General features: G+C 51.8%; 1 protein-coding gene across 2 annotated transcripts; it reads right to left on the bottom strand.

Annotated features, from left to right (window-relative positions):
* Window positions 1–44,985: 44,985 nt before the first annotated feature.
* On the bottom strand, window positions 44,986–69,824 carry LOC308236837 (carbonic anhydrase 13). Of its 2 annotated transcripts, XM_080646945.1 has the most exons (7): window positions 69,553–69,824; window positions 66,010–66,207; window positions 61,554–61,672; window positions 56,445–56,540; window positions 55,170–55,232; window positions 54,502–54,657; window positions 44,986–45,583 (listed from the first exon to the last, which is right to left on the bottom strand). In XM_080646945.1, the coding sequence occupies exons 1-7, from the start codon at window positions 69,587–69,589 to the stop codon at window positions 45,464–45,466; spliced, it is 789 nt and encodes a 262-aa protein (XP_080503071.1). In that variant the 5' UTR covers window positions 69,590–69,824; the 3' UTR covers window positions 44,986–45,463. The 2 variants fall into 2 exon arrangements, with proteins under 2 accessions (XP_080503071.1, XP_080503072.1); XM_080646946.1 differs by lacking the exons at window positions 61,554–61,672; window positions 69,553–69,824 and adding an exon at window positions 67,484–67,644.
* Between the last annotated feature and the right edge of the window lie 1,387 nt (window positions 69,825–71,211).

The raw sequence follows: 71,211 nt of genomic DNA, 5'->3' as shown, positions 1-71,211 counted from the left end.
GCCCCTTCTCCAGATTCCTGAACCCTTGCAGCAAAAAAGGCCATGGAACTCTGCCTCCTCCAGCAGCTGGTCACCTGCCCCTCGTGGCTCTGCAGGTGGCCACTGTGCAGGCTAATCTGATACTCCTAGCTCTGGCACAGTTTACGAGCTTTTAAAAATTGAAACGTATTTATTCTCCAGTTAGGCAGGTTCAGGTTTCTGGTACTAAGATTAGACTGAGTCTTAAGTGAAGGGCTAGAAATGGTGAACTAAAATTCTGGTTCATTTTCCACCGAGGAGATGGTCCCTGGCTTGCTGTGCATTGCAGCATCTAACTGGACTGAAAATTCCATTATTCCACTTCCAGGGGGACCTTATTCTCATGGGTTCAAATGGCTCATTCAAACCATCACAAACTTCCCATGGAAATAGGTTAGCAAACACAATTCAGTGGTTTACCCATCTCAACATTTAACAAACATTTTTTTATCTGCTAAGGATAATGGGAAATTCCTGGAATCTTACAATCTACCGAAGAGACAAGTGTATGCATAATTAAACCAAGGTTTGAATCTGAGAAGTGTCATAAGAAGATACAAAGCACATTCTATGGCCATTCAGGGATCTCTTTCAACTTGGGAGAGTGTGGATTTCAGGAAAGACTCGTTGAAGAGATGCGCGTCAGCGGAGATGCACTTTGAATGACAGGTTGGCTTTTCACAGGTGGGTGTGCATGCCCAAGACAGGCAGCTGTGGAGAGAGACACAGAGTGAGTGGAGATAACATGCAGCCCTGCTTTCCTTAAACATAAACCCTACACAGGGACTAGCCCGAGGCCCTGCGTGCCAGATGGCCGTTTCACCTTCTGCACCAGCAGCGGGAAGCTGTTGAAGTTCAGGGACCAGTGAGGTTGAGGATGGTGGCATCAGAAGACCCTGAGCTCACTGCCCCCATGGATGCAGCAGTTGCACAGCAGTGTCTGAAATCACTTCCTCTGAAAAGGACCTGAGAGCTAGACGAACATCGACTGGACAGCAAACGATAAAAGAGACGCAGGGAGATGGGCCAGGGAGACAGGCCTTGCCTGCCACCCCACCCAGCCACCGGGCCCCATCATAGGCAGAGATAAAAAATGTGAGTTCTCCTCTGAGGAGGGAAGGAGTTGTGCAACATCAGGCAGCCTGACTCCTGGATTTGGCAGTAGGAAGGTGAACCCCCAAATGTCTGGGTTTGGAAATGAATGGGGACTAAGCTCCGGAGAACCGGAGAACTGTAGGGAATGAGGAAGCTGCTCCTAGAGGGCTCACGCCCAGCCCCTGCACCCTGAGGCCCAGTGCAGCAGGTTAAATTGTCTGCATGCTGAGAGATGACACCTTAAGGGACTTCTGGGAGAGCATCAAGCAGAGTGACAATTGTGAAGACAGAGAAGATCAGAAAAATTATTTGAAGAAATAACGGCTGAAAATTTCCCTAATCTGGGAAAAGAAACAGACATCCAGTCCCAGAAAGCCCTGAGTGCCAGATAAGATAAACCCAAATTGAACCACACCAAGACACTCATAATTAAATTGGTAACAGCTAAAGATAAAGAACCTTAGGTGTTAAAAGACAAAAGAAGTAAAATTAACTAAAATTATAATAATTATTAAGGAAAGCATAAAATAGAAAGATGTAAAATGTTATCATCAAAAATAAAAAACTTAAGAAAAGAATAGAAGTGTAAAGTTTTGGAATGTGTTAAGTTGCTATCAACTTAAGAGACTGTTATATATAGGATATTATATGTCAACCTCACAGTAACTACAAAGAAAAAATTTACAGCAAACCCAAAAAGAAAGAGAAAGGAATGTAAACATAACATTATGTATACTCATTAAACCACAAGGAGAGGAGAAGAGAGGGAAAGGGAGGAATTACGAAAATAGCCAGACAGCAATGACCAGCATGGCAAAAAGTACATACTTATCAATAATTACTTTAAATGTAAATGGACTAAACTTGCCAATCAAAAGAAAGGGAGTGGCTGAATGGGCTAACAACAACAACACACAAGATCTATATGCTGCCTATAAGTCTCACTGCATAAGAACCATCACAGACTAAAAGGATGGGAAAAGATACTCCATGCAAATGGACACAGAATGAAATCCAGGATAGCTATCTTCATATCAGACAAAATAAACTTTAAGACAAACACTGTAATAAAAGACAAAGAAGGGCATTACATAATGATAAAGGGGTCAATCCAGCAAGATGACTTAATGTTTGTAAATATACTAGAGGCCTAGCGCACGATTGAAATGTGTGAGGAGGTGCTCTGCCTCCTGCCTTGCGAGGAGGCACCCCATGGGGGGCCGGGACCCATGCCTGACTCGCAGTGTCCCCTGGCCCCCCTGCCTGTGTCCACTCCGGGGCTGCCTGAGCCACTGCACTGTCTTGGGCAGGCCCCCCTGCCTCTCTCCATCTCCACTCCAGGCCTACCCTGCATGCACAACCTCCTCCTGTCTGGTCGTGACCCGTTACGGAGTCCCAGCCTAATTTGCATATTACCTCATTTTATATATATATATATACTAGAGGCCCAGTGCACGAAATTTGTGCACTCAGGTGGTCCCTTAGCCCAGCCTGTGCCCTCTCGCAGTCCAGGAGCCCTCGACAGTCTGGGAGCCCAGTCCAGGATTCCAACTGACCACTTAGGCCCACTCCCTAAGCCATCAGTCAAGCCATCAGTTGGACATCCTTAGCGCTGCCACAGAGGTGGAAGAGGCTCCCACCACCATTGCTGCACTCACCAGCCTATGAGCCTGGCTTCTGGCTGAGCGATGCTCCCCCTGTGGGAGTGCACTGACCACCAGGGGGCAGCTCCTGCATTGAGTGTCTGCCCCCTGGTGGTCAGTGCACGTCATAGTGACCGGTAGCTCTGCCATTCAGTCAATTTGCATATTAGCCTTTTATTATATAGGACTAGAAGCCCAGTGCACAAAATTCATGCACGGGGGTGTGTGTCCCTCACCCTCTCCAATCTGGGACCCCTCCAGGGATGTCCGATCCCAGGCCTAAACGGGCAGTCAGACATTCCTCTCACAATCAAGGACTGCTTGCTCCCAACCGCTTGCCTGCCCACCTGCCTGATTGCCCTAACCACTCCGCTGACAGCCTGATTGATGCCTAACTGCTCTCCTGCCAGCCTGATTGCCCTTAACTGCCCTCCTCTGCCTGCCAGGTTGCCCCTAACTGTCCTCCCTGCTGGCCTGGTCACCCCTAACTGCCCTCCCCTGCAGGCCTGGTAACCCCCAATAGCCCTCCCCTACAGGCGTGGTTCCCCCCCAACTGCCCTCCCCTGCAGGCCTGGGTCCCCCAACTGCCCTCCCCTGCAGGCCTGATCTCCCACAACTGCCCTCCCCTGCAGGCCTGGGTCCCCCCAACTGCCCTCCCCTGCAGGCCTGGTTCCCCCAACTGCCCTTACCTGTAGGCCTGGGTTTCTCCCTACTCTCCTCCCCTGCAGACCTCGTTGCCCCCAACTGCCCTCCTCTGCCAGCCTGGTCACCCCCAACTGCCCTTCCTTTCAGGCCTGGCCCCTCCCAACTGCCCTCCCCTGCAGGCCTGGTCCCTCCCAACTGCCCTCCCCTGCCAGCTATCTTGTGGCAGCCATCTTGTGTCCACATGGAGGCAGCCATCTTTGACCACATGGGACGACCATCTTGTGTGTTGGAGTGACAGTCAATTGCATATTACCTCTTTATTATATAGGATAAGCACTCAAAATAGGAGCACCAAAATATAGAAAGCAAATATTAGTGGAACTAAATGGAGAAATTGAAAGCAATGCAATAGTAGGGAACTTTTGTAGAGGGCCGCCTGGGAAGGCACATGGGCATTTCTTTAAATTGTTGTCAGCTGAGCCCGAGGCGACTGGCAGAGCTGCATCTCGGTTACGCCCTCACCAAGAAGGTGGGGGGTGTTATCAGTACTGACTTTTTACCTTTGTCCAGGTGCCGGGGAGCGGGCTTTGATATGTAAATCCAGGCAAGCACCAGGAATACTAGGGCCTACTCAAGAATGCAAATAAGCTCCTTTGATCCTAAGTTTTGGTGATACTTCCTGGTATTTGGGGGTATAAAATAAATGTGCTGCGTGGGCTCCGGGGTCCCTGCCTCTCTATCAGAGAGGATGGCGTCCCACCTGGCTCCCAGCTTTGTTTCTATCTTTCTATCTGGTCTCTTTCTTTCTTTTATTTCTTAATCCCCAGCTTCTCCACTCAGAATCGGACCCATTCCTTTTCCATGCTGACGCAGAAAAGAGACAACACCTCTACATTTGGCGCCCAACATGGGGCTCCATAGCAAACTTTAACACCCCACTCACAGCAATGGATAGACTGTCCAAACAGGAAAGCAATAAGGAAGCATGAGCAGAAAATTATCCTGAGTTCATCTGCAGGCAGGCCACTCAGAGAGAGGGCAAGCCGCTCAGTGCTGATCCTTTTGCAGAAATAGTAAGGATATGATTTTTTAGTGAAAGGGAGACATTGCCACAGGTATGCCTTGAAAGTACGTATGTCTGCATTTCATAAATGCTCAGCACACAGAGTGCTTGCAGAATGCACTACCCATGTGGACAGAGATATTCACTGCACGGGGCACTTCCCAGGGCTGGAAAGGTGTGGACAAAGGTTAGTTTTAAAATTAACTGTTAAAAAGCTGGAGTTTCTCTCAGTTGTAGTAAAACCCAACAAGGGGGTACCTGAAGCGAAGGTAGAGAGGGAACAATGCTCCCTTTACCTGACCCTTAAACTGTGAGTGGTGGGACATGCCACACAACACCAACCAGGACCACCAAGTGAATCTGGGCAGACTGAGTGACCAGGCGTGAGCCCCAGTGCTCCAGGCATGTGCTAATGCTCCACCTGTGTTATCTCTCACTTTTCCTGTGGGTTACCTTTTGTGAATCTGAGCTACACAGTGCTGTCTTCTTGAGTCACTGGTGCTCTCTGATAGTGAGCTCATGTTTTGATCATTATTTGTGGGAGTCCTGAGTTCTGAGTTGGACCATCTTTCCTTCAGAGGGGACAGTAGTAAGTGTCCATCACCTCCCATGAGCCAGCTCGGTCCCGTAGGAGTCTGAGTCTGAACTCAGCTTCCAGGGGCCCCAGCCTCAGAGCAGCTGTTGGTACCCACTCCCAGGGAGATACCTCACCTGCCTCCAAGGCCCAGCTCTGTTTTGGGGGGAATTCTATTTTGGTTTTGGTAGGAGAGGGTGCATTTCCTGGAAAGATTGATTACCTCTTGCATGACCAACATTTTCTCCAAAAGTGTGATTTCTCCAAAACTGGTGGTTCCAGGAAAGAGAAACAAAGGTGGACGAGGGTATTGCTATGAAACTGAGTAAAGCAGATGAGTGTAAGGTATATTTTGGCAGAAGAAACTGTGAAATATGCTGGTGGTTTGATATGCAGGTTTCATGAAAGGAGCTCTTCTGAGGACGTCCCAAGTTCCTCCCCAAGAAACAGGGAGGCGCCGAAGCAGGGCAGAGGGCGGATGGGGACAGGAGGAAAGGGCTGGGTCTTGGACGTGTTCACTTTGCCAGCTCCTGCCTTTATGCTCAAAAGCTTTAATGTTGAGTCCCCAGACCAACTTTGATGTTTAATTTTTTTACCTCGTAGTTTGACAAGAAAATGCCAGTAGTGTCTCAGGAATGCTGGCATTTCATTGAATAAATAAAACCTGGTTGACTTGATCCTATTTAAGATATGAAGTTAGTGACTATTTCAAGCAAGTAGGGTTCAAGGAGATAAAATAATTCAAAATCTCGTATTTTTTAATCTTTCTGGAAGGATTTACAGAAGGAGGGCTGTGAAATTTGTCCCCAAAGACAGGCTGACAAGGATTTAATGTGGTTTAAACTGTTCTTTTGTATCTTTATTTCTTGTTTTGTTTTTTTACTTTCTTTTTTTAACCAGATGCTGCAGCCAGGAAACATGATCCAGGAAACGGATCAGTGCTCCCTCTCCGCTTCCTCCCAGGAACCCGGTCTCCACGTTGGCTTGTCAAATGTGGGCCAGCGAAGGCGTCCCAGCCAGCTGTGTTCCCTGAGGACTTATTCTCGGAACCTGGGTGCTCCAGGGTGAGAAGGGGTCCGTGCCCAGAGGTCACAGGTGCCCACATCGCCATGGGCCTGGAGGGATGAGCTGTGCGTGACCCCCACTGAGTTGCCGATACAATGTGAGGTGCCTTGCAAACAGCTCCCACTGGGTTCTTGCACAGACGAAGAGAAACAGATAACCCTGACTAAGTGGCCTCCCTTTCTGCCACTGCGGAGTGGGTGGGGGCGCGAGGTTGTCCTCCCGGTGTTTCCTGGACTCACTCATGCTGCGTATTTCACCAAAATGTGGCCGGGGTGGCTCATCTGGCCTCTGGGATAGCAGCCTGGCTCTCCCAGTGCCATTTCCTTTGAAGGAGGCCCGGCTTTCTCATGCGGCTCATCTGTGTCCTGGACTTGCACTGATCAAGCCTGTGCACGTGTTATTTGCTGATGTCCCATTGGCCAAGAAAGTCATGTGATGGGGGCTCCAGGAGGACATGGGTTCCAGGAGCCAGCATTCCCTGGGGGCCAAACCCAAGGCCTGATTCATCTCCCAGAATGCACCAGGCTCTTTTTGACCTCAGGGCCATTGACAGCCTCTTCCTTTAGTCTTAGAGCCGAGGTAGAAACCCACCGACGGGGACAAAGTGCTCAGGCTCTGGCGCAGCTCTCCTTCTGCAGGGGCGGCTGCGGAGAGCAAGAGCAGAAATAGACAGGTAACTTTAGCTGGTGAGAAGAGCGCGGAAGAAATAAATCAGGGTAGGGGGTAGGGAGTGCCTGGCGAGGGGAGTGGAGTGAAGTGAGGTCAGGAAGGCTTCTGAGGGACGGCACTGAGGTCTGTGTGCATCCGGGACCGAGCCGCTGCTGCCCCTGCGCTGCGGCCCTCGCCGGCCTGCCCTCCCATCCCCTTCGCACAGCAGTGCCATCTGGTCTCTGCTTCGGTCTCTTCCTTCCGCAGGCTTTCTCTGCCTGCCCCGTGGGGGTGGGAAGTTTAAATCCCAGGACTCTCCCGGACTCCTATGCCAGCACCCTCCTCTTCCTCCTGCTCCCTCACACTCTTCACTGAGAGACAGACTTCATGCTGTTTCCTTCGAGGCCTCTGCCCTGAACGGTGGCAGCAGCCTCAGTCACCAGTGCTCAGCGGGCAGCGGCGGGGAAGCCCACTCTCCCACCCCACCCGACCCTCACCGCCGTCCTGCCCTGCCCGGCAGGTGAGTCAGTGCGGGCCAGGTCCTCTGGTCACGAGCCTCTCCTGAGACCCACGCTCTCCGTGGATGGACTTCATTCTTTCAGAGGAACAAGCACCGGCTGGCAGAGGGCAAGGACGCCCCCCAGGTCACCGCCCGAGTCCAGATCTGCCGGTCTCCCTGCCACCCCCTGCCACATAGGAAATGGAAACCGGAAACCCGGGACCACTGTGCCTGGCTCGCACCTTGAAATCCAAAACTTCGTAAAGACCAAAAGTTTCCCTGCAAAAACCTCACCGAGTTGACCTGAACTCAGTTGTCAGCAAAACTCGAGCAGGTGCAAATCTCTTTACAGTCCTGGTTTACTCCACTGAGCTTGACTGTTCATACTGTTCGCCTCAAAGACAGGACGTGGTGCGTTCCGGGCCCTCCGACGGCTTCCTCATAAGACGCCTGCAGAGCTCCCGCACGGCCTGCCTTCGGAAGCACAGGTGGCCGCAGGGGTCAGACAGTCGGGAATCCCTAACGGTCATATCTGTGAGTGACGTTTAGATCACAAAGCTTTTAAGGGGCGGGGTTTCTTTTCTTCCCCTCTAGTGCACAGGGAAGAGCTAGCGGGTTTCCTCACTGCCTCACCTTCGTCCCAACACGCAGCCCATCCCGTCCCGGGGCCCACCACGTGGCGCCCAGGGACGTTCGGCCATTTGTTCAGGCAGAAGGCATTCCGTTTTAAAAGTAACTAGAACGAAAAAAGAGAAAAGCACTTTTAAGAAGCGTTGATATTTATTTCAGTTAAATTAACTTTTAAATTTTAATTTCCCAAGGTAATGGTTAGAACTTTAACACTAAAGTGAATGTACTAACTGCATCTATTAAAATGAACACAAAAATAGTGATTAAATATTGGAGAACGTAAGAAAATAGTTATTATGAGAGCACCTTGCATTCACAGAGCAATCCGCTTATAAAGTATTCCCATCTACTCATCTCGTATGTTGTTATAAGAAAATGAGCATTTAGTGAGTTCCTCCTTTCACCAGGCACTTTATATATGTCCTTAGTCACCCTTACCGCTCTGAAGGCTGATTTTATTAATTGTTTTACGGGGAGAGAACCAAGATGGCAGCATAGGTAAACACCTATACTTGCTGCCTCTCCCAACCACATCAAATTACAACTAAAGGCAGAACAGCTACCACCCAGAACCGCGGGAAAGCTGGCTGAGTGGAAGCTCCCCAACTAGAGAGGTGAAGACAGCGCAGTGAGGCTGTATGAGGTGCGGAGGCGCAGAGAGTGCTGGCACCTGCATGTGCTGCTCTTTTAATCGGGAGGGAGATACACGCTCCGGCTTCCCCTGAGCTCCAGTTCCGGGCGAGACTCTGGGGGACCCAGACACATCCGGGGAGAAACTGGACTGTCTGGCATCCGGCCGGAACCCGAGGCGGCTTTCCCTCAGATCAGAGGTGCTCGCAGAGATCATTGTTCCTGCAGGGGGGTGTGGGACGCAGAGAACCTAGGACCACTCCAGTGCAGGGCTAACTGGCAGCCATTGCTGTTTGCTCCGCCCTGGTGATTCCCAGAGACCCCGCCCCACCCAATTTACAACCCACCCAAGCTGTGCGCATCGTCTTTTGCATATGAATGGCCTGTCCTTTTGCCTAAAACCTGTCAAACTGCAGCTGGGTCAGAGAGCCCTAGAGCTTCCAAAAGAAGGCCCAAGGCCCGGCAGCAGCAGCCTGCCTTGCTTCACAGCTAGGCCTCGTCTGGGCATCTCCAAACCCCAAACAAAAAGGAGGAATCTGCAGATCTCTCTGTAGCTCCTGCTGGGTGGCCTCAGGCAGTGGCTGACCTTGCACCTCCTTGGAGATCCAAGAGCCAGTGTACCCAGTGGTCATTGTGAGACCATACTGGATTACAACTCTTCACATCCATAAGAGACACACTCAAGGGGCAGACTCAGTGAGCACCAAAGTCCCACTGAAGCTTGCCCCATAAGGGTGTCACCTGTGCAACAGATCTTCCAGTGTAGGCACAGCTGGTCATCACAGCCAAGTGGCCTGGAGGTTAATTCCTCCCAGTGATACCAACAGCAATCAAGGGTTAATACAACAAGACTGTGCACACAGCCCACAAAGGGGTGCACCAAGAGCATCCACCTCAGGTGACTGGGGAAGCTGAGCCAATGGGCCCTATAGGTCACCAACCACACAAGGCCACTCTATCAACTCAAGGAGACTTAGCAGCTACCCAGTACATAGAAACAAACACAGGGAAGCAGCTAAAATGCAGAGACAATGAAACAAGTCACAAATGAAAGAAATGGATGAAAGCAAAATACTGGATATAAAGTTCAAAACCATAGTTATAAGGTTACTCAAGAATCTTCTAGAAACCTCTGAGAAATTTAGTGGGACCCTCAAGGATATGAAAAAGGACCAATCAGAAATTAAGCATACACTGACTGAAATAAAGAATAATATACAGAGATTCAACAGCAGACTAGAGGATCCCAAGAATCAAGTCAAAGATTTGAAATATGAAGAAGCAAAAAACACCCAACTGGAAAAGAAAAAAGAAAAAAAGAATCCAAAAATATGAAGATAGTGTAAGGATCCTCTGGGACAACTTCAATCGTACCAACATCCAACTAATGGGGGTGCCAGAAGAAGAGAGAGAGCAAGATATTGAAAACCTATTTGAAGAAATAATGACAGAAAACTTCCCCTACCTGGTGAAAGAAATAGACTTACAAGTTCAGGAAGCGCAGAGAACCCCAAACAAAAGGAATCCAAAGAGGACCACACCAAGACACATCATAATTAAAATGCCAAGGGCAAAAGACAAAGAGAGAATATTAAAAGCAACAAGAGAAAAACAGTTAGTTACCTACAAGGGAGTACCCATACGACTGTTAGCTGATTTCTCAACAGAAACTATGCAGGCCAGACGGGAGTGGCAAGAAATATTCGAAGTGATGAATAACAAGAACCTACAACCAAGATTACTCTACTCAGCAAAGCTATCATTCAGAACTGAAGGGCAAATAAAGAGCTTCACAGATAAGAAAAAGCTAAAGGAGTTCATCACCACCAAACCAGTATTATATGAAATGCTGAAAGGTATTCTTTAAGAAGAGGAAGAAGAAGAAAAAGGTAAAGATAAAAATTATGAACTACAAATACATATCTATCAACAAGTGAATCTAAAAATCAAATGAATAAAAAACCTGATGAACAGAACAGACTGGTGAATGTAATAGAATCAGGGGCATGGAAAGAGAGCAGACAATTCTCAGGGGGAAGGGGTTGTGGGAGGTGCGGGAAGAGATTGGACAAAGAGCTTACACCTATGGACGAGGTCAGTGGGGGTGGGGAAAGTCCTGGAGTGGGGTGAGAGCCGGATGGCGGGGAGCTAGGGGGGGAAAAAGAGGAACATCTGTAATAATCTGAACAATAAATATTTTTTAAAAAAATGTTTTGCACATAGGGATGCTGAGGCTCAGGGAGCTAACACATCTGCTCTGCCTGTGCCTGTCCCAACACCCACGCCCTCCGTGGTGGACTCTATTCTTTCTGGTCTTCTCTTCTTGCTGACATTCAGTGATAAAATTGTGTGGTTTTTTAAAAAAATGTTTGTATTGGTTTTAGAGAAAAAGGAAGGGGGAGGGAGTGAGAACCATTGATCAGCTGCCTTCTGCGCGCCGCCTACTGGGGACCGAGCCCGTGAACCTGTGACCTCCTGGTGCATGGGATGGCGCTCAACTAGCTGAGCCACACGCCAGGCACATTAATGTGTTTCTAATCTGAACATGCCTGAAAGTGGGGGGAAAGGCCCCTGGCCTGTGGGGACCAAGCACCGATACCAGCACTCTGCAGTGTGACTTCAGACAAGTGACAGAGTATTTCAGCCTCAATCTCTTCATTTGTGAAAAGATCATTACAGTCAGTCCCCGTGTTGTCCTGGGAATGACACCAAATGAGAGAAAGACTGGGTGAGAGGACACAGAAAAGAACAAAGACCTACCTGTATAAGGTTTTGACGTCATCACTCTTCCTTCACCCAGTACTCCTTCTCTCAGTGCCAGTGACACATGCCACTAACCCAACATTGTTCACAACAACGAGAAGTATCTAAGTCCACAGTGGGGCTGGCTCACTAATGAGCGGCAATCCATACAGAAGAATCTCATGAAGTCCCCCCAGAACGTCTTCCTTATGTAGTGATACAGCCACATTTCAACTTGCTAAAGGGAAAAGATAAGGGCCAAAAAGCATTTACAGTAATTGTACTTTTAAAACGCGAGCCCGCAGGCATTTATGGTCATCAGAGATCTCTAGGAGAGTGTGAAAGGGATGGGTGGCGTGGTCCCCTGGGATGGAGGCAGGAGGGAGAGGTGTTTATTCGGTAGCTTTTCATTCTTTTCCATTTAGAACACCATGAACATATCACCCCTTGAGAAATTAAAGTTACACATGAAAATACTGTCAATGCCTTGTCAGGATTTGAAGAACGCCAAGCTCAGATGCAACCAGGGGCGCACGCAGGCCCACCTCATCCTGTGTCGGTAGGGGGGTCACAGTGAACAGCTCATGTTCTCCTAGTTTCACTGCTTCTCGTTCCGGTTGGACTTTTCCTCACAGTGTGACCCCTGAGGAGTGGGCACTGCCCTTGCTGCTGGCTCAGGCGGTCTGCCCGCCCCCTCCTGCTTGGGGCCCACGCAGTGTCCTTCCCCAGCGAACTCTCAGCCTCCGGCCCAAGTCATCTGGGCCTGGACTCCACTGATGGTCAGTGTCAGGTCACAGAGCAGGAGGGACGAGAGGAGCTGGACTGGAAGCTGGCTGGGCTGGCGGACAGGAGCCTGCTGTGCTGCAAGGCCGACCCCAAAACAAAGGCAAGGCCAGAGTCGGGGTTTGGGGGGGGCCATAAGCCTGGGTGAGGGCCAGAGAGCAAAGCTGCCAGGTGGCATCGGCCGCACCGACGCCGGCACACAGGTGTGGGTGCGCCAGGAGCAAAGGCCAATTTCCAGCGAAGTCAGGCTCACAGGTGTCCCGCCAGAGAGGGCCGCACCTGCACTGGCTTTAGCACTCTTCCTGCTGAGGCCGGGGGAGCCGGCTCCACAAGGCCCCCCCACACCCAGGGCCTGCCCAGGTGTACCCCTGGAAGCCATGGTCACAGCAACCCCCCGCCCCGCACACTCTCTCCACCAGGCTCCCGGGACTCGGGCTGAGGATCGGATCAGCCTTGGGGGCTCAGGAGACAGGCTGGGACTTCAGTGGCTCCATGTGAGTAATTGTGTCACAGGCAGAGCCACCATCCATTCCTGCAGCCGACGCTGTGGCCGAAGGGTCTGCCCTCGCTCCCATTGTGATGAAGGGGCTGAGCTGTGCCCACGTAGCTCCCTGTGGACACGAGCCCCCCCCCGTCAGGGCCGCAGTCCAACCTCCGGGCTCAATGGCGGGCTTGGCATCTGCATGGTGCGCCTGTCGGTCATCGATCGCTGCATTGGTTCCACAGCAAGCCCCCCCCCCCCCCCCCCCCCCGTAGGCTCTGCAGAGGAATGGACAGGCTCAGGTTCAAGAGGCAGGAAGGAGGCTGAATATAGATGGTCATATATCAGTCGCTTTAGGCAGGACACCTGCCCCGTCAGTCTCGGCGACATCCAAATGAGAACTCGGTGATATAGGGTTACCCTCGGTGGTGCCAGGCCCACAGCCCGAAAGGTCGGCGCTGTTGCCGTGGGCATTTCTCTGCCCGGCTGTTTCTGAGTGGATGTCAGTCATGCTTCTGTCATGCAGGAAGCATGTCATCCTGTCACAGCTCTGCTGCTCGTCGTCCAATGAAGGACCCGTTTCTGTTCGCCCAGCTTTGCCGCCAGCTGCTTCCAGAGATGCCTTTCTCCCTCCCCACAGCTTCATGTTTTAAGGACTCAAATCCTTAAGCCAAGCTGTATTCTCCTCCTCTTACTTAACTTAAAAGCAATTCTTTTAAAAATAGTGTAGTAACCAGAACACGGCCCCGTCCGCCCCGGCCAAGGGGTGGCCGCTCCAGGAAGGAGCCGGGCCTTGCTGAGCGTATCAGGTTCAGCAGCAAACACTGTGGCGCTCTCTGTGTAATCAGCAGTCCAAACACAAGCTTCACAAAAAAACAAAATCAAGGCAGAAAAGCGGAGGGCCCCGGTGCCAGTGGCAAGCGCCACCAGCAGAGCCTCCAGCTCCAGGGTCTGCGCGGGAGCCAGCGGGCACAAAGGACCCACTGTGCAGAGCTGGGCCGGGGACCAGCAGCACCCCAGGAGTGACCAACGGGAGGATCAGGACTCTGCCCGGAATCCTCCTCCCCCGCAGGTCCCCGCACAAAAGCAGCCCCTTTGTTCTGGGGAGCTCAGCCCCCCCTCCCACCCCCTGCCCCCCGGAGCTGGCTCAGCTGCTGGGCTCCACTTTAAATGCATTGTTGACATGGGCCTGGGGTGTTTTTCCTGGAGCCCTTCCTCACCAGACTGTTCCGGCCGCCTGGCGATGATGGAAACCCGGGCACCTGCCAGCACCCGCTCCCTGGTCAGGCCAGGGCGCACAGAGGGTACATGGAACTTTCCCTGGCAGCGAAAGGCCGCGCGAGGGGAGTAGTGCCAGTCTGGGAATATTACTGCAATGCCCGAGGGCTGCCTGTTGGGCAACCCCACCCGGGCCAGATGAACTGGGTGTAAGGGGACCTGGTCAGGAGGCTTGTGCGTGGCACTCCACTCGCAACCCACTCACAGGGGAGAGCCGTTGCCCAAGCAGCCTCCCCGGGGTCCTCGAGAAGCCGCCCTCGCTCTCGGTCAGAGATCTCCACGTCCTTACGACTCTTCACTCACCTCCATCCCGTCTGGGAGGACTGTGCACACAGCTTCGTTTGCAGGCAGCTTGTACTTGCTTGGAGCGGCCTGGAAGCAACACTGCGAACCAGGACAAACAGAATAACATGCACGGCCTCCACCAGCCAAAGCCCTCGTCATCTTTTGTATAAGGGGCACGATCAGGAGGACCTGGACCCACATCTGTGTCGACAGGGTGGGAGACGACAAATGGCTGTTGGGGGTAACAGCTCCCCAGGGCCCTGCACTCCGGCAGGAACGAAGGAAAACGTGGTGCTGAATAACCATGTCAGTTGGATGTTACAATTGCTGCAGTGGGAAGAACGCTAGGCACCGTTTGAAACCTGACATTCTCCCTTGCCCCTGACCGTGGGCAAGAGACTTCGGTCTTCGTCTGTGAGAGCCTCTCTTTTCATGTAGAAATGGGGATGCTGAGCCCTGGTCGGCATGACTCGGTGGTTAGCATGTCAGCCTGCACACTGGAGGGTCATGGATCCGAACTTCGGTTGCAGGCTTGATCCCCGGCCCCAGACAGGCGTGTGCAGGAGGCAACCAATTGATGTGTCTCTCTCACATGGATGTTTTTCTCTCTCTCTCCCCTCCCTCCCTTTCCCTCTCTCTGAAAAAAAAAAAAAATCAATGGAAAAAATATCCTCACTCCTCAAGTGAGGATAAAAAAAAAAAAAAAGGAATGCTGATACCTGTTCTGCAGACTTCTCAAAGCCATCGATAAGGCCACGTGAGTAAAAGGACAGAGAGTAGAGGCCCCCAGTCGATGGGCTGCTCTGAAACAAAGAAGGCCCTAAAGTCACACTCACTTCTCACCGCTTCCCGGAAAAGGCCCAGGAGGCTCGCTCACCCAGGGCTCCAGGCTGATTAGGCAACTGCTTCACCCGCCAAGTCCTGGGAGTTCTGACAGCCCGCGCCCTCCTCACCGCCCTCCCACCGAGTGACCCGGTCCACGCACTCCCCCGTTGTTCCCAGTACACTCAGTAAAAACACAGCACTCTGCCTGGACAGCTGCTCTTCGCCTTTCTCTCTCCTCTTCATAAAAACTCTTCAAGGCGAGTATCTTACAGCTCAGCTCATGGTAGAGAAATAGCATTACTCATAGAATAGGGCAGACAGATGATGCCAGCACCTGGAAACAGCTGTGAGCAAAGAGCGTAGAGACAGGAGGGTTTTGGTGGATACGGCTTCATCCCCACGAGGGGTCTGGGCTCACCGTCTACGATCCGTAAAGAGGAACTGGGTGAGGTGCTTCCGTGGGCCCCTCCCATGAAGACATGCCCTCTGCAGACCCCAGTCAGTTAGTGCTCCGGCCACTTCTCCTTGACAGACCTGCCAGGACCAGGCCAGTGAAGGCCCGCCTGCAGGCAGCACCGTCATTCCCACCTCCAACGGCAGGCGGCTCGCAGGCTGCCTAAGCAATCCCGGCCTGACAGCACGCTCCAGCCCCACAGAGCGAGCCCGCACCGCACAGCACGCTGGCCCGGGGGCTGAGGGCATCGCGAAAACAAATGCAAAGAAGAATTTCTTCTCTGCAGTTGTGCTCATGAAAGCACCAAAGGGTGTAAAGAATGTTAAGGGGGAAGATGAACGTGGTAAAGCAGTGAGTGCTTGTTGAAGTGGCAGCGAACTGTCTGTGTTCGCCTGAAGGAGGCTTGTGAGAGGGTGGCGTTCAAGGTCTTTACTAGGACACAACATCTGTAAAAGTGCCAGATGTGCTCTTAACATATCACTTGAGGATGTTTGCTAAGATGCAGGCTTCCAGGCCTCCCTGCAGAAATTGTGCTACAATAGGTGCTATGTTTATACATCACTTCAGTATAAATGACTAGAGGCCTGGTGCACGAAATTCGTGCATGGGGGGTGTGTGTCCCTCAGCCCAGCCTACACCCTCTCCAATAGCCTTGAGTGGAGGCCTAGGCCGGCAAGGGCAGGCGGAAAGCTTGGCTTCCTCCATCGCCGGGGAAACCCAAGCCTCCCTCCTGCCCTCTGTGGTCGTAGCCATCTTGGTTGGGTTTATTTGCATATTTGCTCCTGATTGCCTGGTGAGCGTGGCTGGTGGGCGTGGCTGGTGGGTGTAGCGGAGTGATGGTTAATTTGAATATTACTCTTTTATTATATAGGATGCTCTTGTTCAGATAACCTAACGCATGACTGGAATGCTTAATGGCGTCCTAACAGGACCTCCACCGTCAGAGGTGGCGTGTAGCACATTTGCCTCTAAATTAACACAGGAAGGCATGTAATTGACTATAGAGGACGTGAGAAATAATTTATACTCATTAAATTAGTGGTGACAAGAGTGGTGCCTGACTAGGAAGAATTTGCTCTTGAACAAGACCCATGAGTGGACAAGGCAGCCTGTGAGTGCCATCACGGAGCACGTCCGTCTAGGCCCCGGGACCGCTGCCTGACTGGCGCCCGGTCACGGTCACCAGCCCTGAGGTCATGCAAGGCAGCTTGGAGCGAGGCCTTCCCGCCAGGTGCCCGTGGCCTTCCTGCCACAGACAAGCCCAACGACGAGCTTGCTCCTATTTGCTAAAAGCAAAGATACATGTGGGGAGGCTGGTCAAACACAAGGGCGCCGGCCTTCACTGAACCTGCCTGTGGGATCAGACGCCGAGGTGGGTGCATGGGGGCCCAGACTCGCCTAAAGGTGCCAACACGTACAAAAGGAGCTCGATCCTTGCCCGCCATCCACATTGGCTTACTTCGCTTTCACTAACGTGAAGGATCGATGAGACACACATGTGCACTTTAATTCTCATACATGTGAGTCCATGACAGGCGGTCTACACACTGGACATTAGGAAATGCTGGTCTAAGAAATCATATTCCATTACAAACGCGTTTTAGAAGTCTAGTCATTGATAAAAGAGTTTGAGAGCGAACAAAGTTACTAGGGGAGTCAAGCAGAAAGTTTTCTTAAACCTTCCGATAACTTTTAGGTAGGTGGACCCCAAAAACGTTACATGAAAGATGGTATGTCGAGGTGAAGGATGTGGGTGGCCTTCCCCTCCCCTCCCCTCCCCTCATATTTACACTGGAGAACTTATCTCCTTTCGTAGTTACACAGAAGATTCGGTTTAATCTGTGGCAAGCAGATTTCTGTTATGCAATTGTTTGAATTTCTGGCCACATGCAATCACTTGAACTATTTTATTTTATTAAATCATGTATTTACCTGAGAGTTAAAATCAAACCATTTCTGAGGGCAACGGAGGCTACAGTTGATCATTTACATGCAGTGTTCTGTGGTTTACAAAGTATTAGGCTATTTTTTTTAGATGAAAATAGTGCTTAATCATGTCATCTGCTACAGAGGGACCATCAGTCCCCCGGCAGCCACAGGAATAAGATACAAGTAGTATTTTGGTCAGTGTTAAAAACACATGCAAGAATGCTACACGACCAATTCACCCGGTAGGGGAGAGTCCTAGCCACCAGCTTAAGAGTTTACCGCCGCTGTTCCCAGTCTGTCCGTGTGTCTTTCAAACAGTAAATCCAATAAGCCCCTAGATGGATGTAAAATGGAATGTTTTCAAAAGCGTGAAACTGTCAGAAACTGAGGATGCCTCTGTGCTGACTTGGTTGTTAATAAAAAAATACTCATTCGTGGATTTAAAAAATTGCCTTCAAAATAAAAATAAGAAGTTCCAACACAGGAAATATAAGGTTGAAAGTCTCTCTTTAATTACAGGTAACGATAAAAGCCATTGAGTGGTGGCATTTTAGAATTCATGTCGAACAGGCGGCCAGACTGCAGGTGGAGGGCTGACTTGCCAAGCCCAGGTCCCGGCTCCGCCCACAGTGACGGCAGGTGCAGGAGCCACCGCATTCCGCCCAGAACTGGAACTGAGCAGGGAGCTTCTCCTGCGTCCCGAAGACAAGCCTGAGTTCACCGCCAGCAAGTCTCAACACCAGCGCCCAGCACCGGCGCATGCATCCGAGCTCGGCCCCGCACTGGGCTGTGGCAGGCCTGGGAGCATGGCTCCTAAAAGTACAATCATCGGATTAAAAATGACTCGTCAAGAAAGACAGGTGTCACGTGATCTCACTCATCTGTGGAATCTAATGAACGAAATAAACTGATGAGCAAAATAGATCCAGAGACAGAAGCATGGAATGGACTCAGGAACTTCAGAGGGAAGGCGGGGTGGGGGAGTGGGTGGGGAGAGATTCTCTGTGTATGTGCATATCCCATGGACACAGACCATCGGGTGGTGAAGGCCCCGGAGGGGTGGGAAGGGGTGGAGGGGGTCAATGGGAAGAAAAAACAAACAAAGGGGACATCTGTAAGACTTTCAACAATAAAAAAAACACCTAAACACAAAAAAATAACAACTGATCATCCTCTTCGCAAATATTTATTGGGCACCACTGTTTCCCAGGCATATTGTAAATCAAGTAAAAACTTATTTTACAAAATAGTCCAAGTCTATCATCAGGGAGGAGTCATTTTAGAGACGGCTACAGGCATTCAGCAGGTAAACAGATTAACCTCCCACTCGAGGAGGCCACGGAAGGAACAACAGACAGGCAGATACGGGGGGAGGCGGGGAGGGTGGCCACCCCCACGCAGAAACTCAATGCAGAGCTACCAAAGGAGAGGCCAGTGCCGGGGTCCAAACCCGGGAGGAGCTCGGCGTGCACGGAGACAGGACGGCCACCGGGAGGGCGAAGTCCGGAGACATGGCCTCTGAGTGAAGAGAAGGACCAGCTGGGAGGAACCAGGGCTGTGAACCCTGTGCTCAGCGCCTCCCGTGGGGCCGCCAGCTCACATGGAAGGCTGCTGCTCACCCACTTCTCCACCAGAACCCATCGCCCCGCCTCAGCTGCACACGAAGGAGGGCAGGGCGGCACCCCGCCCCCCAGCACAGCGCACAGTGAGATAGGCTCCTAAATGCAATATTACTTCTACTAATAATAATGGTGAGCTGAACTGCCCAGCAAAACAGAGGCAGGCTCCTGGATGGCGCTCAGGCTGACAGCTCGGGGGAAGGGGTGGAGGTAAAGGGGGTGGCGGAGGGATTGAGCCACAAAACAGAAAAAGAAAGAGACGCATGGTGTGGGGATTGCAAGGGAAGGTGGTGGGAATATAAAATAAAATGAAAAGAATAATAATAAAGGTAAATCTGTCAGCACTCTCCATACCTCTTTTTGTTTTAATTTTTTGCAATAATTTTATTTATTGGAAAGAAGAGAGAAAATTGTGGCATACGGTTTAAGGGTGGGTCTCCTTACGGTCAGATCAACAATTTACCTTGAAAAGGTTTTCACTGATATTTGGCCTCTGAAATTCCTTTTCCCGGGTGAGGGAAGAAATCTTCCTCTTTTTTGCCCCCTTCAGTCCATTAGTACATTTTCATCAAATGTAAAAATTAAACCAATGTAATTACTAAACCTAAACCTTCCATGCACTATTCTTTCAACACTTGAAATTTACTAAACTCTTTGTTTTTCCCCAGTTTTATTGAGATATAATTGACATGTTATTCATTGAGCAACGCTGTATCAGTAGATTGATGGAACTCTGCATTACGTTTTTGAAAATATAATTCCCCCCAAACAGCCCAGGTGGTCTTGCTGCAGGTCCAGGTGCACGTGGCTCTACTTGGCCTGCTCTGTCCCAAATGCCAAACGCCTTCCTCCTCCTCCCGGGCTCGTGCTCAAGGCCTCAGGCGGGCACAGGCCAGGGCAGGACCCGAGGGCCACGGTGAGGTGGAGGGATTGCAACCTGGGACATTTAAGTTTGTACAGATTTTACGCTGAGAGAGCAAGGTTCATAAGCAGAAAAAGAGGTGTAAGAAGAAATGGGTGGGGTGTGAGGACTCCAACCCTAGGTGCTCATTGAATTCCACATCCTCGCTCTGGAGTTTCCTGCTGGTGGGGCACAGACACGCGCTGGGTCGGTAACGCAGTAAAGGGTCGTGGTGGTCCAGGTTCAGAGCACCGGTGCCTCCCCGCGGCCAGCTGCTCAGCGGTGAGAGCATCGCCTGTGGACTGAAGGGCCGGAGGTTCGATTCCGGTCAGGGGCACATACCTCGGCTGCAGGCTCGATCCAGGCCCAGGTCTGGGCCCATGGGCTTTGGGATCAGGCTGGTCCAGCTTTAAGCCCCCGGCTCCCGGGATGTCATGCTGCCTCCACGCCTTGGAACCCGAGGCGGGTCTTCACCTCCGAAGGCCTCCATGGCTTCCTATGTAGAGTACAAATGTACATGCCCAACCTGGCTGCTGTGAGAATGAGATGAATTAATGCATGCAAGCCGTTAGCACAGCCTGTGAGACCGCTGGGCCCTCAATAAACGGAGCCTTTAAAAAACCTTCCCTTTTACGTCTAAGGGCTCCTTCTGCGCTGAGCGGAGAAAGAAAGCACTCACTTCTGTGCTGTTCACGGGCCACAGTCACTCTGACCCCAGGCAGTGGCCACCATTCGCTAAGAAGGGACCCACGGCGTGTCCTGGCAGCCTGCTAAAGACGGCACGCCTTGTTCTTCAGACAATCCCGCGTGGGAGAGGGGGCCACGTGGGCATGGGGAGCATCACCGTGGGAGCATATTCTGTGGTCCCCAGTGCTCTGGGCACCAGGGGAGCCTGGGAGTGTGGGCCCAGCCGGGCTACACAACAGAAAAGTCATCCTGGTTCACTGTTTTAGAAGGAAAAGATTTGACGCCGGAAAGAACAAAGAGAGCATTCTGTAAAGCTACCGTTGATTTGGAAAACCCAAGAAGGATCCCGAGGGTTTCCCGCTGGGCAACGCGGACCCAGTCTCCCCACAGGGGCCTGCGGGCGCGGCCTGCTCGGAAAATGCCGCGTGGGCAGTCTATGTTGTGACCCACTTTCCCGTGACCTGATGCACCTGTGAGAGAGCTCCTGGGACTCAGGAGACAGCGGCCAGGAAACTGCGTATACTTGGAACACACACCATTGCGCAACCGTGTCAGCCCAGCTTCCCCGGGAGCGTCTCCGGTGGCTGATCAGTCTTTCCCGGTTAAGAATGCACCCACTTTGCAATTCAAAGTGTTACAACAGTATCTTCAAATTAATTCACTCGGAAACAAAGGCATGGGATGGGTCATTACGATGCTGTGGGCAGACATTTACTCAACAACCATAACATGCCAGGCCCACCCCTGTGCCGCCTCCCAGCCCCACCCCCCTCCCCAGCTCATCATGTCCACACCCGCACCATCATTGCTTTTTCCTGGGATCATGGCCGCCTGCTTGGGTCTCTGCCTGTCCCCATCCTTCTCCACGTCAGGGTGTGGCAGAAACAAGTTCCTCCCCTGTGAAACCCTGTGAGGTTCCTCCTTGTTTCACGATAAACTCCAAATGGCTCTTAAGATCTCCGTGTCCCAACGTCTCTCTCCTGCTCCCCTCCCACCGCTGCCGGAGCCTCCTGTGCTCCAGACGTGTCTGAGGCTCCCTCGACCGGCTGCACTAAACACCGCGGCGCCTGGCATGTGCCATCAGAGACAGGCCCACGCTGCTCTTTCTACAAGACTCCGCTGAGCACCCGCCTCATCTGGAACATCCCTCCGTCCTGGGGGTATGGTTACAGAGCACACCCCTCCCACCCGAGCACGGATCCTGCATTGTGGAGGGCCTCATACATCACAAACAAGAACAAGTTTGCAAAAGGACAGACAGACACTTCTTTCCAGAGCAGGTGCTCAGCCCTGGGTGAGACACAGGACCCTGCACGTCCGCTCTCGGGACTAAACAGCTCAGGCTCCGAGGAAACAGGGCTCCCGTCTCCATGGCCCGGCGCAGAGGCACTGCCCTGGAGGGCCATGCAGGTGCCAGGCCCCGCTGCTGGCCTTGGAGAAACCCGCTGAGTGTGGAAGCACCGGGAGCAGGGAGCAGCGCAGAGTCCGCGGCCACGGCCAGCTTCTTGTCCCTGAGCTCACGTTTACGGTTCCACAGCTGCTCACGAACCAGCGAGAATCCACAGAGCTGTACTGGGAGCTAAGGAACGTTTTGCAACTTTAAACAGTTCCCGTGACTCAGATTTGTATGTAAATAGCTGTAACGTGTGTGGCTCATCTATCCAGTTAGCAACTACGTGGACATTGATTTCTAGAATTGGGAATCATTTTGTTTTTGTAAAAATATTTAATAAATTGATTTAAATTTTCAAAAAGTTAATTTAGAAATTTCAGCTTTAGCTGATTAAAATGTTTAATTAATGTCTTATTTTATTTTTAACATATAACAAACACATTTTATGAAAAATAAATTTTTGAAAAATTATAAAAATAATTTAAATTTTGTGCAGTTGTTTTAATTTACAATTTGATGATTTTATGTTCAAAATCTATACACTTTGAACTTGAGTATATACTTAGACAGTTTATTATTGCTAATAGTATACTAGTATGTGATAGTTTTGATGATACAATTATTAGCTATCTTGATAAAATTAAGGTCAGAACATTTGTTTTCAAGATAGGTGAATTTTATTTATGAATTATGTTTATTACTCAAACATCGCCAGCACTTCAACAGAATACACACACATGCCCACTAATATTGAAATAAATTCAGTTGTTTTTTATATTCTGCCAATTGTTAGCAATGAAAAATTCATAGATTTGCACATCCCCCAGTTTTGTGGCTGAAGAGGCAGCTTGTGACACTGACTTAATGCTCCCATGTTCAGACACGTGGTTCGTGCTCCCGTCCGCCCTTCCCGGCCCCACCCGGTGAGAGCGGCCTCTGCTGAGCTGCGTCTCCACTCTGACTCCACAGCCACTGTGTGTGTCTTCTTGGTCAGACAATGCTGTTGTAATTACTCGTTCACAAATCTGCCTCCGCCACCTAACTAAGACTTTATCTCTGGACCCAGCGCCAAGACAATTCCCAACGCGAGGTAGGAGCTAAGTAGCTGGTCGAATTCACCCAGGAGTGAAACAAGGCGGCACTGGCTAAGACCAGGGATTCTTGCGCCTGATCACCCAGGAAGGAACCCCGCTCCGATTCTCTCTCTCCCTGGAGCAGGTGCCAGCCCCTCGGTTTCCTCATCTATAAAACACCAACAATAAGAGGTTGTTATAAGGAGGAAACCAGTAAATGAAATACTAAGTGAGTTAACATTTGCAAAGACTTAGAGCTGTGGCTGCACGGTTTTTGGCTAAATAAACGCCTAAGTGAAGTCCGATCACATGTGCTTAGGTTCCTCCTGAAACCTTACTTTCTTTTGTAATTGTCATAAAAATTTCAAAGGAAAAAAGCATTTTAAATCTAAACAACAGTAGAAGCTTAGTAGGCAATACATAAAAAACAAAAAGTAATTTTATTGTTCAATGTGACTGAAAGCAATGAGCTTAGACACCAGCCCTTAGAAATACAGCAGGCCCCTAACTGGCCGCGGAGTTGAAGCGTTTTGTGGGTGCTGCTGTGTTTATTGTGCGGTCACAGGCGCGCAGGAGACTGAGGAGTGGCTTCCTGGTGATGAAGGAAGTGAGTTGCTTCTGTCAGGTCACGTTTGGGGCTTCATGCTCCTTCCCAGAGCGAACCAGCCTCCTGGCGCCCTAGTGTGTGGCCGAGGCACTCCCACTGGCTTCTGTGCCATTTCGTTCATAAACTTGGCATGAGACCTTCTCTACCCGCAAAGACTTTATAATCTAACAGGACAGTAAAATTGACAGGCGCAGATTTCATAAAAGATCCTTGTTAACAGGGCCAGGGAGGGAGGAGTTGACGTTTATAAACCCGGGTGTTGCATAACTGTGTCCACCCTGGCAGGCTGAGCTGCACTGTGTAGTTAGAAAAACAGTGAGAAGTGGAGGAAATGTCACCAGCAGAGCCATGGGTGGAGGGAAGGACCAGCCGCTTCCCCGGAGACAAGAACACTGCGCAGGAGCCGATTTGGTCAAGAGGGTGGACATCCTACCAGGAATGCCATAGACTTGCACGAAGTCCTTACACTGATCGTTTACCTACAGAACAATGGAGAAGGGCTGAAGGAGTTGAAGGAAGGAAGGATGAAAGGACTAGAGAACCCCAAGATCAGTGCACCCTGAGATGCAATTTTTCTGCTGGGAGCACGCCCTGTCCTGCTCATACATGCACTCCTCATCCTCTAAGGATTCTCTGCTGCACAGTGCAGACCCCAGACCCTGCAGGCTCCGGCAGCAGGAGCTCTTAGAGAAGCCATTCAAGAAAGAGAAAGCGAAGCCACAGATGTCCCCACAGAGCCCTCCCTCAGCACTCGCACTCATAATGACTGTCGGGGTGTGGCCTCCCAGAGGTGAGGAACCTTATCAGCTCAGGGCCACATCCCCCTGCCTGACCCACAGAAGGGCCCGTAAATATGTACTCACTGACGCCGTCAGCTCCTTTGTCAATAGGCAGGTTTGTTTTGTTTTCATTCTGAGTGAAATTTAGTTGCTTTTGGGGGAGGGATAAAGAAAACAGATTTTTGGAAATGAACAGAAAATGCCTGCCAGAATTCTCATGGGAGAGTAGCAAGTCTTACACAGAAAACACACTGGTTTTCCTATTAACTTCCACATCTTCCATCTCCTAAACTCCACGGAGGGAGCAGGTCCACTTACAGCAGTGGTTCTCAACCTTATTTTCGTTGCTACTTCATAACTGTAATTTTGCTACTGTTAATGAATCGTAACAGTCGCGACCCACAGGTTGAGAACCGCTAGCAGGGTCGCCTAAGACCATCGGAAAACACAGATATTTACATGATGATTCGTAACAGTAGCAAAATTACAGTTATGAAGTAGCAACGAAAATAATTTTATGGTTGGGGGTCACCACAACATGAGGAACTGTATTAAAGGGTCACGGCATTTGGAAGGTTGAGAACCACTGACTTAAAGGAACATGACCAGCAAGAAGGACGGGCTGGAGTCAGCAAATTGGGAGGAGGGGAACAGGTTAGCAGACAGACTAATGCAGCCCTCAGCACCTCCTTTGCTCAGGGGCAACCTGGGACTAATTTCTTGCGATGACGATGATTCCTGAAGGCTAGCCCAAAGAACTCCATATTCGAGATCGAGATGCAGAGCCCACCTTCAATACATGCTCATTCCATCTAGTGAGTAGAAATATTTTTGTCTTTGAGAAGAGATATTTAGGGGGGGGGGGCAGGGAAGAGAAAGTGGATGTAAGTTTAGGTGAGAACTTGGGTATAGAAAACTCAGAGCCCATCTGAAAGACCTCGCTAAGGAAGTCCCCAAGTGCACCGGAAGAAGTTCTTCCATCATTTTCCGGTTTCCTGGGGTGGGTGTGGGGGTGCGTTTCCTCAAACACTCTTAACCTGATCGAGGAAAGGACCGACCTCTTGTCTGCAGTTTCCTTTTTTAAATGCCTTTCTGCCTCGGTGCCCTGGTGCATCTCCTTCAGCTGGTGAGCGGGTGGCTTTGGGCAACAGGCCCCAGACCGGACACCTTGCTCAGCCACCTGTTCCAGGGACATGGCAGAAGTGACTTCAAAAAGTAATTTAAAAGCTTCCCATGTTTCACTCTGCAGTGTAACACTTTAAAACTCAGTTTTAGTTTTTCGTTTGGATCTTAAAAATGAATATGCAAGTAAACTAAGGACTCGTGGGCTCAGTCCTTACACTGTTCCTTACCCCCAGCCCGAATGCAGTGAGGTGGGCGACTCAGGACGCCTCAAGTCTGTGACAGCCAGCCATGCAAAGCGTGGAAAACGATGGTTTGGACATTTTAGTAAGCAAGCAACTGAAAGACGATACTTGGCTGAAATGAACTCTGAGGCAGCACCTTTGTAGAGCATTGAAGTCGCCATAGCACTGTTCGCGTCCTTCCTGAACGCGTAAGTCAAGCAGGAGAACGGGTTCCGCCCGAAGAGCTGGGCTCGCGTCCAGCCAAGGTTTCGCACGCTGGTGGTAACCATGCTGAGCCCTGAATTTGGTGGGCGTGCCTCGCTGAACGCTCTGGCGTGGGAGCCTTGCCCTCTAATTCTGAGCTAAAAAAAAAAAATGCAGAACACAAAGCATCTGACAGCGGAAACTGGCAACGCGCTCCTTTTCGGGGACCAAACCGGGCTGTGCGTCATCGCCAAACCACCTCCGCCAGGGCACTTGCTGCCCTGCGGAGCGGAGTGCACCTGGCGGGTCTTCACCAGGAAGAATCCAGAGCTCTTTCTGAAAAGGGCACCCAGAATGTCGCTGTCTTCTGAGCATGCAGAGAGCAGGCGGCACTGTGTTAGATGAGCTAAAGCCGCCCCTTGGGAGCAGAGGTGAAGGTGTCTCTCCTGGGATTGTCCAGGACGCGTGGCCGGGGGATACGGGGCCGTAAACCGGTTCATGGCATAAAACTTATGAAATCCAAATCATCCCAATGAAGGAGTAAAAGTTCTCCACAATCCTAGTACTCAAAGACTATTATTAAGATTTTTGTATGTAATCCCAGATATTCAAACCTATAGGGGGTTGGGGGGGGAGAGAGAGAGAGAAAGAGAGGGGGGGAAGAAATAGATAAACTACAAATTGAGACTTCATTCTTATTTCATTTGTTAATAATTTTTGAATATTCTTCCCTGTCAATTAATATATGTCTATAAGATCACCTTTAGTGACAGACTAGTATTCAGTGAGTGGGCAGGCTATGATTTATTTAACAGCCCCTTACAGTTAGGCATTTGCGTGGTCAGCCACTTCATGACAGGCAGCTTTGAGGTGATCATCTTGAAACCATGAGCGTCAATATCTGCACACTGCTTTGATTCCTTCCCTTGGTGTAAGTTTGATGCATATCTTGGAGCCTCTGGTGTGTAAGTTCATCTGAAAGGCAGAGCTGGTGTCATGGGGACAGGGAGGAGGGACGTCGCCATTGCTCAGAAGCAATTGCCCAGGTACGGGCCCGCGTATTTTGAGAAGAGAGCCTCCTTAGGCAACGGGACGGGGGTTTTCTTTCCTTGGCTTCCTAAGCCTCACAGACTGGCCTTCTCACCCACAGAGGATCCATGGGTGATGAGCGGTGCGTGTCCGACCGCCTGTGGCTGCTGAAGGCGGCTTGGAGAAATGGGTTACAGGTTTCAGGAGCTACCTCCCTGTCCTGGGGGAGCGCCACCCTCCTGCCTCACGGGGGGTTTCCGGAACCCAGGGCCCCCTCTCCTTCCACAGTGAAGCCCGAGCCACAGGCACCACAGCTTTGAGCCAAGGCGCTGCAGGTGAGGCCATGGCCACAGAGGGCTCCGGCTGCGGCTGGTCACTCCCCGCCGCTCCTTGAATTCCCAGGCGTTCCCTCTCCTGCATAACTGTTACAATCCTTCATAAAACACCTCCCTCCCTACATCCACTCCTTTCTCTTTCCTTCATCACCACACACGTTTTCCCTCTTGCACCAAGTTCCTCCCTCCACAGCTCATTCTCTGTTCCTGCACCTCCCAGGGCCCCCGGACCTCCTAAGAACGGCAGAGCCAGGACCCTGGAGACATGGGGGTGACGGGGGAGCCGCAGTAAACACTGGAAATGATTGAAGGTGCACAAACTGAGGGAAATGGAAGGAGAGAAGGATCCAACCTTAATATCATGAAAAGACAACTGAATGGTTTCCATGCATGGCAGTCAAACATTTCAGCCACTGCTCGAAGTTTAAAAGCTCATTGGCACAAAACCACAATGAGGTATCACATCACACACCTACCGGAGGGCGTTGGGAGGATGCGGAGAAACTGGAACCCTTGTGCATTGCTGGTGTGGGTGTAAAAAGGTGCAGACGCTGTGGGAAACAGTTCTGCCAAATGTACAACTGCCATATGGCCCAGCAACTCACCCCTAGTACATGTATACCCAACAGAACTGAACGCAAGGACTTGCGCAGATGCTTGTAGGCGCATGTCCACAGCTGCATCACTCATCACGACAGAAGGTGGAAACACCCCACATGTTCATCAGCAGTGAGGGGATAAGCACAGTGGGGTGCACACATGCAGTGAAATGTTGTTTAGCCATAAAGGAATGAAGTTCTGATACATGTTGCAACATGAATAAGCCTTAAAAACACAGTAAGTAAATGAAGCTGACACAGAGGATAAACACTGTATGACTCTACTTACATGAAGTCTCTGAAGTGGATAATTTCATAAAAACAGCAAGTAGGGAGAGATTACTGGGGCTGGGAGGAGGGGGGGTTGGAGGGTTATTGCTTCATGGTGCAGAGCTCCAATTGGGCTGATGGAAATGTTTTGGAAATAGTGGTTATGGTTGCACAACGGTGCAAATGCAGTGAAGGCCACTGAATTTTACACATAAAAATGATTCAAAACAGCAAATTTTGTTACATATATTTTATCACAATTTTTAAAAATCAATAATGCAATATATCAAAAGGCATTAAATTGTATTCCTTCAGAGGGTGAATTGTATGGTATGGGAATTATATCTCAATAAAGGTGTTTATTTTAAAGTTTATTTATGAAAAGCCTCGCCTCTGCATCTACATTACTAAGGTTAGAAGAAGACATAAGTAAATTTGAAACATAATATTTTGATACACTCAGTTCATACACTCAGTTCCTGGGAGTATGGGAAAATGCCTGACCTGCATGTGCTCGAATTCAACCACATTTTACAGGAGAGCACATCCTGTACATGGCTGCGTAGCTCACAGGATCTGAATAAAACAGTGGCTGATACTCCTGGTTTCCGTCAGTGCTGGGCTCCGTGCGGCGGGAAGGGTGAAAACCACTCTCGATGAAGTTAAACCAAAGCCAGCCAACCTGAGGCTGAGAAAACTCCAGTTTTTAAGAATGTTAAATATGTTAAAACCAGGTCTGGGAAATGCTATAGATTCGTTTCTGCTCCCTACGTGAGAAACAAGACCTCACTTGGGGAGGAACTCTTTCTTAGGCTTCAATGCTCGAGGATCCGGAGTAAGTCAGGAAGGAGAATGACCTGTCTTATGGCCCAAAGTTCTGCTGGGGGATGCGAGAACCTGCCTGGTATGTGCTGGCTTTGAGCCCTTCCTCCCCCACCTGACGGTTGGGCCACTCAACATCTTACCTGCAGTTTCTGTTAACTTCTCGCCTGGAGTTCCTCCTGTGTAAAGTAGGAACTGTACAAACCAGGACACGGGTGAAGATCATGTGGAAAGTGTTGTAAAGTGATCAGCAAGGGTTAGTTCTCAGTGGTGGACTAGAAACACAGAGCGGATGGGCCCATGAGAAACCGCATGGTCCCCCCAGGCTTCCCGGGCAGGGGCTGAGGCCCCATCACCTCCTCATCCCAGCAGAACCACAAATCCCTCCCCCTGAGCCGCAGGGCTGAGTGGGCGCTGCCCACCGCATCCTTCTACGTGTCAGACTCAACTCGCCTTGTCAGATACCTATGATCATTTTCATAATTCCTGTACAAGGCTTCTGCCGCTGTCATAACAAATCACCAACTCTTAGTGGCTTAAAACAACACAGATGTATGATCTTACGATTTCCTGGGTCAGAAATTCCACGTGGCTCTCCTTGAGCTAAAACCAACTTATGAATGGGCTGGGTTCCTCTTTAGGCAGCTCCAGGAGGGAGTCTGTTTACTTCACTTCTGCAGCTCACAGAGGCCGTCTGGGTTCCTTGGCGAACTCCCTTCCCACCATCCTTAAAGCAATAGACATGCAAATGGATCAACATCACTAGTCATCAGGGAAATGCAAATAAAGGCACCATGCGATATCACTTCACCCGGTTAGAAAGGCCATCATCAAAAAGACAGGAAATGACAAGTGCTGGCGAGGATGTGGAGCAAACAGAGCCCTCTGGGATGCAGACTGGGCAGCCACTGCGGAGAACAGTTTGAGGTTCCTCAAAAGATTAAAAATGGAGCTGCCATTTGACCCAGCGATCCCACTTCTGGATATATATTCATGGTAATGAAATCAGGATTTCAAAGAGATATCTGTACTCCCATATTCATTGCAGAAATTATTCATAATCCCCAGGATATGGGAACAACCTAAATGTTCAGCAATGGATACATAAATAAAGAAAATGCGTACATATGATATGTGTGTATATATGATCCATACGTAGGAGGGCAAAAGTAGGTTTACAGTTGTTCATATGAATAATAATACAAGAATAAACTCACCACTGTAAACCTACTTTTGCCTACCCCAATACAGATCATCTATACCAGTGGTCGGCAAACTCATTAGTCAACAGAGCCAAATATCAACAGTACAATGATTGAAATTTCTTTTGAGAGCCAAATTTTTTAAACTTAAACTTCTTCTAACTCCACTTCTTCAAAATAGACTCTCCCAGGCCGTGGCATTTTGTGGAAGAGCCACACCCAAGGGGCCAAAGAGCCACATGTGACTCACGAGCCGCAGTTTGCCGACCACCAATCTATACTAATAAAAGGGTAATATGCTAATTAGACCAGGTGACCAGACATCTTCCAGACAGTTAGGGGGTGACCAGGCCAGCAGGGAAGCAGTTGGGGGATGACCAGGTTGGCAGGCAGGCGAGCGGTTAGGAGCCAGCAGTCCCGGATTGCGAGAGGGATGTCTGACTGCCGGTTTAGATCCGATCCCACAGGGGTCCAGGCTGAGGGACCCCCCATGCACGAATTACATGCACTGGGCCTCTAGTATATAATAATATGATATATTCAACCACAAATAAAAAGAAATTCTGCTATTTGTGACAACATAGGTGAATCCGAAGGATGTTATGCTAAGTGAAATAGGCAGATGCAGGAAGACAAATGCCACATGATCTCACTTTCATATGAAATCTACAAAGTTGAACTCACAGAAGCAGAGTAAAATAGGGGTCACCAGGGGTGACAGGGCGGGAAATGGGGGAGGTGCTGGTCAAAGAGTACATGCTTCCAGTTAGAGATGAGTTAAGTTCTGGGGCTCTAAAACACAGCTCTATTAATAGTCATTAATATCATTAATAATACTGTATTACTCCCTTGACATTTGCTGAGAGTCGCAATGTTCTCACCACACACAGAAAGGCAGCCAAGTGGGGCAACAGACATCTCAATTATGGCCATCATTTCAGTGCATACGTACGTTAAACATCATGTTCCACATCTTAAAAGCCATGTTGCACAGCTTAAATATATATTATTTTTATTTGTCAATCATACCCCAATAAAGCTGGGGGAAAGTTAATTTAATTAGTTAGCGTCGCTCTGCCCAGCTTCTGTGAACACATCTTTCTCTGCCACACAGGAACGGCCCTCCACTTTCCGGGATGCCATGACCGGACTGGCCCCACTGATGACTGGGCCACCCCACCTCCAAGTCGGTACCTTTATCTACGTTTGTAAATCCCTGTTGCCATGTGAGGTAACTGACCACAGCTTCCGGGGAGTAGGATGTATGCACTGAAAGGACCATTATTCTGCCGACTAGAACTGTGAGCAATTCAAGGATTTTTAACAAAAAGGAGTACATACACTGCCACGGGACACCCCCTGAGCATGCGTCTCCCTGCACCCAGGCCATGCAGCTTGTGGATCCCAGACCCAGTGCCTGGGCCCAGAAGCTTTGGTGCAAGTCACAGACTAATTGTTAAGCCCAGCTTGGCTTTCCTGTCTTGCCGGGACAGTCTTACAGGCTCCCGCACGCGGGGTGGCAGCCTGCACTTCCAGCACGCCTGTGACGCTCGTCTGGAAAGTGGCAGCCGAAGGCCCGGCCCTGGACGCAGCCCTTCTCTCGGGGCCACTGCCCAGCCCCTGCTCTGGCCCCATCAGGGCTGCCTGTGGGCGCCCAGGGGCCCTCCGCACCCAGCACGTGGACGGGCACATGGCGCTGTCCTCGCTGGAGAAGGAGAGAGGAATCACTCTTAAACACACCTTTTCTGAGAAGCACAGACCACACGTTAGGTGTCATTTATATATTTTTGCACTTATACTCTTAACATGCCCTATCCACTCTAATTTCATGATGAAACCATCCAAATGTAAGAGCATTTCTCTATTACAGAATAAATGAGTGGCCCTAATTCACCCTTCTAGGTCCATCTCCCTCACGAGCCTGTGGCCCTTCAGCTCAGGAACAATGTCCGTTCACCTCTGTCACCAGCACCCGCCACGGTGCCTGCTCAGAGGGGGGACCCTGGAAAGGATGGCTGAGGACAAAATAACAAACATGGTGAACAGCCATTGTTTGCTTTTTATTAACTTACCAGTGGCTATAACCTACTTATAAATAGACTAGAGGCCCGGTGCATAAAAATTCATGCACTGGAGGGGGAGTCCCTCAGCCCGGCCTGCCTCCCTCACAGTCCAGGATCCCTCAGGAGCAGGAGGCGACCCGGCGATCAGGGGAAGGTGACTCCCCCATCACACCTCTGCTGCTGCCACTGCCAGCAGTGCAAGCCTCGGCCGGCCCTGGTTACCTGTTCCTCGGGGGGCCCTGGGCGGCTGGGCAACTGCCATCTGAGGCTTGTCTGCACCGCAGGTGCCGACTGGGCAGCCACCATCCAAGGCTTGCCTGTGCCTCAGGCTGGCCCTTGATGGCTGGGGGGCTGAGAGCAGGTCCGGCTGCACGGTGCACCTGCCACCCCTCCAGCAGGGCTGAAAGGACTGGGGGACTCCAGCAAGGCTGAGGGGATTGGGTGCCTCCATCTTGTGGCTATGGGAGCTGTGTGATGGTCAGTTAGCATATTCCCTCTTTATTAGGTAGGATGAGACTGTTCAGTAACATTAAACAAGCACCTACTATGTGCTGCCAGTGCCCTCGTTCTGGGCGTGAAAACAGGACGCGGACTTGCCCAGCTGGAGAGGCAGCCCCGGGTGCCTGCACTCCGGACGGTGGTGCGGGGAGCGGCGTGGCTGAGATGAGCAGCTTCCAGCAGAGACAGTCAACCTGGACCGCAAGAGGAGGCGCTGGTTTCCGAGGCGAGGGAACAAAAGCAGGATCCCTGGGAGAAGGAAGTGTGCATGAGGAGAGAGAGGAGCAGGAATGTGCAGAGAAGGCTGGGGTGTCTGGACCCAGCACTGGGCACTGGGGTGTCTGGACACAGCACAGGGGCTGGGCCCTGCAGGCAGCACCTCTGAGGGTTAGACTCTGCACTGGGGCCAGGAGCACCACCAGCCCGAGTCTTAGAGAGATGACACGTTCAGCGGCAGTGACTGAAGGCAAGAGAGTGGGTGGGGAGGCCCTGCCCCTGCTCCAAGGAGACCTCCTGGTGCACAGGGTTCTGGGACCCGAGTGAACATGTGAGGTCAGGATTCTGTGGCCCCATTAGTCCACTCCCCTCTGCACCCCACGGAGCCAAACTTAAAATTTCCTATGAGAAAGACAGACATGACTCCCCAGTTAAAATCCAGGCATCTCCTCGAACACACATTCAACACAGACATTCTTTCCGTGTTTGCTCCATCCACAGTGCTGGCCCATGGGTGATACCCGAGACCCAATGTCTCTGCTTTAGGAGAAGAGAGATTAGCACCAGCGGGGGGTGTGACATTCCCCAGCCTGTGCCCACCCCCCCGCCCCGGCCTGGAGGGGACGGAAGGGGACAGCTGCTCCCTGCTCTGCTGAGCTTGCAGGCAGAAAGGCCAGTGGGAGGGTTTCCGTGCTCAAGGGAGGGAAATAAACCTGCACTCAGGGTGGAAATCAGCCCTCGCCCTTCCCGTGATCAAGCGCATCGGAAATTACTGCAAATGTAGGGTTCCCAGGACTGGAGTCACATCTGACACCTGGGCCTCCAGGTCTCCACTGCATTACCCGGTCCATAAGAAGAAAAGCACACGATCAGACTTTGTAAGAGCAGCGCACCAGGGCCTCACCTCTCAACCCCCGGAAGGCAGCGCGGTCAGCGTGGCCATTCATGCGGAAGTGGGAATCTGAGTGCTGTTTTCTTGCCTTTGATGTGATGTTTTAAGTCCACTCCCTGCGGGGGAGGGGAGACAGAAGAAGGTAAAGGGGGATAAACAGTAATGGAAGGAGACGTGGCTTGGGGTGGTGAACTCACAATACAGTGTACAGATGGTGTGTTGTAGAATTGTACACCTGAAACCTATAATCTTATTAACCAATGGCACCCCAGTAAATTCAATGAAAAATAATGAATCCGCCATCTGTGTGAGTTACATACACGAACACCTCCTGATGCCCTGGTGAGCTGGCCTCGCTCAGCGCCCGTCTGAGCCTGCAAGGAGCTGATTTGTGCTCAGAACAGCACTCAGCAGGTCTTACCTGTTCATAGTAATGTCAGGTGTGACAGAAAGAGAAAAATCCCTTCTCTTCTGCTCAGGGCGGCAGCCTGCCCGGCTCCCCAGGACTCACGGTGGGTGCCTCCCCACCCACCCCGTGGTGCTGGAGAAAATAGCATTTTCCTCCACAGACCGCCACCGCGATGAGCACTCAGGGCAGGGACAAAGCTCCGCTGCGTGGCCGAGCCCAGTCCCTTTAGAGCAGTGGTTCCCAACATGGGGCACACGCCCCACAGGGGGCAATGTGATGTTTAAGGGGGGCAATTTGAGAATGAGTTATTAACAGTGAATTTTTTGCATTTCTTATGGTTCTGGGGCCTCATATACAGTATATAAATATATATTGTGACATATTTATGCATTTCTGTTCTCTATTATATTTTGAAACTTTACTTGCTATTTTTTCACATCACTTCGTATTATTATTTTTAAACAATTTCTTAGTGATATCTTCCTCAGTACTTCAATTGTCCTTTTGTTCTTTTATTTTTCTCTTTCATGGACGCCATGTTCTTTGGAAGCTTGTTTAGACCAAGTTAACGGCCTTCTAGGCTTCCTCCACGTGAATAGGAGTCACTTTTTGAATAATAGGAATTCTATGTCACGGTGCGGGGAGCGGGGGCAGCAGGATTTTAGAGACACGTAGGTGGGGCGTGGCCAAGAAAAGGCTGGGAACCACTGCTCTAGGCAGACGTTCCACACAGGACCAGGGAAGGGACTTACAACAGGGCTGTGTGTGAGGGCCTGGACTGGACATTGAGTGGGACCAACACATGTAGATATTGTTACCGTCATTTGAACATGGTCACACGCCTCATAAGGACTTTGGGTCAAGTTGGACCACACACTCCCGTAAGATCGCCACGGAGTAGGGAAATCCTACAGACGCGCTGACCTCACAGCCGTCCGTGGTAGAGTCGTTACCCACGTGCGTGTACAGTAACGTGCCGCCCAGCTTGCCGCGCAGGCACAGGGCCCACACCGGGAGCCGGGTGCGGGACGTCTACGTGAATGTCGGAGCCTCTGATGTTCGCGCGATGACGAAATGGCCTCAGGACGCATTTCTCTGGCCACATCCCGGCCGCGTGTGCCGGTGCAGGGGCAGCGGGATGCTCATCTGTGCCGTGTTTCTTCCTCCCCTTATTCAGCTGTTTGCTGCTGTCCCCTCCACGTCCCCACTCGAGCCTCCAATTGAGCCTCTAAGTTCAGGGTCGCAGCAGAAGCAGCTGCTGACACAGCTCAGCATCATGTTTGTATCGGCCTCAGTGGGTTACTCAGCAAACCGCACTGGCTTCCTTGATGGCCAGATCGGGGGTCAAGGCCCTAATGTTCCGTCTGACTCGCCTCTAATGCACATTTAGAGGAATGCCTCCAAGCTGTGTCCCCACGAAAGCAATCTCCCCATCTCTTTTGTTCTTTGGGGCGTTTTAACGCTTCCTTTGAGCAGCAACATCAGCAGGGACACCTGGCGCTGCATCTAAATGGCACTGGGACTACACAGTGGTTAGTGTGTCTCCCTCGGGGACAGATGGTCTCATTCATGGGAAACATTTATGGGGGTGCCAGGCCCTGGGACACCTCCTGTGAGTGCCTGGGCTGCTCTAAGAGGCACGGCCCGTTTGCTGTGAGTCAGGAGCGTGAGGCCTGGCGCAGTGCAGAGACTCCCCTGCTCACAGCCACCCTTTCCTCTCCGCCCTCCCGATGACAATCGGCACTTTCTCCTCGGCCCCTGCCCTTAACCTCAGATCCAAAATTCGGCAGAAGGAGGAGCTCAGCGTTGGCCTCACGGAGTCTCTGGGGCAGAGACAGAGCCCAGAGGAGCAAAGACACCAGAGCAGGTGGCAGAATGCTCCCAGTGGGGACCATGGCCTGCAGGGCACAGTGCGGGGGAGGGGAGAGAGAATTACAGGCACCAGCTGGGAGCTGACTTGACTTTGCCTTGAGCTGCAATGAGACATGTAGCAGTAAAGGAGAGGGACCCCTGGGGGATGGAACACAGCGCCAGCAGATGGGGCACATGGAAAGGCCACTGTGTCCAGTCTCCTGCCCGCCGTCCACGCCCCTCCCTCAGAACAAACCAGCTTTTCTTTTCCAATAGCACCTCCTGGTGGTTAACAAGGAATCACCCTAACACCTGCCCTTTTCACCCTCTGGGGGTTCCTGCTCATTTTCCTCTTAGAGCTTCTTTAATTCCTGTTAAAATACTCCTTTTCTTGTGCTGCGAAGTCCCCCTTCCAAATACTGACCATTTACTGTGAGGGATCCCCACCCCCTCCTGAGCTTCCCCGGGAGTGTTAGGGTCCAGGGCAGAGCCGCCACCTGAGTCTGGAAACAGGTCCACAGAGTTGTAAGTGAGGGTCCTCGAGTGAGAGACAGTGAGCTATGCCTTCGAACATTCATGGAAACTTCTGGAAGCCTTTCACGCTACTAAAGCGCTGCTGAAAATAATTTGTGAACATGTACGTTATCTGCATTGTTGCACTAACTCACATCTTAAAGACTGCAATCTCTCTCCAAAGTGCTGTAGGGAGCGTGGCACATCCATACCATGCCAGCGCTGATAGAGACTTTCCCAGAAGCACAGCCCAAACCAGGAAGTTAAAGGTTACACTGTGAGTCTCTGTGACCTCATCTTTTGTTGCTATGTCATTGACGTGTAACACGGTGTAAGTCTCAGGCGTGCAATGTGTTGACCTGGTAGTTTTACATACAGCATGTGATTCCTACCACAGGGTTAGCCACCACCTCTCCCATGTCATGTAACTGTCATTTCCTTCCTGTGTTGAGAACAGCCATGATCTATCTCTCAGCAGCTCTGAGGGACACAGTACAGCATTGCCACTAATCATGTTATATCAAATGTGCATGAAAAAATATGCATTTGCTCATTAAATGCTCATTGATATCTATCATAGCCAGGCCTTGCTTAGATGCTGGGAACATTGGTTCACAAAGTAAAACTCCTGTTCTTAAAAAGTTATGTTTGGTGGGAGAGACAGACAGATGGTGTAAGAAACTGATAAGTTACTGTGGAATCTTTAAGTGCTGTGGAGGAACATACAGCAAGGTCAGGAGGAACATAAAGCAAGGTCAGGAGGAACATTAAGCGAGGTCAGGAGGAACAGAACATAAAGCAAGGTCAGGAGGAACATTAAGCAAGGTCAGGAGAAACATAAAGCAAGGTCAGGAGGAACATAAAGCAAGGTCAGGAGCCTTGACTAACGGTGCGACTCGAGAGCAGTCAGGGAAGGCCTCTTTGAGGAGGTGACATTGGGAGGCATGAGGATAGGCCATGTGGAGATTCAGGAGAGGGCTTCCAGCAAAGAATGTCAGATGTGAAGGTCGGGAGGCCTTTGGAGGGAAAGGAATGTGGGGGCTGGAGACCGGAGCGTGGAACAGCAGCCGGGAGTGGGGACAGCGGGTGTGCAGACCACTCAGAGGACATGCGGGTTTCTTCTGAGTGACAGGAGGCTGCTGAAGGGAGGAGCTATGAGGGGAAGACTGGAGAGCCAAGGGCGGCGGGAGCCAGCAGGAGAGTCCTCAGGCCTGGCTCACAGATGATGTGGTTCAGAGACTGGGGTGCACATGGCTTTGAGTCTGGAGCACCTGCTGGTGCCATTTGCTGAGACAACCCTCCCAGGAGAGGGCAGTGACAGGGACACCGTGTGCAGTATGGGCAGGTGTTGTCAGGTGTCTGTCACACGTTCTGAGCTGTCCCAGAGGCAGCTGGGCAGTTACAGGTCAGGGAGAGGGCTGGGCTGAGATATCTGTAGAGTGAAGGTTACTTAGTTGTGGGGCGAGAAAGAATCGCCCAGAGATGGAAGGAAGTGGAGAGAGAACAAACCAGAAGGAAGCTAGAGAGGGGGAGGTGCAGTCTCAGGGACAGGGAGAGGGACAGGCATACCCACCACCCTGGGCCAGGACTGAGGGGAGTGCTTCATTTAGTATTCAAACGTAAGCTCACCTGTATGAAATTAGCCCAAAGAACAGCACATGGTTAAGGTTTTCCAAGTCACTTGAAAGATACTATCTGACCTGCTGGTAAACTGACACATCTATACTAATAAAAGGGTACTATGCTAATTAGACCGACATCTTCCAGACATCCTTCCAGACGTCCTTCCGGACGAAGCCACAGTGGCGGGGTCCAAGGCAGAGGCAGTTAGGGGTGATAAGGCCAGCAGGGGAGAGCAGTTAGGGGCAATCAGGCAGGCAGGCAGGTGAGCAGTTAGGAGCCAGCGGTTCCAGATTGAGAGAAGGATGTCTGACTGTTGGTTTAAACCAGCAGTCGGACATCCCCTGAGGGGTCCCGGATTGGAGAGGGTGCAGGCTGGGCTGAGGAACCCCTCCCTGCCCCCCTGTGCACAAATTTCATGCACCGGGCCTCTAGTCCTACATAATAAAAGGCTAATATGCAAATTGACCAAACAGCAGAACGACTGGTTGCTATGATGTGCACTGACCACCAGAGGGCAGACGCTCAATGCAGGAGTTGCTGAGCTGTGGTGACTTGGCAGCTGCAGTTCTTGGGTGACTCACCTGGAACCAGAGAGGAGGGAGCCCAATTCCAGGGTATGTCACCCGAGAACCGCCCTCTTGCAATCTGGGACCCCTCAGGGGATGTCAGAGAGTCAGATTTGGCCTGATCCCCACAGACCAGGCAGAGGGACCCCACCAGTGCACAAATCCGTGCACTGGGCCTCTAGTTTAAAAATAAACAGCACCATGGACCTGGTGCTGACAAACCAACACTTGGCTTCCCCCAAGTGGGACACAGGCTCCATCACCACCCCAGAACAACACCCCACCAAATCGCAGCCAACACTGCCAAGACCCCATGGCGCAAAATGTGGCCCACAGCCCAGCCCAGCTTGGAAACGGTGGCTGTGGTTGCCGGGTAATGACATCACATAGCAATGCCTGGCTTCCTCTCCCTAGCAACTAGCCTCCTTGGAGTTTCTTCAGCCCAGGAACCCTACTTGTTTTATAGCCAGGTGTAAACATTTTACAGTTTAACCAAATGTCTGTGAAGCATTTTCCCATGCCTCATCTCATTTGATCCTCACAGAAGTCCTGGAGTAGGTAGATAGGAGACTTGGTGGAATCCTATTTTCTTTTCATTAGCCAGAAAACGAAGATTTAGAAAGCTTAGAAACTTGACCCAACTGAAAAGAAGTAAGAAATGCTAGAACTTGAAAATGACTTCAGGTTTTCTCGCTGCACAGAATATAGTCAAACACTGCTGCAGTTAAATATTTTACCCTTTGTTATCCCTGTGTGATCTACAATAATAATCTGCTTCATGTTGATATTTACTGCTGTGTTGCTGACAATTACCTGAGAGAGAAGTTGAGGTTCTTCACTGGACTGGAAAAAGTTTAGCTAAATCAGAAAGCAGGTCTAATTAAGCAAGTTTATTCTATATCTATAAAAGGCTAAGTTGACTAGTGCATGTGCAAATCATATAAAGCTCTTGCTGGCGTCAATTGCATGCATGTGTTTCAATCTGTCATTGTTGATTGTGAATTTGGTTGACACTTTTATTATAGAGAAAGGGCAAATAGTGATATTAAAATATTTCTTCTAATTAATTTCCTTTCAATGTGCATGAATCCGTGAACCAGGCCACTAGTTTACTATAAACATTAATCATTTATAGGGAGTGATTCAAGCATTAATCTGTTATTGAGCATTAGAAAGTAAGAGATATATGTCAGTCCTTTCTTTTATTAAAAAGTTCAAGTGGAATGTGTCCTCATAACCTTTTCATCTTACTAATTGTTAACACGATGCATTTCATTACCTATGACAAGGAGACTTCACTTGTCATAAGAAGTGTATCCTCAGAATTAAGAAAACAGAGTTCTCTGCTTCCTCTTTTCCTTCATATTGGCCAGGAAGCCAGATTCAGCTCTGCTTTTTCTTAGCAAAATCTGTGAAGGAGAATCTTTGGGGCTCGAACTTCAGACTCTGGTGGTGAGTGGGCAACGCAGCTACCCATGCGTTCCTGGGAAGCCGCAAGGCCGTGGTGCTCTCCCGGGCCCGGAGGGAGCACTTCAGGCACGTGGCCAGCTCCGTTTTAAAGGGAAAACTCAGAAAGTGCAGCGACTAAATGCAAGCAAAGGAGCAGCAGCCTTGGGCTGGCGACTGTTTTGTTGCTGGCCTCAGGCTGTCCCAGCAGCAGGTCAGGTCCCTCAGAGAGAAGGGCTCAGGGAGGGAGGGACCCTCGGAGAGAAGGGCTCGGGGAGGGAGGGACCCTCGGAGAGAAGGGCTCGGGGAGGGAGGGACCCTCAGAGAGAAGGGCTCGGGGAGGGAGGGACCCTCGGAGAGAAGGGCTCGGGGAGGGAGGGACCCTCGGGGAGAAGGGCTCAGGGAGGGAGGGACCCTCTGAGAGAAGGGCTCAGGGAGGGAGGGACCCTCGGAGAGAAGGGCTCAGGGAGGGAGGGACCCATGGAGAGAAGGGCTCAGAGAGGCGAGCCACATCGGGGACCTGGTGATCAGGCCTGCAGGAGTTGTGTGGATCCCAACGATTCTTATTGTGTCACAACCTGAAAATGTCTTCCAGAGTCTTCAGACCTGCAGAACGGCGAGGTGGTCACGGAACTGGGCCAGCCTCATATTATGGGTCCGTGCCTCTCATCCCCTCTGTATCCCTGATTTCATCTATGCTTCTCGTCTGCATCAGAGCTGTTTTCCCGGAAGAGCGTTCCCACAGAAATAGGACGGAGACAGGAAGAAACAGGCTGCACTGAACTCCCCCAGGTGCGCTGGCGTTCTGTTCTCTGTTCACCCGCTCACTGAGAGGTGACAACACTGCCATCGTGTTCTTGGGGACTTCTCTGGGACTTTCCAAAAACACTTGAGACTAAGAAAAAAAGTTTAAAAGTCTATACATTTCTTATAGAAAATTTTTAAAAAGAGAAAAAAAGAAAAGGAAAAAGTCTGTGCATCAGCCAAAGAGCTCTAAGAGCTGCGCTTTCTAGCCTGAGCATGTGGGTGAGAGCAGACACCAGTGCTCTCCTCACAGGGCAGCCCAGTGGCCTGCAGGCTGGGGACTACTATTTGCAGGACCAGGGAAAGCTGATTCCCCAAACAGAAGCTGAAACCACAGAGGCACAGATTATCCAACAAGACGCAACACTGAGAAAACATCCAACAGACCCAGTATTTTAGTCCTCTTGGAAGAAGTATCCGTATTTTGTAGATAATGCTGGGAGGTACAGCCACACAATTCTATTTTTCTGAACTCATTTTGAAAATCGCCGTTGGGTGAGCTGGAGGTTTCGGACGATTCCAGGCCTGATCATGTAAAGGGCTGACTTCTCTCTGTATCCTGGGTTCTGAGTTCCACACTCACCACGCCGTTTGCTTCTGATTGGGTTTCCCATCTATGCGGCCTCCCCAGTAGAAGGCGACAAATGTCCCTCGGATGATCGTGCTGATCGGAGTGGTAAGCCAGCTAACGCAGGACTTGCGTCACCACGGGCATGAACACCCAGACTTGCTCTCTAGCAGGTGTGGCGCAGGTGTGCGGGGCCTGCCCCTGAGAGGAATTCACGTGCTGACCAATCAGGTCTGACCTGGCTGCGCTAAGGGCTTCGCTCTGCACCTGGAGGGCTTTACCAGGTGCATCGGTTCATGAGACTCCAGGGGAACAGCCCCTGGCCTGCCGGCCGCATTGCTGTGCCCTAGCAAGAAAGCGGAATCGTCACCCACCTGCTCTTTTCTGAGCGAGGATGGCAGAAGGCAGAGCCCCGAGAGGGAACTCCGAGGGCAGAGGAGAGGGGTGCGGCGGGGGGGACAATGAAATAAGAGGTGAGGCTGGGAAAGGATGTGGCAAAGAAGCGTGGAGTCCGCGGGCAGACCACTCAGAAAGGCAGGACCAGAACCAGAACCAGAACCAGAAAAAGGGTCGGGCAGGAGTTTTCCAAAATGAGTGCTCAGACAAAGGGGCGGCCGCTTGCAGACACAAACAGCAGGCGGGCCATTCTGCAGGCAGAGCCCAGGGTCGCTCGGCCGGAGCTCGAGCAGCTGCAGTGAGCGGTTTGGACTGGAATCCAAGGACTTAACCCAAACTGGGAGAAACTGGCATCGCTGCCAGCACCTCGACAGGATGGGTGCAATGGCCTGGCCTGGCCTTGGCGATGATGCTGGGACATAGGTGGCAAGAAAGCTGTGAGTCGCCCTGAGGAAGGCGGTGAAGGGAGAGGGGCCCGGAGTCTCTGAAACAGAGTTAGTCCGGTGCCCAGGCCTGAGGCCACCCACTGGAGTCCCGTGTCCCAGCCAGCGGCTGCGGCAGGCGGGGAGGGTCATGCTCGCGGGCCAGCGCGAAGGCTCCTACTGGCAAAGCGCAGCCGTGTGCCGCTGAGGACAGGCAGCATGGTGCCGGCAGACCAGAGCCACTGGATGAAGGGACCGGCCCAGGGCACGCTGGGAGTCACTGAATAAATGAGGTTCATTAGGCTATTTCCCTGTCTGAGCGCACACCCCGCACAAGCGCGCTCCCACGGAGGGCACAGTGTCCCTGCACGGCCGCCGCCTCATCACAGCTGTGGCAGTGAATGCATCCAGCAGAGGGCAAGTGAGCAACATGGGGCCAGAGGCATGGACGCCTGGACAGACGGACGATGTCATAGGGGCAGGTGAGGAGGCGGGAAGAGATCAACCAAAGAACTGTGTGCATGTACGCACAGCCCATGGACACCGAAAACAGGGTGGTGAGGCATTGGGGGGAGCGGAGGCGGGGGGAGACAGGGTGCAGGATAGGAAGAGTTAAATTGGGGGACATGGGGGACACCTGTAACAGGGTCAATACTAAAGACGAGTGGAAACGGGTTTCCTGGCCGCGTGCCGTGCCGGGGGCCGAGCTTTCGGCATCGCTTTGGGGCTGTTCCTGCCAACCGTGCATGACCCGAATCTGACCGCCAGGCAACAGGGAGCACCCACATGGAGGGCCGCTCTGTGCGGTAACGGGCCTGTCGCCGTCAGGAGGGTAAGGTCATGAGCAGCGCAGGCAGACGGAGGGGCGCCCAGTCTCGGGGAAGGCGGGCTCGGGCCTGTGCCCAGCCAGCGGTGTCCCGGCTCCCGGGACGTGGACACTCCAGTTTGTAGCAGCAGGTGGGCAACCTACTCTGATCATTCAGAGCAAAAATGGTTTCTGCCCTGTTGGCAGTTTTTCCATGAGTTGGAAGTCATTTTCTGAGTAAGAAGAGTAAAAATGTCATCTCATTCCATGTCTCTCAGGTACAGGTCCCTGGTACAGTTCAAAGTTGGTCTCATTTTCTTTGTTGTGGTTGAACCCAATTTAATGAAGATGAAAAGTGCCTCACAAGATCCATCCAGCCTGCTAGTTTGTAAGTCTTTAGTAGCTCAGGTGAGGGCCCCTGGAACACACGCTGAGACCCTTCCTCTGAGAAAGAAAGAAATGCAGACAATCCTCAAGAAGTCTGTGCTGTGTGAACAGTTTCAGGCCACAGAAGTCCAATTTGCAGCACGAACCCACCCAGGAGGAGAGGGGCACCCCAAGTTACCAAGGGTGAGTCCCACCCAGGGGTTGGAATCCCACCCCTCGGCCCAGGTGCAGCAGCTGGCCTCCGAGGGGAAATACACCCCTTTCCCAGGGGAGGACACTTCCCAGTGTCTTTCCGAACGCAAGCCACGCCTTCCCTGGCATTTTCAAAGCTGTTAGATCGCCTGGTCCACAGGTGGAGCGAATAAGTATTCCTTTAAGAAGAAACCATTTTCAAGAGATATCTTACCTTTTCCTTGTTACATTAACTTTGGGTGCATTTGATCCCAAGGAGCAAAAGAATTGGTAAAAATAAAATAAAAATTGTAAAAATCTTTGATTCGTTATACATTTACTAAGTGTGAATCTCCTGCAAGGCCTCAGGCTGGGTCCTGGGGGGACCCGTGACAGCTGTCAGCTTCAGCCCAGGAACCCGTCTCCACAGCCGCGTGTCTTTACTACACAGCTCACCGACACACAGGCCCCACCAAGAAGACACCTCAGAATAACTCCTACAACAAAACCCATGCCCGGGCCAGGGGGTGGGGGGAGTGCTAACAAATCATCAGAATCAAGGGAACTCAGTTTAAGTTCTCTCAAATGTCAGCATGAGGTCCACTCTTTAATGCACAGTCAGTCCTTGTACCAGAAAGAGCCCCCACCCCATCCCCCTTCACCAAAAACACATAAAAATGCACCAGAACAATAGGTTGAAGTTTGTATCAGTTTTGCTGGCCACCTTGCGAAATTACTCACAGACTGAGGGACATGGCCAAGGGGCGACGGGCTTTGCCCGGAAACGGGCGGGTTGGTGGGTGGCTTGCACTTTATCTGAGGCTCAGGAACTTGCTCCACCAGCGGACAGAACAGGCAGCAGGACTCCCTGCTCTTCGGGGAAACCCAGGGCCGAAGTGGGCCCGGCCTCCCCACGCCCTCGGCAGTCTGCCTGGCTGGGTGCTGGGCTCCAGGCTCCTGGCTAGCACTGCACCTGCTGAATGTCACCCAGTCTATCAATAACGTCCCCATGGGTGGACATACAGCACCAGCCACTGAAGTTTAAATAGCGTTTATATCCCATTGAGTTTCTCACCCAAACTGGCGGTTCTGAGCTGTGGAGTAGAGGCCACGAGGAGCCACATTCCTCATCCCCACCAGCTCCCTTATTGCTCATTTTTTCAAAGGCGTCATGAGTCAGCGACACAATCAAAACCAAAATTCACTTTAAAATTGGAAATATGACCAACTTTTAATGAACTGGAATGTACTAACACGTTAAGCAAAATCACTGGTTTCCCCACAGAAAGAGGTATCCCCATCCTATCATTTTGGAAACGAATTCAAGATTTTTACTAAACATCGTGGAGACTATGACTGGCTCAGTCTCTACGACAAGGGACAATGCTTAGCATGAGCTGAGGTTCCCGATGCTGCCGTGCTCCCTGCGGGCTGCGATGGGCGCATCCCGTGGCTCTGCACACGTGGCCGTGTCCTGCTCCGAGGCCGCGAGTGCGAATCCCAGGCCGGGAGTGAGGTCCATGGTCACAGGGATGGGACATTCTGCTGCTGCGGCTGACAGCACAGGGCACAGGGCACCCCTGACCGGAACTCAGGGAAAGTGTCGGTAGGGATTCTGTGTCCTGTTTGGTCTTGTTTTCTCTCCGCAGACACGTGTGGGCTGGTCCCCGGCCACGGCTGTTAGCGGAAGGAGGCCCTCACCTGGCGGCCCTTCAGGGGCTGCGGGGGCCGGTGGTTGCTCAGCAGGAAGGCGGCCGCGTGGCCCTCGGGGGTGCACAGGAGCCTGCGGAAGGCAGCCAGCTGTGGGGGAAGGAGGTAGCGTCAGCGAGGTGACCAGTGTGAGCACGGTGCCGGCGTGAGCTGAGACACGGGTGCCCTGAGCCAGGAGCTGCCGTCTGCAGGCAGGTCTCCTCGGGCCTGGCTCAGCCTGCAAGGCCGCCCCTGGCTGACAGCTCAGCATCTGGAGGTGCCTCTGGCTTCCGAGCACAGGCCACGGGCCCTCCGTACCTGACGGGATGGGGGGCAGGGCCTGAGGGGGGGCACGGGCCTTCCTAGTGGGGACCCAGGCCAGCTCTGCCCCACCCGGGACCTTGGCTTCAGTGTCCTCGGCTCCAAGTGAAGCTTTGGATGGGTCACCTCAGGAGCCACGGACCACGGGGGGCTCCCCAGCGTTGCAGGCCCGGTGCTCACGGCAGCCACGCTCATCCTGCAAGTACTGTCTTCCTGAAACTACAAAAAGCTGCTTGTTTTCACCATTCTTGTGCCTTGTAAACAACTCTCTATGGAAAAGCCTAAGGCCTTCAACCTCTGGTCATGTTTAAATACAACTTAAGTGGCACACATTTCTCACCAAAAGGGCTCTATTTTGCTCATTACAAGAAAGCCTACGTGTCTTACAAACTTCACGCAGTAGACAGTATCAGGAAGAAAACAGAGGCTGCTAGTCACCACATCACATGACACACTTGACACTATAAAACGCTTGTTTTTTCTAAGAATAGTTTTTTTATATATATTTAGAGAGAGGGGATGGAAGAGGGAGAGAGAGAAACATCGATTTGATAGCGAAACATTGATCGGCTGCCTCCCGCACTCCCCCTACCGGCGATATAGCCTGCGACCCAGGCATGTGCACTGACTGGGAATCGAACCTGAGACCTCTTGGTGCACGGGACTACACTCAACCAACTGAGCCAACTGCCAAGGTGAACATTCTTATATGTGTAAGCACACACACACCTGAGATGTTTTATTACAAAGATGAGCGTAACGAAAATGCTCTTCTGAAACATATTTATTTCCATATACAGGGTGGAGCAAAAGTAGGTTTATAGTTGTGATATGAGAAACTTGAGTTTATTCTTGTATTATTATTTAATAGAGGCCCGGTGCACGAAATCCATGCACGGGGATGGGGGGGTGTCCCTCAGCCCAGCCTGTACACTCTCCAATCTCGGACCCCTAAAGGAATGTCCGACTGCCCATTTAGGCCCGATCCCACCAGAATTCAGGGACTGCTGGCTCCCAACCGCTCGCCTGCCTGCCTGCCTGATTGCCCCTAACTGCTTCTGCCTGCCAGCCTGATCGATGTCTAACCGCTCCCCTGCTGGCCCGATTGCCTCTAACTGCCCTCCCCTGCAGGCCTGATTGCTCCTAAATGCCCTCCCCTGCAGGCCTGGTCCCCCTCAACTGCCCTCCCCTTCAGGCCTGGTCGCCCCCAACTGCCCTCCCTTGCAGGCCTGGTCCCTCCCAACTGCCCTTCCCTACAGGCCTGGGTCCCTCCCAACTGCCCTTCCTTTCAGGCCTGGTCTCCCCCAACTGCCCTCCTCTGCCAGCCTGGTCACCCCCTACTGCCCTCCCTTGCAGGCCTGGTCACCCCCCCCTAACTGCCCTTCCCTGCCAGCCTGATCGCCCACAACTGCCCTCCCCTGCCAGCCATCTTGTGGCAGCCATCTTGTGTCCACATGGGGGCATCCATCTTTGACCACATGGGGGTGGCCATCTTGTGTGTTGGAGTGACAGTCAATTTGCATATTACCTTTTTATTAGATAGGATGATCTCATCTAATCCCCACACGACCCACTCAGCAATATGCTCTTATCCCAGAAAGATGAGGCCTTAGGGGAAGTGAGGAAGGTTCAGATAAGCCGTCTGCAAGCCAGCTGTGAAGCCACCCAGTGCCTTCTACATCTCCACTTTCCTCTCTTCTTTCCTCCTCCTTTTATTTACTTTTTATTACAGAGACTTTCAAACATACGCAAACATAGAAAAATAAACCACCAGGAGCCCAGCCCCAGCTTCAACAACCATCAGCACATGGGCAAGTCACTGTCCCCCCACCCCCCCATCCTCTCTCACCACCGGTCCCGCCCAACTGGATTCCTTTGATGTAGATTCCAAATACCGTATCATTTTAGGTGTAAGCATCTCAAAGTATATCCCCACAGTAAGTGGCATTTCTAACCCTACCAAGGCCCCTAGACAAGTGTTAGCTTGGCTTGCGAGCACCTCAACCTCCTGTTTCTACGAACCTAGGACCTTCCCCGAGCAGGATCCTCAGCCACATCAGTGGAGCTGGTCCCAGAGCACCTGAGTGAAGAGACTTCCAGTGATTCTTAAAAACTCAAGTCGTGCCCTAGCTGGTTTTGCTCAGTGGATAGAGCGTTGGCCTGTGAACTGAAGGGTCCCGGGTTCAATTTCTGGTCGAGGGCATGCAGCTCGGTTGCAGGCTTGATCCTGGGCCTAGATCGGAGCACATATGGGAGACAGCCAATCGATGTGTTCCTCTCACATCGATGTTTCTCTCCGTCTGTCTCTCCCCCTCCCTTCCACTCTCTCTAAAATGTGGACAAGGGCCACTTAGAAAACCTCTTTGTATCTCTGCATCATGCCTGCAAGAATGAGCAATTTTTAGACAATTCTAGAATTGACTTGTACTGTTTGGTACAGTTTAAAAATTTATCTTCAAACTAATTCTACAGAGTTTTATATATTAAGTCAAAATTAATATTCAAATGAATAAATTCTTTTCTCATTTCACAAATAGTCTAAAGATGCAGAAGAATAACACTCTTAGATCATTAATTATTGCTAATACAATATATAACATTTTACCATTAAAAAAGACATTCGAGCTCTAGCCAGTTTTGCTCAATGACTAGAGCATCATCCCTTGGATTAGAAGGGTCTTGAGTTCGATTCTGGTCAAGGGCACGTACCTCGGTTGCAGGATCAATCCCTGCTCTGGTTGGGGCATGTGCAGGAGGCAATCAATCAATGTGTCTCACTCACATAGATGTTTCTCTCTCTCTGTCGCTCCTCCTCCCTTCCACCCTGTTTAAAAATCAATGGGGAAAATATCCTCCAGCCCTAACTGGTTTGGCTCAGTGGATAGAGCATCAGCCTGCAGACTGAAGGGTCCCAGGTTCGATTCCAGTCAAGGCCATGTAACTTGGTTGCAGGCACATCTCCAATAGGGGGTGTGCAGGAGGCAGCTGATCAATGTTTCCCTCTCATCGATGTTTCTAACTCTCTATCCCTCTCCCTTCCTCTCTGTAAAAAAATCAATAAAATATATTTAAAAATATATATCCTCCAGTGAGGATTAACAACAAAAAACCGGAAAACAACAAAAAAGAAAGAATCATACCAAAAAAAAGACATTAGAGTTTTACTTCCAGATATGCTGGACTAAGACCCTACAGACAACCTCCGTGTACAAAAAAACTCTAACACAGACATAATGCAAAAACAATTAGCTGCAGGCACTGGAGGTGGAACACACAGCTGGGCCAGAGGGCATTCACACTTGCGGAGGGAGAGCTGGGCACTCTAGAGTGCGTTCCATCTCTCCAGTTTGTCACCTGGAGCTGGGTGGAGTCTGCCATGGGGACACCTGTCTTGCAAGAAATGAGCTGGAGAGAAGATCCACCAACTCTATACGTACAAACCACGCATGGCTAAACTGAGACCAGAGCTGCAGCACAAGAAAAAAAAAGTGCAATTCAAGCCCAGCCAGGAAGACTACCTGCTAACACCAAAGAAACAATACTTATCAGAGAAAGATAACAGAATCCAGAATCACCACAACTTAATGTTCGCAACAACTAGAATGTGATAAAAAAATCACTCATGATACCAAGAATCAATAAAATGGAACACATTCTCAAAGAAAGAAAAATCAACAGTCAGGCCCAAGATGAATCAAATTTGGAACTTACAAGGATGTTCAATTGGCCACATGAAATGAAACTAAGCATCCTCTTTAATGCATAAGAAATCTCAGTACTCTGAGAATGAGAAGTCTTAGTAGAGAAACAGAAATAATAAAAGAGAGCCAAGTAGAAATTTTAGAACTGAAAATACAAATTCTAAAGCACAAAGTTCAATGGATAGATTTGACAGTCACACTGACATAATAGGAAAGAGTAAATTAACTTTAATATAGATAAATAGAAATTACCCACAGTGAAGATCAGAGATAAATTTTTTAAAAATAAAGCTTCACGGATGATATTACAAGATCAAATATATGTGTAATTAGAATATCAGAAGGAAAAGAAAAAAAGAATGGGGCACAGCATACATAAAATGTAACTCATAAGTAAAGAAGAAAATATTTTGTAGCACATAGTTAGGCAAAGATTTCTTAAGCAGATTTCTTTTACACAAACTACAAAAGATAAATTTATAAAATGGACTTCATTAACATTAAGAACTTTTCCTCTTCAAAAGACATAGTAAAAAAATAAAAAGCAAGCCATAGATTGTGAGAAAAGTTTTGCAGAAACATGCATTGAAAGGGGCATTTATCCAGATTGTACTGGATAAGAGCTCTTGCAGCTCAATAATGAGCAGACATACAACCGAATTGTAACATGGGAAATGATCTGAACAGCTATTTCACAAAAGATATACACAGAGACAGCAAGCATATGAGACAACGCTCAACATCACTAGTCATCAGATCAATGCATAGTAAAATTGCAGACCCACTAGAATGGCTAAAGGTAAAGGCTGACAACACCAAGTGCTAACAGGATGTGGAGCAACTAGAAACCTCAGTGCTGCTGAGACTAAAAGAAGGACCAGCCCTTTATTTATTTATTCATTTACTTATTTATTTATTTTCACTTTTAAATATATTTTTATTGTTGATAGTATTACAGATATCTCCCATTTCCCCCCATCCAAGACCATATCCATCCCCCCAGGTCTTCACTACCCTACTGCCCGTGTCCATGGCTATGCATATCTATACTAATAAAAGGGTAATATGCTAATTAGACTGGGAGACCAGACATCTTCCTACCGTCCGACTTCCTTCCTGACAAAGCCACAGTGGTGGGGGCTGAGGCAGAGGCGGTTAGGGGCAATCAGGCCAGCAGGGGAGGGCAGTTGGGGGCCATGAGGCTGGCAGGGGAGCGTTTAGGCAGCAATCAAGCCGGTAGGCAGGCAAGTGGTTAGGATTGTGAGAGGGATGTCTGACTGCCGGTTTAGGCCCCATGTGGGATTGGGCCTAAACCAGCAGTTGGACATTCCCTGAGGCACCCCAGATTAGAGAGGGTGCAGGCCGGGCTGAAGGACCCCCTCCCTGCGCACGAATTTCATGCACCGGGCCTCTAGTCTATATATATAAAAGCCCAGTGACCCTTATGGCAGAATGAACAGAACAACTGATTGCTATGATGCACACTGACCACCAGGGGGCAAATGCTCAACAGAGAAGCTGCCCCTGGTGGTCAGTGCACTCCCACAGCAGGAGTGCCCTCAGGGCTCACGATGGCTGGCGAGCACTGTGATGGTGGCGTGAGCCTCTCCTGCCTCAGTGGCAGCGCTAAGGAGCAGCAAGCCCAGCGGTAAGGAGCGAGCAGGCAGGCGGTTAGGAGTGAGGGGTCCCGGATTGTGAGAGGGCGCAGGCCGGGCTGAGGGACCCCGCCCCCCCTTCACAAATTTCGTGCCTCAGGCCTCTAGTAAGTATATAAGTTCTTTGATTTATCTCTTCTCGTCTCCCCCAACCCCACATCGAGGTATGTCAGTCTGAGGAACAGCCCTTTAGAAGAAAACATGTCAGTACCTTATAAAATTAAACATGAGTTTACCACTTGGCCTAGTAATGCCAGTCCTAGTCATTGCCACAAGACGTGAAAATGTGTCCACAGGAAAGTGTGTATGTCAATTATTTCTAACATCCAAATATGGATAGCCACATTCATACATCTCCAAACTAGAAGCAATCCAAATGTCTATCAATTGGTCAATAGATTTTTTTTTTAATAGTGGTATATCCAAAGGACTTGTGTGCACGAATATTAGCATAACCAATGGGCACAGAGACCGGGGCGGTGGGGCTTGCCCTTGGGGGTGTGAGTGGCGGCGGGGGGGTCAATCAGGGAAAAAGGAGACATATGTAATACTTTAAACAATAAAAAAAATAAAAAATAAAATATTGGTGTATCCATACCATAGAATATTACTCTGTAACAAAAATAAATAACATGTGTGAATCTTCAAAACATTGTGCTGAGCAAAAGAAATCACACAGAAGTGCACGTCTGTGTAATTCCACTTGAGTAAATTCTAGTGCCTCTCGGTGGTGTCCTGAGACCGTGAGTGAGTGGAGAGCAAAGGGCTCGAGGAAACCTCTGGCAGGGATCCCTCTCCTGGACTGCGTGCGAGTGGCTTGCTGCAGCGCATTGTAAGACACAACAACCGAGGCCATTCACTGCACACCGAGATTCATGAATGCTTTGTGTGCAAACAATGGCATAACGAAAGAGAATGTTTAAAGGGAGCCTAGGCAGGTGTCCTGCAGGTCGGATTTCAGCAGCTGAGTAAGCCGATGTAGAAAACCCAGAAAAACCCAAAGAGACTTGGCAGGAAAAGTCCGCCTGCCCAAGACAATGATGCATCTGTTATTCAAATATCAGAATCACAGTATCTGATCTCGGCCTGGAGGTAAACCAAGCATTTCAGTCAGTGACTCAGGGGAGAGAAATGGACTTGAATCAAGAAAAAGAAAATGAAAACCCTCTGATCTGTGTGACTTGGCCAGAAAGAGCAGCGGGGAAAACTGGCCCAACCGATTAGAAGGGTTATGGTGGGACTGAAAAATAAATCAATAACGCTTCCCAGCGACTTCAAACAGCTGTCATCACTGAGATACCATTTTCTGGAAAGTCATTCTTAAGCCGGTGGCATACACAGAAGACTTTATATAAAAGAGGTAGGCAACCGAGTGATCTTACCAACCCTATTGTGTTTTGGGTTGTTTAATAAGCTTTTTGTTTTAGAACAGTTCAGATTTATGGAATGATGACAAAGGGTTCTCTGCACCCCGCATCAGTTTCCTCTATAGTTACCACCTTCCCTGGTGTGCATTCTCACAAATAACGAACCAAAACTTGTGCCGTCCTTAAGGCGGTTACTCAGGCCTCCTTTGTTTGTACCTGATGTCTCTCTCTGCCCCAGGACCCCCCAGGACTCGGATTTCACTGAGTCGCTTGTCTCTGGAGCACTTCCTGGTGGAGCGTTCCCAGACGCCCTTGTTCTCGGTGCACGGACAGGCTGAGGAGTGTGATCAGGTGTTTTGCAGGAGGTCCCTTACTTGGGCTTTGTCTGATGTTTTTCTCGTGGTTAAGACTCGGACTGGACTTCTAAATACCTTTTGCTTCATTCTTAAGTCTTAAAATCGCGATAGCACTATCTTATACTTCGGATTATTGCTCAGATAATCACTTCAATCTGGTTGCAAATAAGAGGTCTGAAAGGTTCCCGCTCCTGCTGATTCCGTGAGAGCTTCACAGTGAGCTGCGGGTCACACTAACGCCCTGAAACTCAGCCTCTATTTTATGCTCTTCTGTGCAAAAAGCCAAAATCATAATCAGCATTAATTAATCGTGCCTGAAATAAGATACAGTAATGAACTCACAGCTAGTCAGTCATATCCCAAAACTGGCAGAAAGTGTCCTTGATTGGGTTAACTTCATGCACTTTAAGGATCTAATATATATTTTGATATAATCTCTTACCGATCACAGGTAGATTTTTTAAAAGTTACTTTCCAAGTGGCTCTAAGGAATAAAGATACCCTTGAAATATGAGGAAAAACATGCCTTGATGCTATAACGTGTCACTTTTCAAATTTAACCAGGAACTGTGAAAGGAAGCACGTGGGCACAGGAGGGGAGAACGTGAGATCCATTAGTGAGGCCCGACCCAGGGCAGGTCCCTGTTCTCATGACACAACTCACCTTGTTTCTAATGAAAAAATTCACAGCGAATTTTGTGTCAGTCCAGCTCTAGATTTCTATGCAGATCTTTGTAAAAGTATTAGCAAGTATGCCGCAGGCATTATTGGTGTTTCGTCCTAAAGACAAGGCCACCAGAAGTGGCACATGAGCCTCACAGCAAGGGGAAATGCCCCCGACATGGCCTTGGCGGAGGTCAACCAGCTCTAGTCTTTGACCTTGACCTTGGCAGAGGTCAACCAGCTCTAGTCTTTGACTGGGGAATAAACAGCTAGGCAGGTGGGCCAGCCCAGAACAGAAGTGCTTTATTAGCTGCAAAAATTATCAGACTGCGTTCTTGCTGAGGTTCGGCAGCACGCAATTCACAAAGGAAGGACAAAACCAAACCCATTAAGCGCAGCCTTGGGGACACACAGCATCCACCTGGCAGATGGTCAGCCGAAGGTCCCACCCAGCAGGGTTCTGGCAAAGACTCCTGAGCCTACAGACTTAGGTCACAAGAAGAGCCTCTTAGTAAACGCTACAGCCCTCAGACGCCCCACAGAAGCTCTGCCAACAAAAGCCACAGGTCGTGGATTTCTTCTTAAACTCAGCAGGCACCGGTCTGTGGCTCAGGTCCACTTCCTGAAGGTGGAGCCTGTGGGAGGGGCGGGCCTCGGTACCGAGGCAGGAAAGGTGAACGCCACCTTTTAGAGCAGCCTCTCTCCTGACTTTCCTTTTGAATCCCTGCCCCTTTCTGTCTCAGTCCAAAGTAGGAGGCAGAAGCAAGCAGTGCTGCCTTCAAAGGGGCCTCACTGCCCTTCATTTCTAAGCGGTGGGGAGAAACCACCTAGCCAGAGGTCAAAGGGGAAGGGACAGACGTCTCATCTGAGGGAGAACACGGCTTCTGGCACAGCGGAAGGCACAGAGCGGGTGAAGACCATTCCACCCCGTTTCCCCTGGGAGTGGACCAGCTGGAGCAGGCCTACCTGCTGAGAGCTGACGCTGATAGGCTGCTTTAAAATGATCCACGTGACACTCTCCAGAAGGGGCGGCACGGTGAGAGACCCCGGGTACGTCCAGTAATCCCAGGACGGAGGAAGCAGCGACAAGGGGTCAAAATTCGTGAATCGAGTTTGTTTACCCTGGGGCAGGAGAGAGAAAGCCTTACAACGGGGAAGCTTTCACAGACTTGGAAAAACATGCATGCAGTGACCTCAGATTTCCCCGGAACTGCCCCAGTCACACAGTCATTTAGCGCCTGCTGTTTGTATTTTAAAAATAGGACCTGCCTTCATCTAAACATGTTAGAGGAAGTAGGGCATCGCTAAGATTCATTTGAAAGGACAAGATTTGTTTTCATATAAGTGATCTTTAAAATGTGTTGCAGCCAAATGCTTATTCTGTAAAACTCTGACAACAGAAACTAATTATGCATAAACAGATGTATGCAGTTATTTTAGGTGATTGAAGACTCCCTCATAAACTTCAGGAGTGAGTGGTGACAGGTTGAGCCGGCTCCATCGGTCAAGGGCACACCAGCTGCTTTAAGGAGCAGCACTCGGCCCTGGCTCAGCCCGTGTGTGAAAGAGAAGACAAGAGAATTCAGCAGAAAACGGGACTATCTTCGTCACCAGTCAACAGGAATTAGCTTTACCTTTTCTTTAATGGAATCCAGGATGTCAGTGATCTTTTGCAGTTGGGGATTACATTCGCCAATCTGAAAACATGACATTTCGTGAGAAGAGGTTACTATTGCAGAGCAGGTCGGAATTGCTCCATTTCAGTCACGATTTTAAATTCTTTAAAAACAAAACAAACAAAACGTCGGCCAGCCCACAGCAAACAGTGCTTGTTCTGTAGCCAGCTCTCCTGCCTGAAGAATCTGAAGGAGGCGAGAACACTGCAGACCCCTGGGCTGAATTAGAAGTTTGACCCCCAAACTGACAGTGATAGCTCCCTGCTTCTGAGCTGTAGGGGTGTTGCAGAAGCAGGTGAACTTGAGGAAGGCCTGGCTTAGGAAACCTCCATCACACCTGCACTCCAACACCAGGTGTGACTTTCAGACCCTCTCTCCACACAGACTACTATGACATCAAAACATTAGCGGGAAAAAGTCCCCCAGATTCGGCCTAAACCAACGGGAGGTCGCGGATCAAGGCAATAGATCGTCCTGAGCAGAGTTCCTCAGGAAAACATGTGCACCTCGTCCCCATTCCAGTGGGTGTCGCAACACGGAGGAACGCCCTACAAGAATGTGGTCCCAGTGGGAGTGGGGCGGCCCCACCCATCCCAGGTGTGACCACAGCGATACCTGTCTGACCACTTGTGCAGAAGACACAGAAAACAATGAAAAGTGGCCAGTGCATTTGGGACAACAAACCACTGTGGTGCAACCAGTGCTTCCAGAAGCAGGACGGCGGGCTCCGCTCTGCCCCGCACTCTGAGCACTGCGCAGCCCATCACGAGGAAGCCCGGGCCCAGGGCTCTTCTCGGGCCTCGCGTGTCACTTCAGTGCTACTGTGGTTGTTGTAATTGAGAACAATGACCAACAGACCACAGGGGGGTTGGAAGGCAAAGCTCCCAGGCCCCGAGATGAACCATAAACACGGAATTTTGATTTCCATTTCGAAATGAAAACATCAGACCTATAACTGATTTGCTATTAAAAAATGGTAGAGACCAGCCTGCGTGGCTCCGTCTACGCACCAAAAGGTCGCAAGTTTAACTCCCAGTCAGGGTGTCGGGCTCGATCCCCCACAGGGGGCGTGCAGGAGGCAGCCGCTCGAAGCTCCTCTTTCCTGATGCTCCCCCCGCCCCTTACTCTAAAGATCAACAGGCTATTTTTAAAAAATGGTAGGATGTCCACTCGGTGACGGAAATCCTGCCCACACGGCCGAGTAGTTGATTTCAGGAAGCCAGAGGCCCTCACCTGTAAAAACACTCCCAGGACAGCCAGCCCGTCAGGCTCGTGAGCTGCCTCCACGAAGCTGGGGTACTTGTCCGAGTTCCAGTGGACGACGTGGAGCTGAAAAGGAGGGACACAGTGTAACTCAACATCATGTTTAGATCCATCCTCAGACACATGAACCCCAGTGAAGCCCTGGTGCAGAGGCCGGCCTGCACCTCCATGCACGGTTCTGCAGCCACGTCCACAGAGCTCTTGGGGGCCCCAGAAAGTCCTGCCACACCCCTCGAGCCCCAACAATCTCCAGCCACTGTTCCCAGTGACTTAGGGCCCCCGCGCTCCCTCACCCGAAACTGCAGTCCACAGCCTGGGGTCAGGCCCTGCTGGCGGCAGGTCCAGGCTGGGGGGCGGGGGCGTCAGTGGGCCCCAGGGTTGACCCTGCCGCGGACGGGGTGGTGGTTCCTAGACGCAGAGGCTCACTCCTGCAGCCGAGACCTTTCTATGGTGTGAACATGGATTCTCCTTAAGAGTCACTGTGTTAGCGGTGTCCACTCACCGTCAGCTTCTAGGCCCAGTTCAGGCCCTGCGTGGGGAGCAGGAGAGAACTGGACAGAGAGGCCGGGCTGGAAGCAGAGGGTCGGAGGAGGGTCGGTGTGCTGAGGGGAGGGCAGGGGGCTGGGCGGGGACCAAAGGGGCTTCCCCCACGTCCCTCTCTGCCCAAGAGCAATGGCCTCTCCAAACCCGAGGGCACCCGTGTCCAGCGCATGGCCACCCCAACAGAGACCAGCGCACGGACGCGGCACACACAGTCCGGCAGAGACCGCTCCTGGGGGCTCCTTCCCGGCTGGGGGGTGCACTGTGATGGCAGCCACAGGAAGCCCAGGCCATGTGACACACCCAGATGGCATGGCCCAGATCCTGACGGCTGGGAGAGGGGCCGGCTTCGGATTCGACCTCCTCAAGGGACCCCTGTGGCCCCTCAGGGAGGAAACGTGGGGGTTCACGCACGAACCCCCTTCCAGATGACAGCAGAGGAAGGATTAGTCTGCTCGAGGTTTTATCCCATCCTTTCAATGTAACTGTACGGCTACAGGGAACTCCGGCAGGGGATTTCCGGATAAAGAAGAATGACCATACATGGCTGGTGTGGCTCCGTGGCTGAGCATCAACCCATGAACCAGGAGGTCATGGTTAGATTCCCGGTCAGGGCACATGCCCATGTTGTGGGCTTCATCCCCATTGGGGGGCATGCAGAGGGCAGCCGATCAATGATTCTCTCTCATCATTGATGTTTCTCTCTCTCTCTCTCTCTCTCCCTTCCTCTCTGAAATCAATAGAAACATATTTTTTTAAAAAATAAAACAATGACCATAAACAGTGAACTAGAAACAGTGCACCCCGCCCCCAAGAGCAGAGAGAGACTGGCTCTGCCACAGTGGACAGTGGCCCGTGTTCTGCGCCCTGTGGCGTGAGAGAGCGGGGAAGGAACCCTGGGCGGACGGTGTTGTCTGGGCCCCGCAGGAAAGCACTTGGATGTTGTCCCAAACGCCCAGCACCCACGCACCAGCGCACCTGGTAAGAGATGACGCCACAGACACCGAAACCTGGGGAGTGACTCCTTGGTTCACGCCCACAGGCGCTTAGAGCCAAAGAGAGAAGCCCTGTGCCCTCCCAGTGGATAAAGAGCGACCACGACCCTGTGGGAGCAGAGCAAGGAAGGCCGGTTTGTTGCTACAAGTCCTCCCTCTCCCGCCTCTGCTGAGCAAGCCCCTCCCGCAGCTGCGTGCACAGCCCGGGCATCTGAGTCAGACCCCAAGCTGAGGGCACAGCCCAGGCGTCTGAGTGGGACCCGGGCTGAGGGCACGGCCCAGGCACCTGAGTGGGACCCGGGCTGAGGGCACGGCCCAGGCACCTGAGTGGGACCCCGGGCTGAGGGCACGGCCCAGCCATCTGAGTCAGACCCCGGGCTGAGGGCACGGCCCAGGCACCTGAGTGGGACCCCGGGCTGAGGGCACGGCCCAACCATCTGAGACCCGGGCTGAGGGCATGGCCCAGCCATCTGAGTCAGACCTGGGGCTGCGCGCGCCTCCTATTCACAGGGACAGCCCAGTGACGGAGCAAATGACAAGTGACTGCAGCGGCTGCAAAGGGAAAGGATCAGATCCCCCGTGGGAAACAATGTCTGAATAACAGTGTTCGTCAGCCTCAGCATTAACTGCCCGCTGCTGACACACAGAAGACCTTAGTGCAAAAGGCACCGCTCATGCTGAACTCGCAGCTTTACGCTCAGCTCCGCGTTTCCTCCTCCCTTCGGTGTGAGGCATCAGTGCGCTCTCAGTTCCAGCGCAGCTTCAGCGCTCTCCTCGCAGACCCTCGGGGAAGCTTCGCAAAGCTGCGGTCTGTACTGTCCACGCCCTCAGGTTCCGCCCCAAATTAAATTCCCGTGTCACCGCTCTCCGTGGCCGTTTCCTTTGTCCTCCTTTCCTTCACCTTCTGACGTATGAGGGGGACACAGCGTGGCGATGCCCCTGAGGTCAGTGCACAGTAGCTGGAAAGCCACTTCCAGGCCCGGAACCGCCTCCGGCCTCACCTGCTCCCCAGACAGCGAGCGGTTTCCTAAGATACAGAGCACCCGCGCCCGCGGCACCGCCTCCGTCCTCGTCCCGCACACGACGGAGGACCCTGACCTGCACAGGCCCACACGCCTGCCCCATGAGGCTCGGCCCCCGGCCTCTCTGGGACGCGGCACGGCCTCTCATGGAGGCCAACGCCTTTGCCTTCCCAGCACCACACCCTCCTGCCCGAGCTGTCCTGCTGCCCCGCTTCCTGGAAAGCGCTCTCTGGATTTCCTCTGAGCGGCTTCTGGTCATTCCGTCTCAATTCACGTGGCATCTCCAAGGGCCCCTCCTGACCACTCAGCCCTCCACGCGACCACGTGGCATTGCTCCGTCACTCAGCCCTCAACGGGACCACGTGGCATTGCTCCTTTAGAGAACTCACCGGTCCGTCTGCGTGCTTACCGTCTACCTGTGACAGCGCGCCCACCTGCAAGGCCAGACTTCCTGTCCGCAGCACCCCTGTCGCAGCAGCAGACACCTGCCTGCCCCCCCTCCACCCGCTGGGCAGCCGGCCACCTGCACTGTCGCCTGCCACCAGGATCCCCCAGGCCTCCTCACTGACCCTTATCCCCTCCTGCACCACCCCAACCTCTCCTCTAGTGGTAGCGTGAATGCTATTTTTTAAATGCAAAAAATTATCACTTTCTAATTCAAAGCCAGTCAATGACGTCTGGCCCTTAGAATACAGCTCAGCCCCAACCCACCCCTCCCAGTCTCTGCCACGTGCCGTTGTCCATGCTCCAATCACACGGGCACTCCTGCCGGGGTGGGGCTCTCTCCCACCCGAGGCACATGCGCCGTTCTGGGCAGGCCTGCTGGGTACTGTCCTGCTGCCTCTTCTCCTCAGGGACATGTCCCCTGGACGCCCCCTGGTCCACGCACAACCCCCGTTCCCCGCACGGTGAGCCAGGGAAGGTGGAGGAAGAGGTGGCCCCGACGAATTCCTAGTGAATGAGGGAATGCAGCTGGGGGACAAAGGAACCTACAAAGCTAGGAAGACCCCTGATCCGCAGTGAGTCCGGGAGGCCCCTCGGCGTCAAGGACCGTCCACAGTCCCGGCGGCCAGAGCTCGGAGCCCAACACAGAGGACAGCGCCAACCCGTCACCTCCAGGGCCACGCTCAGGCGTGTGGAGGGTGGACCACTGTCCCTAGCTGCTTTGGGACATGACAGAGCCCGCCCTATCCCCAGAGCTTCTGAGATTCAGAATACATTACGATCAGACTCAGAACTTCACAAAACAAGCTTGGAAAATACTGGGCGGTCCGAGCTGAGCACAGGCGGCTTTGGGGCCTCACCCCCGTCCCGCTGCCCCGCAGCCTGGGCATCTGTATTGTCTGGGATTCGGGGCCCCACCCCCGCTGCCTGGGAGCCCCTGCTCTAGCACAAAGCGCTCAGGAGGTGACCAGGCCTTGGGTAATAGCCCCGACAGCAGATGTACAAGTGATGGGAGAATAAAACCGGCAGCAAGTCCTTTCGCCGTTTGCTGGGTTTCTCCGCACAGCAGGGCTACTCAGGGGGCCCAGCCGGCTCAGTGAGCCTGAGGGCGGACGAGCACTGACCGCCTGCAAGGTCCTCGTCTGCCTAGCCGGCACCAGGGCACACGGAAGTAGCTTTGGCCAAGTCGCAGGATAATTCCCTCCCATCTTATGGTAAAGTCGGGGGTCAGCAGTATTTAACTGCATTATGCTTTGTGCTTTAGCCAGGGGATTAGAAAAAGTATTCTTTAAAAAAATATATTTTTATTGATTTCAGAGAGGAAGCGGGAGGGAGAGATAGAAACATCAATAATGAGAGAGAATCATCCATCAGTTGCCTCCTACACGCCCCCCACTGGGGATCAAGCTCACAACCCGGGCATGTACCCTGACCAGAATTGAACCATGACCTCCTGGTTCATAGGTTGACGCTCAACCACTGAGCCACACCGGCCAGGCAGAGGTAGGGTATTCTGAAAGGCTAGCACCCTAAAGAGGAGTGACCCCGGGGAAGAAGCCAGGACGGCAGGTCCTGCACACGGCGCTGACGGGTGCACAGCTGCAGGTGAGAGGTGAGGCGGGTTGAGGAGAGCTGTGGCTTTGACCCCCACGGGCCCTCTGCCGTTGTGTCTCACCTCTGAACTAGGGGTTTTACATGATATGCGTGGGGAGCTGTGTCTGCACCAAATAGGCAGAGCTGGGCCTACCACAAATGTTTCTTTCTCCCCTCGCTGGCCTCTCAGGAGCGAGCCTGTGACTTGGTGTCACACGGACCTGATGCTTCCTAGGCCAGTTTCCCAACCTCCCCCGAGTCCGGGTGCTCATGTTTACACAGCTCCGTGACCCCAACTCTCGGGGTCGCTCTGTGGCTCCCACGGTTCGCAGCTCGCTGATAAGCTCCTGCACTGACGGAACGAGGCAAGGTCACAGACTGAGACCCTAATAGGCTCGGGACCTATTTGGGGTTAAGGACATCTCCCCGGGTCCCTTCCCTCCCACCAGAGAGGACAGCTGTCAGGAGCCTGGCCGATGGCTTACCTCGGCGGCGTACCTCACTCCGTCCACCACGTGCTCAGAGCCGTGGTCGTCCGTGGACCCCCAGTGCAGGTGAAACTGCCGCAACCGGTATCTTCCAGTGAGCGGCCCCCCTCGCAGAACTAAACAGCAACACAGTTGACACCGTTAGCAAGAAGAGTGTTTCCGCGCGGCCCCCCACAGCGTCTCCCGGGATCCACGTTACGAGGAAGGGGCTACAAAGGTGCCTGGCGTTCGTGGGCAGGGACCCAGCTTCCAGGCGGACAAGGAGTGAAAACACACTTGTGAAGGGTGAGCGCGTCCCAGGACAGTGGTGCGCGGACACGTGGGAGCCCAGCAGGCACAGGTGTGCGGACACGGGGGAGCCCAGCAGGCACTGGTGCGGACACGGGGGAGCCCAGCAGGCACAGCGGTGCGGACACGGGGGAGCCCAGCAGGCACAGGTGTGCGGACACGGGGGAGCCCAGCAGGCACATTGGTGCGCGGACACGGGGGAGCCCAGCAGGCACAGCGGTGCGCGGACACGTGGGATCCCAGCAGGTACAGGTGCGCGGACACGGGGGAGCCCAGTAGGCACAGCGGTGCGCGGACACATGGGAGCCCAGCAGGCACAGGTGCGCGGACACGGGGGAGCCCAGCAGGCACAGGTGCGCGGACACGGGGGAGCCCAGCAGGCACTGGTGCAGCACAGGGAGCCGGAAGGGCTGCCCGTCCCCGGAGGCCGCCAGGCCCAGGAGCACAGCAGGCGGCGCAGGAGAGCCTTCAGCACTTTGAAGACCTGGACTCGCCTTGGCTTCACCACCCGTGACCTTGCACAGACTCTCTGACCTTGAGCTCCAGCTGTTAGGCCATGACCCCGGAGAGCAACAACGCCTCCCCCCAGTGTCATGGGGAAAGAGAAAAACTGAGCACACAGCCCTCGCCCCTGCCCCGCAGACAGACAGCTGGCCTCGTGAGCTGTGAGTACTGCGATGCCGCTGTTGTTTCTACAAACGCAGGCAGAGTGAGCGCATCTTCTTAGGGAAATAGGAAACACAGGACAGAATTAACTTTTTAAAAACCCATCAGATGTTGCCACTTGGGCAGCGTATATTTTTAGCACTTTGCCTCCACAGATATGCTCTCTAAAACCTTGGCAACAGAGCCCAGCCAGTAGGGCTCAGTGGTTGAGTGTCGACCTATGAACCAAGAGGTCTTGGTTCAATTCCTAGTCAGGGCCCATGCCTGGGCTAGATCCCCAGTGTGGGGCATGCAGGGGACAGCCGATTGATGATTCTCTCTCATCATTGATGTTTCTACCTCTCTCTCTCTTTCCTTTCCTCTCTTGGCTCAATAAAAATACATTGAAAAATAATAAAATTATGGCAATGGAATCATATCTTAAGAAGACAGAAAAGCGTCTTACTAGAAACCAAGTCCTAAGTGTGTCCCGACAATTAATCTCTGCCGGGCAGACCCGGAGGCCCGGAGGCCTGGAGGCCGAGCTCAGCACACCCACACTGACAGGGCTCATCTCCATCACACAACAGCAGGAAGTGCCGACGGGCCAGTGCAGCCTCGACAGCAGCTTGACCTCAGTGGCCCTCCTCTAGCTATTTTATGTACACATAATTACGTGCAGTCACAAGATCTGTCAAGAATGTCCTCCTTACATAAGCAGGAAGGATGGTGAGAATTTCATGTGTGGTTTTCTATGAACAGCAAGAAACAAAAGGACAAGGTAACGGGCTTGCCCGGCCCTCTGGGCTGCACTGCAGGAGACCAGACCGCTGTGTGGGGACCAGCATGGGGCGGGGGGTGCCCTTCTCCCCGACCTGGCGCCGGACTGCAGCTCAGAGCTGGGCAGGGGTCCGATCAGCAGCCAGCACAGTCCCCGCGCAGCGAGGTGACAGCTTCTCCCGCACGCACCCACGCCCGGTGGGCGTCGCTCTCCTGTCCGCACTGGTGTTAGTCTCCCTGTTTCTGACTAGGAGATTGGATGCATGTCCCTCACTTCTGCCTGCCCAAGGAGAAAACTGGGAGCACATGCAACCAAGTCTTTGGAAGGCGGAATGGCGGGGCACCCTCTAGGTTCCTTCAGATCCAGACTGCTCTGTGGTAAGTAGCTGCCTATCTCCAGAGCCCCCTGGAAACGAACGGGGAGGGGGCACCACCCAGCAGGCCGCAGGCCACTCTCCGTCACTGTCCGAGACAGCGCGGCGATGGCTTCTGCTGGCCCTGGACGCACTCCCGCAGACTCTGCCGGAGTCCCTGCGGCACCACGCCCTCCTGCACTGTCCCCGAGGAGATACTTGATGGAGAGGATCTTAGGTTTGGCTCTAAACAGCCTCCACCATGTTTCACAGATAAATGAGCTGGAAAGGCACATGCCCTGGGCCGAGGCCTGCTTCCGGTTGCCAGGGCCTCCGCATACAACCAGCCTGGCGGCCCGTCTTTCCTCTTCTGTTGCATAAACTGAGCCAAGCACGTCACCCTTCACAGCGCCACGCAGCGGGAGGGCTCAGGACTCACCTCTTATTCTAGAACTGGAACGCACTTTGGGAGGAGATGAGAAGCAGCTGGCCCAGGAGAAAGACGGAGATCCCCAAAAGGCCCAGGCATCCTGGCTGGCTCTGGGAAGCTGCTCTGAATCCAGGGCTTCACCCAGATTAGCGCAGCCCCGCCTGGTGGAGCAGCGACACTGGCCTCACTCTACCTCGCTGGGCTCCACACGGGAGCGTCTGTGCTAACATGTCCCAGCTGCGACCATGACCACGGGGCCAGTGTGATGACCGCCCGCTGGAGCAGGGCTCTGCACTGGGTGGAAGGTGAGTCAGAAGGTCACCGTGAGCCTCGCGCTGCCTTCGAGATGGTCTCTAACAAAACAGTTACACTGGGATACGATGAGGAATGGCGGCAAAATATTTTTAATGAGAATGATTTCGTGTTTTCAAGTGTCAAATTATTCATCTCACTTTCCAGCCTAGATGAGTAGATAGACATTATTGTCTCCATCTTAACTCTGAAAATAAGTGATCATTTCTCCAAAATCATACCTGGCATACATAGAGAGTCCATTTATCACTTCATCCAGAATTTTTAAAAAATCTCCTCCAAATAATGCGCTCATACAAGAAAGAGGTCTGCAGAGGGTAAGACGCCCGAGGTAAGTGCCCTAGACGTGTGGGGACGTGAGCCACCTCAGCAAAAGGGTCTTTGCTAGCTGCTCGCTGCCGCCAAGCCCCACCATGCTGTGAAACTAGAAACACACTAGTGTGTGCTGCTGTACTGCGCCCGCCTGCACCTTGTCCGACGTGCCAGGCCTGCACGTCTCTGACACGGCACCCGCGTCGCTGCCTTGACAGTGAGCACGGCTGCGCGCACACCCAGAAAAAGGCCTTCAGACGGTTCCTGTCCAGCCCAGCAGGACGAAGCTCCTCTAAGAGGACCCGCCTCGTTCCTTTGTGTCCCTGGGACCTAGGACGGTGCCTGACAATGACTGCGCAGAAGCAAGTGCCAGGTGGCTGCCGGCGTGACATGGGCGTCACCACAGCGCGATGCCAGGGTCGGCGAGTGGAGTGGGGAGGTGCTGTCTAGTCACTTCTTATTCCGGAACTAGGACTGTAGCCTCAGTTTCCTGTGATACTTGAGATATTATAACCAGGATCCAACCACAATCGTGGGTGGTGTAGACTCTGGGTTTGGAAGCCTCGGATTTCTACATGAACACATCACATACATGATCTATGTGCCCGTTACATCCACCTCCCCTATTACCTCACCTTCCTGCCCTCACAGAGCTGAGGTGTGAAGAAAAACAAGGTCCCTCCTTTCCCCACAAGTTGAACACACCACGTGTTAGTCTTCTTTTACGAATTTGACAAGTATGAGGAAGGAATTTTATGAGCTTATAATTCTAGCTAACACTATAGCATTACATAGACACAGGGAACTACAACTAAACCAAAGCTGAGCTTAATGAGTAAGTGAAAGCTTTCTCCCAATGAAGGGTTTTTAAAATTTAACTATATGTATCATTAATAGAGCAAATACAGCATCATCCTAATATTAGACTAAAAGTAAAAATAATTTGTCAGCAGCCTTAAAATATGAGTCTCCTAACCTTCTAGGATGATGCTGTATTTGCTCTATTAATGACACATATAGTTAAATTTTAAACTTGATACTAATCTGCTTCTTGGGCCGTAGCTGTGCTTGAAGGTGAAGGAAACACTCTTTCTATTCATTTGGCTCGTGTGTTACATATAAATGATACGGAGTTTCATTTGGTTGGCCATTGTTTATTGATAGTGTGAAAGACCCTGTCCCTGAACTAATCAAACACAGCTTTTATTACAGGTCCCAGCAAAGGACTAACAGGGACATACAATGGGTAGCTGTTTCAAATAAGAGAGAAAAGAAGTTACCGTCCAATTGTCTGAGCCCCTCACCCCACCCCAACCCCCAATAGAAAGCCCACCTGATTTGTCCTCCGTGTCATCAAAGTCCACGTTGAAGGAATGGCCACTATTACTGATGATTTTGGCAGAGCTCGAGTCATACTTGATGCTAAGGGGTCGGAGGGAAGAGTCGAACTTCGCTTCCTTGGTTTTAATCTCAATCGGGGACTGCTGATCCCCATCAGCGATGGGGAAGAGTTGCTTCCAGTGAACAGGACCTAGACAGAGCACACAGGACCAGAGAGAAGGACTGAACAGGGGTTTCATTCAACGAGTCCTCCTCGAGGGCAACACGCTGTGCTTGAGACTGAGAGAGGACGGGGTTAGTAAAAGGTCTCCACCCGCAGGACCTTCACACCCAACTGTGCTGCTGTTTTTACAGACTCGTTGCTCTTAGAGGTATGGAGACTTCCTGGTTTGCATTCACTCATTTTCAGAATCAAACAAACGCTTGTGGACAAAAGAGCATGTTTGTTTTATAAGGTACTTTCCAAAGGCACTTTCCTGCCAGGCGGAAAACAACAGCGCGATTCATCCCCGAGAACCAGAGATTCGTCTCAGCTCCAGGAGTGAGCGGGGAGCTGCAGGGCTCAGCTCACGGGGAAGAGGGACAGCTGAGTGAGCCTGCAGTGGCCTGCCGTGTGAGCAGGGAATCTACACCCTCACCCGGGGTAACCCAAGCGCCACGCTGCGCCATGCCGGGAAATGGCATGTTGTGGGTCACCTGCACTGGAGTCAGGGAACAATTTATTTCTCCTTTCTACTTCAGGGCCCCCCCGTGTTTACTTTGCCAATGCTGCATTTGAATTCCAAAGCCGGGGACCACGGTCACCCTGATCCTCTACTCAAAAAGCCAAAAGGCACCGAGCTCCCACGTCAGACACATTCGGTAAATGATGTGAGCCCGAAAGTCGGCAGTGCCCTCGGCGGCCTCGGCCTTCCTCTGGAGACCGGACTCGAGTTCTGCTTCTCAAAACCAACAGCAGTGGCGCTCCAAGTGAGCAGCACGTCCGTGGACGGGGACACACCGGGCCACTCCGACTCCTCCCCTGCTCCCGCCACCAAGCAGCCCCCACAGCTGGGAGAGCTCTTCCCTCCCTCACCACCCAGCGGCCTGGCTTCTCCAGACTCGGTTCTTATGGCACAGATGGCGCAGCGTGACCACGGACGCCACGCTGGTACTAGCAACACGAGCATTTCTAAAGACAAGATTTAGAGTACAACTTCAAGAAATGCAAAATGCCACCGTGGGCAACAGCTTCCGTCTCTAAATCGCATTCCCCCAATGACTCCTCCTGTTGTCAGAAAAGAATGAATACCGTTTCCCTCGCATAAGCTTCAGGAGGAACGTCACCGCGGGACGCACACCACACACAGCTGCCGTTTGCCCGGGCACCGGACGCCTTGGGCTTGAAGGCACTTGAGCTCACAGGTCCTCGCCTTCAGCTTTTACAGAAAAGCACCGGCTCCTCGGTGACTAAGTCCCACACTCACCTTGCTGCGCTCACTGGCACAGGCTAGTCCTGCTCTCTCTCTCTCTGTCCCCCACCCCCCCCTCTCGGCCACCAGGCTTGACTGCCTAAAGCACATTAGACTTCAGATCTTTCATCGGGAGTGCCCTTCTCCTACCACTCTGTCCGGTTTCCAGTCTTTACAACAGAACCATTTTGAAATACTCAACGTTAAATATTAACTACTAGGGTAGGTTCATGTCCCTGCCTCTTAAGAGGAGGAGCCGGTCCCTTGTAAAAATTGTCCAAACCTCCAACTTTAACCCCATTTACACATGGTGCTTAGGAGAGATGTGGTGTTTCTTCCACTGATTCAGGAACTTGGGAATATCACAGGGACGCATAGTTTGCAGTGACTGCCACCTTTCTGAGCTAGGCCCGTAGCAGTACGGAAGGAGCGAGGAGGAGCTCTACGTTGTTGGGGAAGGTGCCCCCTCCAAGGCCTCCTGCCAGCTGCTCACCCACCGTCTAACCAGAAAACAGCACCCTGCCAGCGGATGCATCGCTCCCAGTGGGACTTGGCCACAGGTGACCTACTTCAAGGTGTCCCCTCACCGCTATTGCTTCTGAAGCAAGGAGCCCCCCACCCCTTCTTAGAAAGCCACGGAATCACTCCTTGCCAACAGCTCTCCTAAGAAGATTCTAACAATTTCTGCAGACAGCTTCAATGTTTCCTAACATAGTACAGAGTCATCACTACTCCTTGATCAAAAACAGCTTCTTCCTAACCAGTGGGGGCCCTCCTGGCCTGCAGTAACCATTAGCTGACAATGCCAAGGGTTATTCCAGCGGAGCGGGAAATTAAAGAAAATTGATTTTGTGCCCCCCCCCAAACATAAATTGGAAATTAGCGAAATGTAAGATTATAATTATAGCCTCCATCAAAAAGAAATCCACCAAAGTTATTCTTCATGTTTTAAAGTCCTGAATTTTATCTGCTACCATTTTTATTGGCAAATTAATTATAACATCAAAAGGCTACAATTAAAAGGGAAACTTTTCTGTTTCTTGGTCAAAGTAAAGTTTCTATAAAAATCAACTACATAGTGCTATTCAATAATATACGTTTGTCCAATAATAATAGTAATAATAATTATTATTATTAGTCACAGGCCTAATTTTTTCTATTTCTTTTTTCTAAATTTATCTTTATTGTTGCAAGTATTACAGATGTGCCCTTTGACCCCCTCTCCCCTGCTCCCTCCCCTCCGCCTTCACCCACTATTGTCTGTGTCCATGGGTTCTGCATATATTCATATAAGTTCTTTGATTAATCTTCCTCCCCTCCCCCACCTAATTTTGACAGTGATTCACTATAAGGCTTTCTAGGTGTCACTTTGCAATTAGTTTAAATAATCAGTATTTGAAAAAACAAGCTGGATAAGTTGTTTAATAGAAAAAAATGAGGAAATGGTTTACTTTTGATAGTTTAGAATAGACAAGAAGAAAAGTACGAGTCTTATTACTGTTCCCATCAGTAACTGCATTTTGCCCACGTGCTTTAATTTCAATCCCTTTGCTGACCCGCAGTGTCTGCAGGGTGCGTTGGGGGGTGGGGGGGGGAGCTGGAGAAGGAGCCCCAGCCACCTTCACCTTCCAGAAAGAACCCAAGCTCGTGGAGCCAGCAGGACGGGTGCTGGCCGGGTCAAGGTTACCAGAAACCTGCATCCTGGTGCCCCAGGAGGCACCCTGCCTTCTCAGAGCTGCCATTCCAGTGATTCAGTTTCTTAAATTCAGTTTAAGCATTTTCCACGATTTATTCCCGGAGGAGTCACCATTCATTCAAGTGTGTCCTCAGACTGCCTTTAACCCAGAAGTGCTGTCACCAGGGACAGCCCCCCCCACACCCCCAGCTTCCAAAGGGCAGTGATGTCTGGGGTCTGGGGGACCCTGGCACGTTGTCACCCCTGAACCGACACCCCAAGGGCGGCTCCCGCACGTGGTCCCCCATGGCCCCGGGGCAGGGGACCTAGGTGTCCAGGCGGCCCCATGAGCCCCCCCCCATCCCCCCATTCCCTGGCTCCCCGCCCGGTCCTCCTGTGGGGCGCTCACCGTTGTGCTCCGCGTACCCCCAGCTGAGTCGCGACATGGTTGGGAGGCGGGAGGGAGGGACAGCAGGGACCCGGGCAGCAGCCACACCAGTCGGGCGAGCACGGGGGCCAGGAGCCTGCGGGGCGCTCAGCCTGCTGGGCCGGGCCGCGTCAGGGGTCCCCTGCTCCGAACCCAGAGAACGTGGGTGGCGGGAGGGGGAGGGACGGGGCCAGGCTCGGGCTTCCCGCCGCTGCGCGTTTGGAGGAAGAGGCGCTGCCCGTGGGCCGTCCCGGGACAGTGAGTCACCAGGCGGGTGGGAGGTGCGCGGAGCCGGCGGCGGGTGGCCCTGGGCGGCAAAGCCCAGAAGTGGCTGAGCCACACTGAGGAGGGCGGCGGGCGGGCCCACACTTACACCCCCTTCCCGGACGTCCCGGCCGCACTGCGCCGCCGAAGATGCTCCAAGTGCCCCACCCAGCCAGAGGGCTCAGCGACAGCCCCTGGCCGCGCCTGCGGGTCCCCCACCCCTCATCCCGCGCTCTCCTCACCCTCTGCAGGTTGTGGCCGGTTCCTTGGTCCCCAAGTTCCGCAGCCCTCCCCCCCCGCCCCCCGCAGAGGGTGAGGAGTCCCCTGGGTGCTGGTGGCCTGCTGGCCTGGCCCAGGGCTGCCTTTCTGCCCCGAGGGCGGCTGTGCCCACAGGATTGTAATCACTGTCCCAGCCGAGGCTGAGCGGTGGGTCCATTGGAAATTTCACCCTGAATGTGCAGTCACTTAAGGACAGACTGGTGCCAAGAGCTTTTTGATGGCAGGAACCTTCCGGAAGACGGAGGAGTGGATGCCTGAAGATCATCTTTCCTTTCCCCCTGCCGGCCATTGGGGAGCTGCACAATGCCATCCTGCACGTCCCAGAAGGCCCTCTGGTAGCCTGAGGGGTTAGACAGCACTGAAGGAGGAGGCTTGGAGAGCTCTGTGAGCCCCTGACCCTGCCTCTCCTGCCTGCTCCGGCGGGGGCGGCAGAGCAGGTTTTCCCAGGGCCCTGAGCGCAGTAACTGTGCTCCTCTTGCATCAGGAGACGTGGCTTCCCGCACCCGCGCTCTGTGGCACAGGTGGGGTCATTTGTGCCAACAGAACAAGAGCCAATAGGCCTGATTTATATTCACTTTCATCACAGAAGACAATGTGTGCGTGTGTATATATTTGTATTTAAATACACATATGCAAAAGGACTGTTACCAAAATACACAAAAAACTCTTAAAACTTATCAATAAGAAAGCAAACAACCTGATTTAAAAATGGGTTGAAAACTCAGCCAAGATGTACAGACGGCAAAGAAGCACGTGAAAGCTGCCCACACCTACGTCATCAGAGGAACTAGCTGAAACAGCACACCATCCCACACCGATTCGTGGCAAACCCGGAACACAGACAACACCAAGTGCAGGCGTGGATGTGGAGCAACAGGAACTCTCACTCACTGCTGGTGGGAATGCAAAATGGTGCAGCCTCCTCGGAAGATAGTTCGGCCGTTTCTCACAAAATTAAACATACTCTTCCCATAGGATCCAGCAGGCATGTTCCTTGGTATTTATCCAAAGGAGCTAAAAACTTATGTCCACACAAAAACCTGCGCTTGATGTTTATACCAGCTTTATTCTTAACTGCCACATCTTCGAAACAACCAA

The sequence above is a fragment of the Plecotus auritus genome, assembly GCF_963455305.1.
Source record: "Plecotus auritus genome assembly, chromosome: 11".
Taxonomy (NCBI): Eukaryota; Metazoa; Chordata; class Mammalia; order Chiroptera; family Vespertilionidae; genus Plecotus; species Plecotus auritus.
Note: the sequence above shows the minus strand (reverse complement) of the source record. Positions and strands in the feature narration are given on the sequence as shown.

Bases quoted from the DNA above. Each gene is read 5' to 3' on its own strand.
- LOC308236837 (XM_080646945.1), bottom strand. From the start codon at position 69,589: ATGTCGCGACTCAGCTGGGGGTACGCGGAGCACAACG. The intron at 66,208-69,552 runs GTGAGCGCCCCA...TGCTCTGTCTAG, and splicing joins GGGGTACGCGGAGCACAACG to GTCCTGTTCACTGGAAGCAA. The intron at 56,541-61,553 runs GTAAGCCATCGG...CCTCCTTTTCAG, and splicing joins GAGTGAGGTACGCCGCCGAG to CTCCACGTCGTCCACTGGAA.